At 47.1% G+C, this 60,948-nt stretch overlaps 2 protein-coding genes across 2 annotated transcripts; one reads left to right on the top strand and one right to left on the bottom strand.

The window, feature by feature from the left end:
• Positions 1 to 8,708: 8,708 nt before the first annotated feature.
• CDS1 (CDP-diacylglycerol synthase 1) lies at positions 8,709 to 38,459 on the bottom strand. Its single transcript, XM_066318044.1, has 13 exons — positions 38,249 to 38,459; positions 30,248 to 30,375; positions 27,177 to 27,273; positions 23,899 to 23,996; positions 23,458 to 23,597; positions 21,850 to 21,908; positions 19,064 to 19,146; positions 17,503 to 17,590; positions 16,389 to 16,457; positions 15,253 to 15,405; positions 14,546 to 14,665; positions 12,654 to 12,757; positions 8,709 to 11,498 (listed from the first exon to the last, which is right to left on the bottom strand). The coding sequence occupies exons 1-13, from the start codon at positions 38,339 to 38,341 to the stop codon at positions 11,369 to 11,371; spliced, it is 1,362 nt and encodes a 453-aa protein (XP_066174141.1). The 5' UTR covers positions 38,342 to 38,459; the 3' UTR covers positions 8,709 to 11,368.
• A 16,000-nt stretch (positions 38,460 to 54,459) lies between these two features.
• Positions 54,460 to 57,786, top strand: NKX6-1 (NK6 homeobox 1). Its single transcript, XM_066316853.1, has 3 exons — positions 54,460 to 55,255; positions 55,904 to 56,076; positions 57,009 to 57,786. The coding sequence occupies exons 1-3, from the start codon at positions 54,646 to 54,648 to the stop codon at positions 57,258 to 57,260; spliced, it is 1,035 nt and encodes a 344-aa protein (XP_066172950.1). The 5' UTR covers positions 54,460 to 54,645; the 3' UTR covers positions 57,261 to 57,786.
• Positions 57,787 to 60,948: the final 3,162 nt, after the last annotated feature.

Raw genomic sequence — 60,948 nt, 5'->3', positions numbered from 1 at the left:
CCTTTACCTGCTTCTTGTGTCACTTTTCATGCAGTCCAGGATACATTTGGCTTTCTGGGCTGCAAGTGCACATTGCTGGGTCATGTCAAGCTTCTCATCCACCCACATCCCCAGTTCTTCTCAGGGCTGCTCTCAATCCCTTCACTGCCCAGCCTGTGCTTGGGATTGCCCTGACCCAAGTGCAGGATCTTGCACTTGGCCTTGTTGAACTTAATCAGGTTCACATGTTGCCACCTCTCAAATCTGTCGAGGTCCCTTTGGATGGCATTCATCCCTCCAGCGTGTCCCCCACACCACACGGCTTGGTGTCACTAGCAAACTTGCTGAGGCTGCACTCAATCCCAGTGTCCGTGTCACCCACTAAGATTTTAAACAACTTCTTTTCTAGCTGTGCCTTCTTTTCCCCTTTGAATAGGAAGTGTTTGTAAACACTTATTTTTGCAATGTGAAATTACTTTAGTTGTGTAATGACTATAATTTGTCAGTTTACAACAGTGCAGGGTAAGGTCAAAATTACATGTTGCTTTTGTAAGTACATCTGGCATTAGAAGAGCCAAGGATGCTGCAAGCTGAAGAAAAAAGCTCCTCCTCACCTCCACTCACTTTGCCAAGTAGCGTCCCTAGTTTTTGTTTGAAGCCTTGAAGTAGTACTGAATGCATGGGGTAGGAGCAATTTGGTCACTTTGCTCAAGTGCCTGGATATAAAAGCCTTTAGAAGAAAATCCATCAAGATTTAAAAAAAAAATATCTTTCAGATCAACACAGTATGTTTCAATTAAGGCTGCTCCATTTAATGTGAAATCTAGAGTTTCATTTAGCCTTTGCTGCATGTTTGGGAAGCCGTAATCTCAAAATACATTTGAAATCACTTTTGTTCAGACAAACAGTAAAGTTAGAGGGTATTTAAATACCCAAATCCAGATATGTGTTCTGTAGGATTCTTGCTAACGGATCCTGAAGGTTTTTGACAACACAAATGCCCAGTTTTCACATTAAAGCTCCCCACATTCACCAACTTCTGCTTCTGGCACAACTCAAGACATGAGCCTCTTTCAGCCTGAGGATTAGCCTGCACACCCATGCTTATCCTGAACACACCACACCCAGGTAATGGCCTGCCACATCCTCCCCTCTAAGGTGCTTGGCACGAAGCGTCTGCCAATGACAGTTTTTTCCACAAGGGACCAGAAAGACATGGTTGCTTCTCAAGACAAGAGAGAGCACTGGGAGTTGAGACCTGCAGCTTTGGAGGTCTGTGCCTTGTCCTTTAGGATAACTAAACACGGAGTTTCCTTCTCAGACAACCTCTGCATCACAGCATTCTGCTAAAAACAGCCAGTGAGGGAGATAGGGTCTCATTCCTGACAGAGTACAGAAGTGCTCTCTGGAGACAACAAGGAGACTGGAACCTGAGCTGGGCGCTGTTGTAGGCTGGAGTAGACAAGGAGGGGTGATGGCTGCTGGATGTGGAGGGAAGGATGGTCCTTGCTTGGCTCTCAAGAGAGAGAATTTCGTCTCTCTCTTCAGCAGCAGGCAGTATCTCACTATAAATCACAGCACCCAAAAGACACTGTATTCTAACCTAAAATTTAAGTGGCTCTAGGATGTACAGGAAGCTATCTGCAGCTGACTCTGCCAGCTCCTCACTCTGAAACACCCAATTCTTGTAAATGTTTTTAAAAATGTCTGTTACTAAGATTATCCTTACATCTCCAAACACATAAAAACATCCAGATTTCTAGCCTCGAAACAGTGTACCCCTGGTGCAACTGGAAGTCTGCTGAGACACAGCTTTGCCCAGTAGAAGCCGTCCTTTTTTCCTGCGACCTCTACCACGGCTGGCTGTCCCTTGCTAATCTTTTGGCGAAAAAAAGATTTTTAATACCCAAGCTGTATCTTCCCTGATGTAGCTCATCCTATTGCTTGCTGCTTGGGAGAAGAGACTCCCCCTCACCTCACGACACCCTTTGCTCAGGTCGTTGAAGAGAGTGATAAGGTCTCCCTTATCTCCCGATCCCGCTGCTCGGCCGCAGCGCCCCCCGCCGCCGCGGGAAGGAGTGGGATGGGGCGGGATTAGGAGGAATGCGAAGGGATGAGCGGACAGCGGGGACCCCTAGTGGCACCGAGGCCCGGCCGGGAGAGGTTTTAGGTCCGGCTGCCTCTCGCAGGTACCTGGTGAAATGCTTGTGGAAAAAGTGAAGTCTGTTTCTTTGGACTGTGTTCAAAGGAGAGAAAAAACAACTTCAGTGTGAGTAATTGCTACGAAACCGGGTCTACAAAGTGCGGCTCTTTGCAGGTGACACACTCTTGTGATTTAGCCTAACACTCTTCAAGGCTTACAAACCGATCTTAAGAAGGGAGATGAACTGTAAGAGAGGAGAGGGATGGTCTATTCCAACACGGGATGTACTCAATCCAATCAATCCTCACCTTAGTGTCCTGTGTCTAGTGCTGACATTAAGAAGTTGACACCAAAAGCATAAGGCCAGAGCCTTCCTTAGGACACGTAATTTTCAGCCCATGCTGAGCCATGTGCTACACAACTGGTGGTGTCCATTTGGGATGTGTCAGTGTAGCGCAGACATGCCTTATACTCATGGGGCTGCAGTGGTGTGGGGTCAGTGGCTGACCCTGAGCAGAGGGAGGCCCATCCCATCCCATCCCATCCCATCCCATCCCATCCCATCCCATCCCATCCCATCCCATCCCATCCCATCCCATCCCATGGCAAACACCTGCCTGGGTCTGTCATGGAGCCACCAAGACCACACCAGGTAGACAAGAGCTGCTCCTTGCCCTCCTGCTGCAGGAAGTCTTTCTTAAGCAGATATAAGAATGATAAGACAAATAGTTCTGATGTTTGCAGGAGCTGTCACCTGCTTAGAGATAATAAAAGTACTCTCTGAAATTTAAAACTGTACTTTTTCTCAGCTTTTTGTGTGGAACCAATTTTTTGTATGCATGTAAGTCAGTTAATTGGCCTAAACTGACAGTTTTATTGAAGAAAAATTATAACCTGTTATATACAAATGCATATAAAATACAGTCTATTTGCAAAATATGTGTGATAAAAATGAACTAGATCTAATAATAGTGTCTGAAGGGGAATCACGGGCTGGTGTTTTGAAGACACGGCCAAGAACAGTCTGACAGCAGAATGATCTGGAGACAGGCAGAAGCCTGAGGCGCTGTCCCTGCATCCATCCCTGTTGTGTATCCCTGTGTCACTCTCCCAGAAGATGCTGCTGAGGCTCAGAGCAGCCATCCTCAGGCACCTGCTCAGGGCTGGGAGCAGGGCACTGCCGCTGCCGTGGGCGGTGGGTGCCAAGGAACGCCCTGCACAGAGCCCTGAGTGCCCTCCTGATCAGAGACGGTCGCTGCAGTTGCTCCGGGGCGTGAGTGACTGTGGGGGAAGATGATCTGTCTCCAGGGGGCTCTGAGGGCAGCGGGAAAGTTCCTGCCTGCACTCCTGGCACTGAGGGCACTTTACAGGATGGAGTGGATGGTGCATGGCCAGTGCTTGTGGGTGTGGTGCTGCTGGCCTTCCTTTGCTGGTGTGATGCTTGACTTGGGGATATGGCTGGCTCATCCTTGGTGCCCATGGAACCAGCCAGGGCAGGAGACATGCTCTGAAGTTTGATAGCCTCTCCCGTTGCTGCTGTGCCTTCATCCTCTTCCAATTGAAACAGCTCTTGGTCACTGTACTCTTTTGACATGGCTCGGGACTCCTGGCTTTGGCTGCTGTCTTCCCATCTCTCTGAGGGTACTGGACATGTGATATCCTCTTCCGGTATCTCATGGGTCTGCTCCTTGTCAATCTTCTTTTCACAGTCTTCATCCTCCTTGGCCAAGGTTCCTGGATCACTGGGAACATAGAATTCAAGCCACCACAGCACCTTCTGCCTGCTTGAAATGGCCTCCAGCTCCTCCAGGCCTGTTGGCAATGGCTTCCCAAGGTGGAGAAATGCTTTCCCCTGGCAGATGAGAAAGGAGAGAGGGGCATTTTTGAGGACTTCTTTCTCAGCTTGAATAAGAACTTCTTTACAGTTAGGTGGTGGAGCCCTGGAATAGCCTATCCAGGGAGGTTGTGGAGTCTCCCTATCTGGAGACATTCCAAAGCCACCTCAACTTTTATGTGTGTAACCTGCTCAAGGTGACCCTGCTCTGGCAGGGTGTTGGACTGGATGTTCTCCTGAGATCCCTTCCAATCCTACTATTGGTGATTCTATATGTGCTTCAGTGATCCTATTATTTGTAAAAGTCACCTGGCTCCCTTCAGGAAATGCCTGCTGAAGACCTGGCAGCAGCAGCTGCTGGGATAGGACTGTGGGAGACGATGGGCTGCAGTGGTGCAGTGCAGCAGCTGGCCCTGCAGTTTGGGGCTCACTCCCTTGTCCCAAACTGTCCCATTCTGTCCCGCCCCATCCTGTCCTTGGCAGTCACCTGCCCGGGTCTGCCATGGTGCCACCAAGACCATGTCAGAGAGGCAAGCTGCCCCCTGTGGTCCTGCTTTGGGAGCTTTCTCCTCCAGGCTGTCCTGCTCCAATGGCCGGATGGCATTCCTCTGCAGAGCCCTGCACCTGGGATGGGCCTGGCCAGTTTTATCCAGCCCTTTCAGAGGCTTCCATTTGTTTGCCATGATGGCTGGGAGGGCTCCCTCCATCCTGTGAGCTCTGTGGGAGGAGGAGCGGTCTGAGCCCGTCCCCAAGGAGGGACTGGGCCTAGGCCTGTCTCTCCAGAGCTGTGCCTCTGGCTGCCTGTGGTGCACCCTTGGGAAGCAAGGCCAGGAGGAGGATGAGGAGAGGGATGAAGGCAGCTGTCCTGGCACAGCATCCCTCACAGCAAGCCCAGCCGCGGCCCCCAGGCAGCTCCGTGCGGCCCCGTCCCACCAGCGGCCTGTCCCTCCTGCCCCGTCCCCCACCCTGCGCACCCAGTCCAGGCTCGGCAGGCCCCTGGGCGCCGGGGAGCTGGCATTCTTCAGATGGTTCTCCATGTCTGTCTGTCTGTCTGGGGCACCCTCTGCTGCAGAGCTGCCGGGGGCTCCAGCTGCAGCCTCCTGCGGGAAGGGCTCTCCTGAGAGCGGGCACCCCAGGGCTCGGCGCTCCTTCCATCCCCCGTGGTGTCACAGTGCTCTCTGGGCACGATGCAGCCCCTCATCACAAAGCCCTGATTCCATTGCCAGATCCTGCTCCTACTGCACATCTTCCATGGCAGACAGAAGAAATTATACAGAACCATTTTATCCCTCAGTTCTTATATCTTAAGCAGATATAAGAACTGGAAGACAGATGGTTCTGATACCTGCAGAAGCTGCCACCTGCTTTAGAGGTAATAAAAATACCCTGTTAAATTTGAAACTGTACTTCGTCTCAGCTTTTTGGGCTTGAAACAATTTTTTGTTTGCAGACAACTCAGATAAATTGGGTAAATTGACAGTTTAGGTTAAGAAAAATCTAATACTTACGATATAGATAAGTGCAATAAATTTTATTTGTGAAATATTTGTAGTAGAAGTATGAAACAGATCTGATCATAGCGTGTCTGAGGGGGAATCATAGGCTGGTCTCACAAAGCCACGGCCGAGAGCAGTCTGGCAGCAGGATGGCCGGGCTGTCATCCACCCATCAAGACCTGCATCAGTGTCAGGGCTGGAAGCTGTTCCTCCTGCTGTGGGAGTTTTCTTCCAGTGTCTCCTGCTGCCATGGCAGGGTGGCATTTCTCCTCGGAGCCCTGCGCTTGGGCCGGGCGCGGCCGTTCCCCGGCAGCCGCTGGGGAGGGCTCGTCCCGCTCGGCAGAGTGCTGGGGCGGCTCCCGCCCTGCTGAGGGCTCCGTGCGAGCGCTGGCAGCCTGTCCCCAAGGAGGGATGAGGCATGGGCCAGGCTCTCCTGAGATGCTGCCTCCGCCTGCCTTTGTCCCGCCTCCAGGAAGGATGAGGAGAGGGATGAAGGCAGCTGTCCTGGCACAGCATCCCTCACAGTGCCGGCAGGCCCAGCAGCGGCCCCGTCCCTCACCCTGCGCACCCAGTCCAGGCTCGGCAGGCCCCTGGGCGCCGGGGAGCTGGCATTCTTCACATGGTTCTCCATGTCTGTCTGTCTGTCTGTCTGGGGCACCCTCTGCTGCAGAGCTGCCGGCGGCTCCAGGTGCAGCCTCCTGCGGGAAGGGCTCTCCTGAGAATGTGCTCTCCCCAGGGCTCGGCGCTCCTTCAATCCCCCATGGCCAGAGCTGGCCCTGCGGTGTCACAGTGGCCTCCCCCATCACAAAGCCCTGGCACCTGACCCTGATTCCATTCCCGCTGCAGGTGTTCCATGGAAGATATAAGAAACCATATAAAAACATTGGGTTTGAATATTTATTTTTTTACGCACACAAGTCAGTTAATTGGGCTAAATTGACAGTTTTATTGAAGAAAAATTATAACCTGTTATATACAAATAGATACAAAATACAGTCTATTTGCAAAATGTGGGTGGTTAAATGATGAACCAGATCTAATTATAGTATGTCTGAAGGGGAATCATGGGCTGGTGTTCCGAAGACATGGCCAAGAACAGCCTGGTAGCAGAATGGCCTGGGGACAGCCAGAAGCCTGAGGCGCTGTCCCTGCATCCATCCCAGCGTCACTCTCCCAGGGGATACTGCTGAGGCTCAGAACAGCCATCCTCAGGCACCTGCCCAGGGCTGGGAGCAGACATTGTTGCTGCCATGGGTGGTGGGTGCCAAGGAACACTCTGCACAGAGCCCTGAGTGTGCCCCTGAACAGGGACTGCTGCTGCCATCGTGCCAGGGACAGGGGAGGAGATCTGTCACGAAGGGGCTGTGTGGATATCACACAAGCTCCTGCCTGCACTCCAGGCACTGGGGGCTCTTCCCAGGAAAGAGTGAATGGTGCATGGCTCGTGCTTGTGGGTGTGGTGGTGCTGAGCTGGCCTGGGTGCTGCTGCCCGTGATGGCTGAGCCAGGCCTGCCCTCGCTTGGACAACATCTGACATGGGGATATGGCTGGCTCATTTTTGGTGTCCATGGGACCAGCTGGGCCGACAGACATGCTCTTGTAGGTTTGCTTCCATCTGAATCTGGAGGCAAAAACTTGCTTTGTGCAGCTGGACATGACAGAGCATGGCATCTGCCAAGAGCTTGCTTTTCTCCCTGTCCCGGAATAGCCTATGCTTGTATCACAGTTTGTCACATCAGAAACAAGGTCAAAGTATGCAGAGCTACACACACCCTTCAAGTACATACAGCCCTCAGTGATAAGCCCCAGTTAGGTAGGCAATGTAAGCCACTATTGGGAAATTAGAGCCCTCTGTATGTTTTCTTTAGAGGTGTGCAAGATATTTGCCAGATAGCATAAGTATTTCACTTCCTGGAGTCAAAGAGCAGGATCCCAACAGCCAAAGTGAAAATCCAGCCTCTTGCTCTGAAAACTGCATGAGATTAGGTCAAAATTCAAATGCCTGCTGAGCCAGGGACAACTGGCCCAGTCACTTCAAACGGGAGCACAACCACTTGAGGAAGCAAATTGCTTTTATTGCACCTTGACACAGACAAGTGCAAGTCACCTGCTGGCAATTAAAGGGGGCTGAAGCTTTACACCTTGACTTTCCTGTGAAAATATGTTGCCTTTACACAATCACTTGCAAGGGGTACACGCTAACAAAATCTTTATAATCATCTTTAATCTATCTACCAGTCTTCGTCAGGCGACAAAGGAACATTTAGGGATCAAAACATGTCCCTGTAACTCAAGGAACAAGCATCAATATTGAGAAGTCAGGGTGCAGTATGTATCCAATGAACAAATCCCAGCACCTGCAGTACTCAGCTGTACATTAATGGAGGATTTGGAGTGCTGGGCTAATGGCTAGGCTCGATCATCTCAAGGGTATTTTCCAACCTAAATTTGGTATGTGTTTGTGGGTGACACATTCCCACCTGTTTCAGGCATCCTGTCAGATACAGGACTCACACCTAAGTTCATGCAGTTTGAAGTTGCTGAACAAGGAACTGGATATCCATTTTATAATTGGAAAATTACTTGGAAAAGAAAGGGAAATTGTAACTTAGCTATGTGCAGGTAGTAGTAGCAGCTGGATAAAAGGAATCTATGCAAGTAACAGTCCCAAACCTTATCTGTCTAGCAGAAGAAAACCCACTGCTGATTTCCCCCTTCCTTTCCTCAGAAGACCATTAGGAAGTAGATGCAGACCACAGGAAAGCTCTGTGCTCCTCCACAAGGTTTCTAAAACCCAAGAAGGTGCACAGCACACACACAGTTGGCTGAGGGTGAGTGTTTAACAAATGTTACAGTCTGTGTAATTTTGAAATATGGTGCATTTCTTACCTGGCTTGTTCGAGACTGCAGGAGAGGAGGAGCCTCAAATCCAAGACTAAAAGGGAAGGAACAGGAAAGCAGGAGAGGTGGCTGCCAGCTGTCACCCCATCTGCACCACAAATGGTGAATACTGACACGTCTGTATCAGTATTGTTGGAGTGAACACCTTTAGGAAAAGGTGACAAGCTTGCATATCTTTGGACATGAGGCACATTGTACGAGTTTCAGCAACAGACATGGATGGTCTGAAGCCTTAAGGAGCAAAAGGTTAGAAATTAATAGCAGACTGTCTATTAAGAACACAAATGTAAAGAATCTACAGGAATATAAATTATTGTTAAGAAAACTCCACCCACTGTACATGCTATAGGAAATAAAAAGAGAGGAGGGCTTCTGTCCCAATTTTATTTTATTTTTTTTACAATACCTGCTTCAATGAAAGATTGAAACAGTCAAACTAAAACAGACATTATATGCTTATACCATTTACAATATTTACAGAATATACATTTTTCTTTTTTGCTCAGCAGGTAATTATAGCCACTTGGGAGAAAAGTGCAAGTGAAAAGAATCACTGATGTAAAAAGTTAAACTTCCCTGTTGATCATGTTTCAATGCTTGAATTAACAGAAGTAGCCAGTGTGGTAAATTCTGTTTATAGTAACCAAGCATAGGTGTCACTTCACAGTGACAGATCCTGCTCAGCCGTATTTACACTAAGCCTAAACCAGAAAGAAGCTATTATTCTATCTAGAAAATTGATGAGTGAGTTCACAGGTGATCCCATCTTCATTTTAATATTGAAAAGCAGAACTGCAGTGTTGAATTTTCTATTGTGCACATAGATAGCAATTAATTTCAAATGCTCTGTTGTATTAAATACTAAAATATATTTACCTTCCTTATTGTACATGCTATAAAATTACACTAAAAATTTCAAGTTTCTGAAGTAACAATTACCCTTTTACATATATATTCTCTATATAATTTTAAAATATTTAGATTTTTTTTTTAATACCCAGGATAAAGATATACTAGCTCCAGTATGGCTGCATTTTATCATCACATCTACCAGAGTCCCATACATAACCAAAGCCTCATCTAAAAGCTAGTTTTGAAGATATTCTACTTTGGTTTCCCTCTCACTTTCTCTCCCCTTCTTTTAAAAACACCTTTCCAAAGGTAACTGTGCTACCTTTTAACTTCAGGTTATGCTCTATCTGGAGTGAGGGCTGAACTTCAGTCCCCTCCACCTAATAAGCCAAGTCACAGAGCCACTTACAGACAAGCAGCAGGTGATGTTTTTCACCTCTTGGAGTGTTCCTTCAATACAGTACTGCAATCTTCAGGTCAGACATAATTTAACTCTGTCAATACTTGACATCAACAGGAATTACTTTTAGACCTGGATTTTGTTGAATGTACAAGGGGGTGCCTTTCCATACACAAGCTGTACAAGCCTGAGTGCAAAACAGAGTGCACTGTGGTCTCAGCTACATGATGTTCATCAAAAAGCAGTTTGAATTTTACAGATACATCTTATCACCCACCCAAGTGATTTCCTCCATGGTTGTGTCCTCAAGTAGCACCAACCATTTAAATTTTAATCTTTAGTATATATACATACATCTTTTAATAATTTATATACACACACACAGATGTAGCATCGGTCCGTGGAGAAACTTATTTACACTTAGTTGGAAAAATGAATTTGTATCAATTTACAGTATATGAAAACAAAATTGGCATTTGTGCTTTGTTTGTACAGCAGTAATTTTTGTCATTTCAAAAAAAGTTCATATTTTTATTTGCATCAAGACATGTTACATGATGAAAAAAGTTGTAAAACAACTAGGATTGAGAATAATAGAGCATTAATTCTCCTCATATACCCCACTAAGCCTACAGAAGAGCTGCTTTCTATAAAAATTCTCCATTCAAACCCCTCTGTGGTTACCCAAGCTTGCCTGAGGATCTTCTTGATAAATAATAGCACACACCAGAAGAACCACGCATCCTGTCGTGCACTGTGCACATTCATGAGATAAAAGTTTCTGCCTTCACTGAGTAACACGCTGATAAATACCACTTAAACCTCACTTTTTACTCAGGACCTCAAAGTGCTTTTAAAAATAAGGAAATACCCGATTCTACACAGCAGTTAAGAGGCACAAGGAATAAGGCTTGAATTATTGTCTTCAGACACTGACCTGGCCATGGAAACTAGGGACTTAAGCTTCAGATTCTCCTTGATCTGTTTATTGGGCTGAAGAATTCTGTTTTCTCAGGTAATCTCTACTCCTGGAGGCACACACTTCTTTATTATCTGTAATGTTAACAACAATAACAAAAAGAGCAGCTCCACAGGCCCAAACTGCCCAACTGTATTTCAATGTCCAGCTGTATTTCCATAAATGTACTTTTCTCCTGAAAGCATGAAATGGGTTTCATAAGAAAGCTGTTAAATTAAAACCAGAGCTAGGTTTAATCTTCATAACAATTAAGTAAATACAGGTAGTCTGATACAGGCAGGCTCTAAGTACTTCTTTGACCAGAGTAACAAGTGTTTTCTGGCCAATAGTAATTTTGGCATCAGCCTGTATCAGGCTTTATCCTGAAGTTACTGCCTCCTCGATGTGTTTACACTTCAGTAACCACTGGAGATCAAAAAGGTATTGCTAAGATATACAGATTTAAATAATTCATTAAAAACTTACAGTGAATTTCATTATTTTTTTTCTTCAATACAAAGAGTGTCAGGCTGGATGGTGAACAAAGACTGCTGCCATCCACTTCAGAAACTAAAATACACAGCACGTGTACCATTACTTTGTAAGCATTTGAATTATTTCAGGAGTAAGAGATTGTTAGTGTCCTAGTAGGAAGTCATAGCATTCACATTCATTTCAGGAAACATTCACCTTTTCCAGACTACAAACTACTCTTCCTTTAGCCATCATTTATGTGCACTTTTGCAATGTTTTTCCACAGGGTTCTTGTAGGTGGAGTTTTCTTCTAGTCCTCTGTTTTGACAAACTACCCTCTTAGAGATGGCTGCAAGATCCCTTTTTCAACGAGGTGAGATTTCAGAGTTTTGTACACACTTAATTGTTGTTCAGGCTGAAGTATCAGCAGCTGTTTCAGTAATTTGCTGGGATTTGGACCCCTGTCAATGAAAAAAAAAAATTTTTTTTGTGACCACAGCTCTAAAGAGTCTTTCAGATTTCTTCTTGCTGCCCAAACAATGCCTTCCCTTTCTTGGGGGCACCAAGTTATGGATCTCTCCCAGTCTGTCTCCTCAGCAGGATGCACGGGCCAGCATTACTGCCAAAGCATACTCTTAGCTCAATATAAACAGAAGCTAAAAAGCATTTCTATTTGCTGTCAGATGGGGATATTAAAGAAGGCTTTTGACAAATAAGATTCCTTGATTCATCCTTTATCACTGTAATCAACATTTTTTATTAGCAGATCTTAATTTAGTATCTGTTGCCTGCCAGATAAGCTATGCACTACTGAACTGAATGGGAAATTGGCCAATTCAGTAAAGAAAACTGCAAATTAAACCAAGCTTTTCTAAATATCAGCCTCATTTTTAGCCAGCCACTTACTTACAATCTACTTCTCAGATGAGCCAAATGTAAGGCAAAGAATCTGTTGCTGATTAGGTATCTAATAATTATTTAGCCATATACATTTACAAATCTAAGAGCATATCTTGATTTGGCCCCTTGAACCACCCCTGCCTCAGAAACTAAAATGTCTGTTTTAAGAGAATTGTGATTCCCATGATTTCTTCTTCAAAGCTGGTGTGGTTCAGGTAAGATGAGCAGTATTTTAGGAAGTTGTCTCCTTTCTTTAACTATAGTGTTTTCATCTTAAACAGAAAATCCCAAGCCAAGCAACTGAGAAATATTGAAACTCATGGGAAGAACGGCAGTCTCACAACCTACAGGCTCTTTAGGAACCACACAGGGAAAGCAGATGCTGCCCAACCTTCCTGCCTGAAACCCCATCCTACACCTTTCTGTAATCAGTAAATTGCAGTAAAACTTCTAATAGGCTGCTACATAAAACTTTCTGGTATTTCAGGTACACAGGTTACCTTCAACAGCAGTCACAGAAACATTGAGGCATACCTTGAGCCCAACACAAATCCTAGGCAGGGACATTGTTTTCTTAATAGTCCTGTTTTTGAAGTGATTGGATAAATTCTATTTAGCAACCTGCAAGCTCTGCTATGCTAACATAACTCTTGTGCATTCATTATGGCACAGCTCCTGTAATTGCTTCAGTGGTTAATATTGTAAAAAGTCCATACCTTATGAAACTGGTGATATAGACATGAACAAAAGTGGCCATCAAGTACTGACAATCAAAGCGATCCATTATCCCACCATGGCCAGGGATTGTGTCTGCAAAATCCTTTGGGGTGTGAAGGACAAGAAGGGGAAAGAAGGAAAAAAAGAAAAAAAAATGGTCAGTGGATCCTGTGAAACACACAAATGATGTTATCACTTGGTAGCAGCACGTTAGGGCTGCAACTAAGCCATGGTTTCACTGCATGGAGCCAAAAGTTAGCAAGAGGCTCCTTTGCTAAAGGAGTTTTTAACTGCAAAGGCGAGCCAAGGAGTGAGAAGAAAAAGAGGAAAAGCAGCAATTTGTCCATAGTATTGCACAAGAGGACAGCAGCAGGTCAGGTGCAGGTGTGCCAGCACTGAGAACACTTGTGTGCCTATCCACACCTCATTTTGTAGCACACCTCTTTAAGCTACTGGCTGTTGTATCTCTGCAGAATCTAATTCTCCCCTTTAATACTCTTTTTGCTTTATCCTCTAGCATAGTTAAAAACCATAATATGTGCAAACAATAGAAATTTATCTAACAGAATCAAAAAACACACTGTGAAAAAATGACCACTACTTAAAAAAAAATTCTGATGCAAGCAAAGCTCGATACACTTTGTGTTTCCTGTCTTGTCTATGGAACAGCTTTATCAATCAAAATACCTTCACAGTTATCCTTTCTGCCAGCCACATTCACTCGTGTTCTCTCTGAGTGAAAACCTTGACCTTAGTCAGTCATGTGGGGTGACTGCCAGTGAGTTCAACTAGTCCTGCCCAGTGCAGGGCAGGCATGGAGTGCACTGCCTTTCAGCAGCAATTCCACAATATCCCTGACTTCCTGACAGTCCTGAAGTTATCACTTTGGGGCCCAGAAGTTTTAAAAGGAACCTGCTTTTTAATGTTCTCCTTCAAGAATAAGTGCTACTTTTCAGCAGCATTTTTTTCATCCCAAATTCCTTCTTCACCCAGTCTTTGCTACGTGGCCATACAAGTATGAGAGTGCTGTGGCCAGCAAAGTGCTGGGCAAGCTGCTGGGACCAGCATGAGCAAGAGGGGTAAGTGCAAGCACAGGTACAGGAGTTCAACACAAGCAGAGAGGTTTACACACTTCTGTGCAAAGCACATGCCAGCTTGGCGGACGTACAGAACAACGACACGAACGACAACAAGCAACAGGGAAAGAATTACAGCAGTCCTACCAAGACATAAAGAAGGTCAGGAGAAATTTGGGGCTGCCCTCTCGCCATACTCCTGCTGCCATTTAATACCAGCCAAGGACAGCATTGCCACAAGCAACAGTGCACACCTTGCAATAAACAGAGGGTAGCAGGTCACATCATTTGCCAATGCACGCTCCCGTTACAAGGCAGCACTATATTGGCAAAGGCAGCCAAACATTGCATGCGTTGGTGAGCCTGACACACCAGCATCTGCCCGTGACACCAATACCACTGGCAAAAACCAGCCAAAATTTGAAGGGCAAACAACTGTCAAGCCCTTCTGAGTTATCTACAGATTGCCTTCATGTCAAGTAGAATATCTCGCATCTTGCTTGTCTAAACCACTTCTGCAACATGACTTGGAGGAGTAATTATTGACCAAATTATGTAACCAAATTATTCTTAGATTTCCAGCACTGAAGTCACATGCTGACTATGCAAAATTTGTAGAATATCACATACACACACGCATCTGATAAAACAAAATCCTGCTTCTGATACTAAAAAAACAGCCAAAACATTGTTGCAACTTAGTAGAAACACTACAATGAAGGATTTAGAAAAAAACCAACCCTAACCCACTAATTTATCTAATCCAAAGAGAAAACCAACTCAAAACTTAGAGGCTTACAGGATTCATTACATACTTTGATTTTGAAAGCTCTTTTAAATCCACTGGCAAAGAATCCTCCAAATGGCCCAATTAATGAGGCAAATGTTGACAATGCAAAGCTGTGCATCTGAAATGGGTACATATTCACCGTTTCCTACAAGAAAAATAAAGAACACTGTGTTTCAATATGTTCAATTGTAGGCATTTTCAGCTTACATACTCGAAGGGTCAGAGAGTACATTACAGGTAACTGTTGCTGGTAGTACTTCTTCACTCAGCATGGAGGTAATGGCACTAACACACAGGATGCTGTGTGGTGAGCAGAGTAAAACTCCAATCCTAACAGCAGTTAGACACTAGCTGAAAAGAGAATGAAGTTCTACAGGCTTACTTTAGCCTGCCACTAGTTCAGGCCATAACAAGCCTTTGTCCACTTCCCACAAAAGAATTCAAAGGTTGCTCTTCAAAAATAAGTCTGCAAAATGGTCAAGTGGCATCCATGGGCAGCACAAAGGGAATACAGGGCTCAAGAACACAGGCAGGTTCCTTTGGGTGACTCCAGCAGTGATTTTGACTGGGTTACCATGTTCCCTGTGTGAGCAATGGAGAGGCTCATGCTATTGATTCAGTTCTTAACCTTAAGCTTAACCTTAGCATTGAGATACCCTCCTAAAATGGAAACACATTTAAGCTGGGCAACATGATTTCAATTTTAACCAAAGCCTGTTTTTTTTTCCTTACCCATCCCAACACAGCCTGAAGCAATGGTGGCACAGAGTACTTCTTCATCTGGAAGAGCTCTGAAGGTTCACACTCTGTCACAAATCTGTTGGTTTCACTGTTGTACTCCACAGGGCAGACAAAATACTGATGTTGAGCCAAAAAATAGGAAAACTGAAAAGCAAAACAAGAACCCCTGAATTAGGCATTTTTTGTTATTACACTCAGAAATCATGCTTTAATGAATGGCTTTATCACCAGAAGCTCAGTGTAATAAAAATCTTTCTAATAAGAGAGACAGAATGGAGAAAAATCAGCCTGCTTAAACTAGAGAATGCCTCAACAAGGCAGATGTTCAATTAGCCTAGTGATAATTTCCCCACTTGTTTTCCTTTTTATATCTCTCAGATCTATATCTACTCTATCTTCTGCATTGTAAAATCCAAAAATGTCATCCACTCATAATTTTCTGTGGTTCATTTGTCCATTAAAACCTGAATATCTCTTCTGATAAGTTTGGCTATTATTAGTTCTGCTGACCTTGGTGACAAATCACTTATCATAACAGTTACTTATGCTGGTATTATCATCTGTGCATATCAATAAAGTAAATTGCTTTCCAGGAGAAATAGCATTATAAAGCATGTAACACAGAAAGACTACTTCACAAAGCATAAATAATGCTATTGATGAACTTCAATTTCAAAATAGGAATGCAATAGATAAAACTATTAGGACTATTAAAACTATTAAACTATTTAACAGATAAAACTATTCCAGAAACTGTAATAGAAACAACAAAAAATGGTTCATGTAATCTATTCAGGAGAGGTTGAAAGCTTGCCTAGCTTTTCCAGCTAGTTATGAATTTGCAGAATTCTCTAGGCAAAACCTCCCCCCCCAACTCTGAGGCTTTCAGGAGTTTGAGATAAAATTAGTGATAAATTTGGTTATTTCAAGTCAAAATACAATGACTGAATCTACAGAAGAAAACTCTCATGCCTGGAAGTGTTCAAGACCAGTTAGATGGGCTCTGAGCAATCTAGGGTAGTGGAAGGTGTTCCTGCCCATGACAGGGGGATTGTAATGAGATGATTTTGAAGATCTCTTCAAACACAACCATTCTTTGGTTCTGTGAATATCCTGTGGTTACTTACAATAAATCCAAATACAACAGTGGAAAAGAAGCCTCCAATGAACCCTTCCCAGGTCTTCTTGGGAGACAGCTAGGCACAAAAGAGACAGCGTTAGTCCATCAGTTAAATCACGGCACCCTTTTTTACTCTAGGTCTTGATCTTGTTTGCAAAAATTAAGCTCCTGCTTTGTTTTTCAAAAGTGTGTGTGAAATATTGAATGTTGGCAGCTGCAGCCACTGAATGTGAGCAATAGAAGAGTATGGCCATGACCCGTCCCAGGCAAGGTGGGCAAAAGCCACCCTTTGGTTGGTGCCACTGGCCCCTTTGAGGGAGGAGAGAGCTCCCATCCCATCTGCTCTTGCTGTCTGGAGGCTGCTGCTGGCCTCTGGCTGCATCTGACCCAGATGAAGCAGCTGAACTGAAATGACTGGGAGACACGCACGAGCACACCTCAGCTCTGTTGGAGAGCTCTGCAAGCAAGTGTCCATTTAGATAATACCAGAAATCTGAATGTGACACAACCACTGCTGGGGATGCCCCTCAGGAAACACCAGCTTTATGCAGACACACTTGGATAACAAATACAGCAAATAGCTAGAGACCAGTGTGCCAAGCTATCAACAAATTCCATCACATTTTCAATTTAAGAGCATTTTAGTATCAGAACCAACTAAATCCCCAAAAGTTAACATGGCAACATCATGAAAATAATTCATGGCTTTCTGTGGGGTCTTGCATATTCTACCAGGACAGGAAAATTAATGCTTGAGCCCTTCTCAGTCAACAAGAGGAATAGGTATATATGACCTAGTGGCTTATTGCAAATTACAGTTTCTGTGCAGTAAGTATGCAGCCAAACCTGCATCTGAAATCCAAAAAGAATGCAATTATAAATGATGATGCAATAGACTCAAACTGCATTATCCTGTAATGCCAATATCACATTCACATAAATCCCAATCTCTCATACACAAATTTTCAGGAACAGGATAGTCAGTTTGGGCATTTTTAGCAAAGATCTGACTCATGCAGTACAGTGTTAAGTATTTTTTTCCATTAATGTGCTTTTGAACAAGTAACAAAATTGCTATAAATTGTAAAAGCTTGTTAGGGAGGAAGTGCCTAAGCACCTACCTTAATTAATGGAGTTCTGCCAAAGAAGAATCCAAAAATATAAGCGGTAATGTCATTGCAGATAACACTTGAAATTGGAACCAGAAACCTAGAGGAAGACATTAAAAGTTTCACAGAGAAGAACTGCCTGAACCTAAACACAAGACAAAAACTGAAAGCAGAATTTCTCTCTGGGAACTTTTTCTGCAGTTTTTAGAAGGAATCTTGTTTCATAATGTGTTCGCCTCGTTTCCCCATGAGCACCACATTTAGCTACACTGGTTTTAGTCTTCAGCCAAACTAGATCATAACAGATTCATGTTAGTTCAAGTCAAAGTGTTATTTTGGTGCATGAGCTTAAAACATGAACAGGCTGGCTTTTTCCTATCAGGCTTAAAGACTGGTACCACAGGTAAGAAGAAATCAACAGATATAAGCACGTTAATTTTTTTGGTAACATCAAAACAAGCAAATTACTCAAAAAGTTTAAATGACAGCTAAATTTAAAAAATAGTTTTCCTTTTAGTTTTTCTTCCTCTTGTCAGTTTGGAGCGGTTTTTAAGCATTTTTAAGTGGGTTTTTTTGCATGCAGATTGCATCTGAAGTTGTTATTCTCTTTTGTTTTTCTCCTTTTCAAAACAGGGATGTATTAGTAAGCTTAAAGTCAGATTTTTTTGATCATCTGCCAAATTGTGTAGCAAGAGTGGCAATATGAAATACTAGGCTAGCAAAGCAACTAAGTTCAGCCTTTGATACATGAACACAGTCAGTACAAAAAGAATTTCTATATAGAAATTTTGTCAAAGGCTTTGGGCTTTCTTTCTAACTGTAAGCATGTCTTGTCTGCAATAATCTCCCCAGATGTACATATATCAGGAAGAGGAAAACATACATCATTATGTCCTTGGAAGAACACAAACCATCTTCCACGTGCTTCTTCCTTCTTTCTCAATTTGAAATTTACCCTGTCCCTGAAGAAGTGAGGGGTAGGAAAACACACCCGCTCTCTGAGGAGTGGCTTTGCATAATCAAGCTTAACTACATTGCCAAAATTTAATGTATTACTGAAAATGAGGGACAAAGATTGCCCAACCATAACCAAGATTAAAACTCTTAAAATATTTTAAGTACTCTGAATTTATTTGAACAGGACAGGCTGCAGGGAACATGGCCAGATTGAGGATTTCAAATTAAATGGTCCAACTTCAACAGCTCTGAGCAACCCAAAGCTCCCAAGTAATTGCAAAAGAATTGCTGGATATTCATCCATTCAGCAAAATGCTGTGGAAATTATTTGACATAGCATGCAATAAGTCCTTTTCCCTGCAAGTAAATGAAGTGGTTGTTCAAAGCTATCAGACTTGTGTCTGTCAATCTAGATAAAGAGGTTTCTGCTTCCTCTCCTGTATGCCTTACCTCATCACTCCCAATTCGTCCAACTCCCCTACCAATTAGACATTAATGCTCCCATAATTTGTACTGCTTTAACTGTTCCCACAATTATTCCCTACCCAGATCTATGCAAAAGAACCATCCTTTCAATGCAACAGAGGTACAAATCAGTTTGTTACTGTCCCCTTACCAGATCATGCCTTCAAAGAGATTTTGGATGACAAGATGAGATTGAGTTACAGTGATCAGCAAAGTGACATGAGTCCATGCGAACTGTTAACAATGCAACAACACAACAGTTAGTGAAAACACCGACCCGTGCACCTCCATAAATCCTGGCACATCAGCTACAGGAGCTACTGAGGAGCTCCCTGGGAAGACCAGTTCTAGTGATAATGCAAGAGATGTGTGCATACAGTATATCACAAGTGAGCTGGCTTTCTGAAGCAAGTTCTGAAACTTCAGCAGGTCTCTTCATCACTTACCTCCACCCAGATTTTTTTAACATGCAGTTTTAACACCTGATTTAATAAGACATACACCTCCAGCATGAAAGCAGCAAAGAAGTTTAAGCAATGTGATATTCTGTATATACATGTAACAGACATGTTAGAACTGTAACAATAAAATGGCAATGAGCTACTCATGAAAGAGTCATGTTACACAGATGCGGATCTCTCTTAACAGAATACTCTTATGAAACATGAAAATTCTCAGGATCAGCAAAAATAAAGTGTTTGTTTTTAAGGGCATGGTCGTTTAAACAACCATTTAGTTCAGTACCACTCTATGTACTTGATGTTTAATCTGTAGAACCAGTGTACAATAAAGTGGTTTCTAACCAGGTTCCCAGTAAAGATTCTGTGATAGATTTTATTTTCCAAGCACTTTAAAATCAAGAACTGGTAGTTTTCTCATGACACACCAAACGTAAGCACTCTAAATGTCCTACTTCTTTAATTCTTTTATCACATGTGTTTACCTATGGCAGCCAGACTCTACTTCCAGATAAGACAACTCCAGAAGCCTTGAAGTGGGGGGAGGGACGGTACAAGAAATGACAAAAGGGTTCTGAAAAGATTATCTGCTGGTTAATTACTGCAGCTCTGCAACAGTTTTTAGTAATTGTAGGATGACACTGGAACATCACCTAAACCCAAATGCCTACTCTACTGGAATCATGGAACAGTTTGGTTGGAAAGGACCTTAAAGATCACCACAGGCAGGGACATCTTCCACTAAACTGGGTTGCTCAGGGCCCCATCCAGCCTGGCTTTGGACACTTCCAGGGATAGGATAGACTCTCCTTTTCTTCCTAAACACTGTGTTGCCACACAGCAGATACATGGCTTCACTCTGTTTTGTTGCAATTCCTGGGTAATCACATTTTAATGGGTTTTGGGCAGACACCGAGTCACGTGACTGTCATGACACATTTTCACCTTCTTTCCAGAAGAGGAAAAAGGAAAAAAAATCATGGCAAGTTAATATATTTAAGTTGTGCCAGTCTGAAGATGAGGAGGTTTTTTTGCAGATTAGAAAAAACTATACCTCCTAGAAAAGCTGCATCTCACTGTCAGGTAAGCTCTCCTACAAACAGGGTACATTATTTTGAGTAAAAGACTTTTATAGATGTTATTATAAAGCTCAGTTAACTCCTAGTTGGGATCCTCCAAGTGCTGCCTAAAGCAGTGCAGAAACAGCAGGGTTAACCACATTCCCAAAGCTTTAGGAAATCTTTAAATTGTGCAATGCCCTGATTGCTCAAGTTCTTTCAAGACAGGAGCTGTACTGCACTGCTGTTTCCCTGTGATTTCTAATCATTCCTACATAGAAGTGGGAGGTGGGGTGTTGTCAGTGGGCTGTTTTGAGTGTTTTATTTGCTTTGGTTTTAATCTGTAATGTTACAGAATCAGTTTTCAATGTATAAGATAGATGTAAGGAAATGGTTAATGCAGTTGCTTAGTTACTATGCTGATTATTAGGTGGACAAATATGAGAGAGGAGAATGCTGGTTTCTTTTAATACATCAATGATCTATTGAGACACTGCAGAGCAGAAGACCAGAACAGCTGTGAAGTGTCACAGAATAAATATTCCACACAGGGGTTAAGATCAATTTCCCCTCATGGTACTTCAATGGGGCCTCTAGAAAAAAACACTTCAGTCAAAAGAACCACTTTCCACACAATGCTGAACTGTTTGGCTTCAGATCCAGCAGGGAGAGGCATCCCCCTTCTCCAGCAACCTCTTTCATATTGATGCCTGAAGTTTTAGCTTTCATATTTTTCAGATTCTGTACTGCATTAGTATATAACTCTGAAGTTCATATAAAGTGTTAGCAAGTTCTCCTCACAGTTTAGTTAGAAAAAACAATCCTTTTCCAGCCCAAGGAGAACCAAGGACACCTTTACAGCTTCAGGTCCCAAAAATATAAACAGAAATTGAGGAGAGCAATCTGAGGGGATGGGACTTCATAACCTGAAGCTCTAATTGATCAATTAACCCAAATATATAAATACACCAAAACTTTAAAAAGTGTGAAAACTTGTGACCCATTGTCCATCTTGGGTGTAGCCCTGGCCAGGCTCTTGTACTGCCCAAGGGGTATCTTTTGAAGACGTTTTAATAAATATCTACTTTATTATTTTAACTCGGTCTAGCCTCTGTTCTAGGTAGTCTCTCAAGGCATCAGTATCAGCCTATCACTAAGGGAAACATATGCTGGACGTGCACAAGGCCTCACCAAGGACAGCTTGTACTGCCTGAGAGGCCACATCCCGGGATATAACAATAATCATCAGCATCATTTGGAAGGTGAACAGATACAGCCCAGCATGACTTGATTTCATGTTACTCCCAATTTAAGCTCCTTTTCCACACCCCTCTTCCAAACTATTTTATGAGCATATGGACATGACTGTTTCTAGTGACATTCATAACGTGAACGACCACAGCAAAGTGGGTAATACACACCATGTAAAACTGCAGACGATAATGTTTCTTCACTAAACTCAAAACAAACATGCAGAATCCTGTAAAACAAAGCAAGTGCAGTTTGTACCATCTTATATCTAATGACACTGAACTGTGATATACCAGTAATTCTCTTTCTTTGAAGAAGTTTTTAATCCCTCCACTGCCAGAAATGTTTGCTTATATTCAGTTAAAAGTACATATATAGTTATTCTCATTTACTTAACACAGGTTTAGCTAACACCAGTGAAGAACATCCCTAGTAAACCATCAATAAAGAACATCCATCTAGGCACATACCAGGTCCCATTGTGGACATCAATTTTTAGTAAAGGAGATCAACACTTTTAAAAACCACTCAAAAGCCAGGTCAACAAACTGGTTTTGAATATTTAACAGAAATAAATGAAAGAAAAAGACCAGGTTGCCCCTTTCCCCCAGACACACATACGGGTGTACACAATGCAAGTGTGAAGCACAAGTGTTGGAGAATTCAGCTGACCAAACTGAATTTTTTGGGCAGCTAATTGAGGCACCTCTTCTCTCCTATGGCAACTTCCTGCACTAACAGGGTGCCAGACACCCTCAAAAGACCTTAGACCCTGGGGACAGCCCTTAAGTGACTCCACAATCCCAATGGGCTCTGCTACACTCTGCCTCTTCTTGCTCCTGCTTGGCTTGTCTCATGATTCCCCTCATGAGCTCACAAGGCATTTTTTAAGTTAGTTTCCCCAAGCCAAAGCCAGCTGAAAAAGGTCAACTTCTGCAAAGCTGGTTTCAAGTTTGTGATCTAAGAACTGAGCAGAAGTTTTATTTGGTTTAAGGAAAAAAAAAAAAAAAAAAAAAAAAAAAAAAAAAAAAAAAAAAAAAAAAAAGAAAAACTGAAAGATCATCACAAAGATCAAAGATCAGATTTCTCAGTACACCTTAGAGATATTTGTAGCATGGCAGGCCCCTGTCCCTTAATACAATCTGAGTCTTCAGCTGATTTAATTTTGCTAAACTGCATTGCTGAAAAAACAGTTACATGTTCACAAAGCAATACCCCACAAGAGTGCCAACTTGAGTCTCTCCTTCCTAGAAAAAACCTTTTAAAAAGGTTTTCTTTGGACAGGGAGTAAATTTTTCCATGAGGCAAGTATCTGAATATCGTGCAGACAAAATTAAGACTCAGGCATTTTGACTAATCAGTTTAAAAATGTATTAGTAAATCCTATTACTGGAGACCTAGGAAAGCACTTGCACAGTAAAGAATCAACCCAGTACAGCAATTACACACAGAAGTCATCTCTACAGCCTGCCAAAATAGCACCAGGCCTTCAGCAATCAAAATTAATGCTTGCCAGCCTCTTTTCAGCACTATTGTCTCAACTGTCTCAAGACCATTCCCTTATTTATGTTGGTTTCTTCTTCTCAGTGAATGCAAAATTTGTACTCATCTTTTCAGAGGAAGAATGCAACTGCAACCACCTCATTTCCTGAAGCATTAAGAGAAAAAAAGAAACTGGAAGTGCATAAAGATGAGGAACAAGAATATATATATATATTTAAATGAAATAAAGAAATGCAGCACAAAGTTCTTTCATTTTTGTGATTTCCTGCACTTACCTGTTAAATAGAGTGCAAAAGATATAAATCTGTGGTAACGAATGAGGAATTGCAGCTGTTCTCTTCTTTGCACAAACGTAGCAAAGTAATCAGCTACAGTCTCTCCATAAAAGAAGTAGTTCACACACAGCAGAAAGTACCTGCAGTATGCAACAGCTAACAGTTATTTTAACAAGACAATATATATTAAATGCAATTTATAAAAACGAAACAAACAAACAAGGATTTATTTATTACAAGTTAAAGAAAAAACAGTAATAAAACGCCAGCTGATTTGTCCAAGTTCACTGGGGGAACACAACTACAAAATTCTGCGTTAGAGACATGTCTCATATGGATCTGCACACAACCCACTGAGCTGTCATTGCACCACAACAGGAGAGGAAGAAGGTGATTTAAGTTTCACATTCTGGCTTATTGATGTTCTGGTTTGCTACTCACCAGCTGAGGGATCTAAACCATGGTAAATCATACGAGTGGTAGACTCTGTAACCAATAGTAATGATTTCATGATAACACTTCACTTGGATGCTTAAGACCTAAAATAAGAGAAATAACAAGCTTGGTAAATATGCTGCAGTTGTTTCTTACAGGCAGTAAGGAGCACCGCAGCCTGCATTAAGGGAAGACATTATTTTGAAGTCAAATCTCACTCAGAAAACTGCTTTCAAAAGAAATCCAAGGGAAAACTAAGCTCCATTCAAAACTTAAAAAAACCTCACAAACCAGTGTACATGAAGGGAAAAAAACCCACATTGAGCTAGTTTCAAGAAGATACTTATGAAACAAGGGAAGGCTCCTAACCTTTCTGCATTAAAACAGTTTGACAGCAGCAGGTCAGAAGTGCTTCCTGTAAGGAAAGCTCTCCTATTTCTTCTGGCTATGTTTTATCTTTACATTTAATTCTAGAAGTATTTTCTGGACCCAATGGAAAAAACTAGTTGTGCAACACAGCTTGGACACCCAGGTCTTCACTTGTAAGCATCTCATTAAGGGTATTACCATTTATGATTAGAGGCAAAGGTCGCCTAAGCCAAGCCTGAATGTCACACCCTCCCAGGCCTTCCTTCTGTTTTGCTGACCTCACTGCTCCCCTGCACTGCCAGTCTGAGTTGGGCAGTATGTCCTGTCATGCCTTTAGGCTTCAAAGGACTCTGCCACTCCTGTCCAATCCAGTCTGTGAGCAGATCACCCTACCCAGACGTATGGAATTGCCCAACTCACTCCAGGGGTGATCCCGTGCAGGGGCTGGAGCGAGAACCTGCCCAGGCAGCTGGCGTGTGTCGGAGTGCAAGGCTTTGGGCTCCCCCTCACCAAGGCAGCTCATCCTGCTCAACATGTGAACACAGCTCCAGAGCCTTACACCACCCCAGACAGGTCATTTTGAAGCTCCCCTATCTTGTGCTCTTCCTTCTGCTTGGCCAGCCTTATAAAACTAAATGCTGTAGGCAAGAGCAATGCTACAGGATTGCCCCTTGCAGTGGAAAAGGGCACCAGAGTTCAAGCCATGGAAGTACCAGAGTATCCAGCAAATGCAGAACATACATCCCAGCTCTTTACAGCAGTCTTGTCCTCCAAACCTCACTGGGTTACTCCTCCTACAAGTCTCTGGGCACTTTCAGTCCATGAAATCGAGATTTGGTTTTAACATGAAAACTGTTATTTAAAAACAAGCTATTTTATTCCAGTTAAATTAAATAATTGATGAACAAGACTGTTTTTCCCTCCATTCTCCTTTTTATGTAGTATCAAATATCAACTTAATTACCAGCTCATTATATTAGAAGACAGACTTTTTGCACAAAAGAACTCTATTACAATTCTATACTAACTTTAATTACTTTTTGGTTCATGTCTTAACAGCTTGCCCATGACTGCAATCACACAGTATACCACAAATACACAAAATTACCTTGCAAATTAATTAGTTCACAATCATAATTCTCAAATGTAACAGACTACTAAAGGAAGAATTGTGGGGAAAAAAACTTTTTACAACCTGCATTTTAAAAGGGCTTTTTTTGTTTGTTTGTTTCTTCACACACAAAAAAAAGAAAATTCTCCATGAATGAGACAATGAATTAGTAGTTTGTTATGCCATTCATCTGAAAACAGGAAACATTAACCAGACTAATTCAGGTGTGGAAGTTGTAATGCAGACCATAATGCTGGCAAAACTGCATTCCAGTCTCTCAAGACATTAGATTTTATGACCTTTGGAAGAAGGGGCAGGTGACTTAGAATGACTACAAGGATGTTGTGAGATTATGCAGGAAGAAAAGCAGAAGGGCCAAAGCCCAATGAGAACTTAGTCCATCTACTGCCATAAAGGACAATAAAAACCACCTCTATAAACATATCAGAAGCAAAAGTAGGGCTAAGGGGAAGCTCCATCCTTTGTTGGACCCAGGAGGTAACACAGTGACAAAGAATGAGGAGAAAGCTGAGGTCCTTAATGCTTTCTTTGCTTCTTTAATGTTAAGCTGGTTACCCTGCCCCCTGAGCTGGGAGACAAGGACAGGGGTTTGTCTCTTCTAAGTAACAAGCAAAAGAAAATGGCCTCAGTTTAGATGGGAGCAGAGGTTTAGATTGGATATCAACAAAAATTTCTTCACCAAAAAGGCTGTCAAGTATTGCAAGATGCTGTTCAGGGCAGTGGTTGAGTCGCCATCCTGGTAGATATTTAAAGGATGTGTAGATGGTTTAGTGGTGGACTTGGCAATGCTGGGTTAACAGCTCAATTTGATTATTTTAAAGGTATTTTCCAACCTAAATGTTTCTAGGAATACAATCCTAAAATTGCCTCATAGGAGGCCAAGAAGAAGGTGAAAAGATATTTCATACTTGAACAAACTTAAAGTTAAAAACTGAAGCAGTTACCTAGAAGAACGAATTTCAGCACATTAAAAACTAAATCCCTGTCCTTTCCTTGCCAATGCTGGGAAAGACAGTTAAACCATCATTCCATAAAAATACCAGCAATTAAAACCATGCAAAGAAGCAGCAAAGGCTGACCTGTCGTACAGCTTGTATGAAGAACATCAAAACATTTTTATTGTTATCCTCATGAGGATTTCACTTCATGACCCAAAAATGCACTTTGTCTGTACCTCAGAAAGGGATCTAGCTCCAACCTACAGATAAATGCAAGGTCACAATGAAGCTCCATAGAGAAATATGGAATTAAAGGAGCATGTCTGAGCAAAGCCTTTCAGTGCCAGTTGCAGACAGAAGGCCAGGGCTGCCAGCTTTCCTTAGCCTCAAAATTGCACCTGTTTCTTTTTTTTCTTTTCTTTTCTTTAGATTTTTGCTGTTGTTAGTGGGTTTGGGGTATTTCTTGGTTTTGGTTCTGGGTTTTTTTTTGTTTGTTTGCTTTTTAAAACAAACCTCAACATTTAGCAGTAGGTGGTACAAACTAGTCAATGAAATGGATGGCAGTAAAGTAAGGCAACAGTAATACAACTTTTTGGAGTTAGTTTAAATCCTAAAAAAAAAAAAAATAGAAAAAAGAAAAAAAAGTAATTACAGTACATAAGAAGTTCTTAATCTATAAGGTCCAGTTTTGAACCCCTCAAGTGTTTTTCAAAACATTTACAGAAATATAAGACAGTAGCTCTGAATTGTCCATGCAGTTTCATGCAGCTTCCTTTCAGCTTAGGCATGATGAATGAAGAGATCAAATAGCTCTTGCACAGAAGAATGCATTTAAATTAACTTACCAGAAGCATCAGCATAAATGATCCCAGATATATAATCAGAAAAAACCCAGAAATCATAGCTAGGGAGAGAATTCCACGAATCCACCAGTTTTTCCATCTATAAAAAAATAAAAATAAAAAGCAAGCAGTTATATGAAAATAAATTCCACTTCCTCTGCTAACTAGAGATTAAACTGTATTAGAAACAGTGGGAATAGCAGAAGTTTTTGCCTTTAATCAATGCATAGCACGAAAGACAGAATCAAGCAACTATCCAACTGAACAGGATGCACAGTAAAAGAAATTAAAGGTAGATGCTTTTCTTCTTCCCCCGTGCTGCCTCAGCCCTGCCAAATGTCCTTTGCAATGAACTGGTACAACCGCATATTGAAGCTGCTGTGAAAATACATCAGGACCCTCAAAAAGCATCGCATCAGCTGCAAGACTGATGGGGGCTCATCCATGGAAAGGCTGGCATGGGAAAGAAATGCTGCCAGGTAAAAAGCAAATGATTCTTTGGGGAGTAACAGACACGCAACAAAACCTCCAACCAAGTGACCACCAACTTTCTACAGCAGCAAAGCAGCTCTTTGGCCAGGTAGACAGTTATCTATTGGATATCTATGCACTGGAACCCCCACAGGGGAATATGTGACAATGGGGGTTGATAGGTCAAACTAGGACTCTTCTGTCCTTGTAGACCTTTGCAGCTGCTGGTGGCTATCTAAGGAAAAGAGAGTAAAAAAAATCTGTTACTATAGAATCATTTAAGCTGCAAAAACACCTAAGATCACCGAGTTCAGCTGTTAGCCTAGCACTGCCAAGACCACCACTAAATCATATCCCTGACTGCCACATCTACACATCTTTTGAATACCTCCAGGGATGGTGGTTGCACCAGTTCCCCAGGCAGCTTGTTCCAATGCTTGACCTTTTTGCTAAATTAAATCTCTCCAAAGGTTTAACTCCAAACCTTTTTCCTAAATTAAATTTTTTGTAACATCCAACCTAAACGTCCTTTGGCACAATTTGAGGCCATTTCCTCTAAGTGTCTGCTGAAGCAACTAATCACAAGTTACTGCTAAACACAAAGGCCCCTACTATACCTTGAAAACATTCTTTCTAATGTTTTGCTTTGCATCAGTCTTGTGTTTCACTGCTTCATCAGGAGATACACCTGATTTGGGAGACACCTGACTCAGCGTTAGTTTTGAATTGGACTCCAGTTCTAATGTAAACTTTAACTGCAATAATTTGATTTTCTAGGATGTGACTCATTGTCAGGTTAATGGCAGCTACAGCCACTAATTGGATTTGCCTTAAGTATCAGAAGAGAGGCAGAAGAGGCTTTATCACAACATGTTTTATGTTGCTCTGTGATGTGGGATACACAGCAGCAGCTCAGCCCTGGTGGCATACCCATAGTGAGCAAGCCTCCTCCAGAAGAATTCAGCTTCCTTTATGAGTAATGTTAAAATACCACACGGTATTTTGGGAGTGTTGGCAAGCACAGCCCTGGAAAGACAACTTCAGTACGACAAGAAGCTCAGAATTTAGGAAGTCACCTGACTAGTGTATTGTATCCTAACTCTCTGCTAGACAGTTACAGATACTATTTCTTTCAAGAGCCAAAGAAAAGGAGCATCCATATTTCTGAGAGTTACCCACTCATGATGACAGTGGCTCTGTTGGGACTGCTGGCTACTGAACCGGCAGGTAATTTCAACTCTAGCATTCATAAAGCACCAAGAATTTAATTTTTCATGCAAAGCACCCTTTGTATACCTTTGTGCAAACACCCCAGTAAAGAATTTCAAGCATGTGAAACAGGAAAGGTTTCACCTGCACTTCTTAGTCGCAGGTTTGAGACATCACCATGTCCTTTGGAAAAAGTCTGATTTGGAGACTTAAGACTTCCACATTTAACATAACAACAGAATTCTGAAACAGACACTCCTTGCAGTGTGATGGAGAATATCACATTCTGCTCACATCTGGTGCAGTTTATACACAGGCTTTTTAAAACCTGAAACACTACATCTGCTTATAGCTCATTGGACATAACAGAAACAGACCACAGAGTAGAAAATGAGCAAGGCAAAAACCTCATTTTGCAGTGCTGTTGGAGATACCTGCAGGAGACCAGTTTTTTTTACAGGGATTTGGAAGGTTTTAACTATAGTCTGGATTAGAGATCCTTCTTTTGACTCTTGCAAGACCGAAGTTGCTTCTAAAATATACACCGTATATTGCTTGGTTTGTTATATTGAGCATAATGTATATATAACACCCATATTCATTTTATAGGTAGTTTTTTGCTATCTATCACCTAAATGTTCTTGCATTACATTAGTGAAAAAACCAATCCAACTTGCTTGCTCCAAAAGGGTTTGACTGATCAGGTGTTGTAAAAGGACTGCATAAAAAATTATACAAGGAACTTTATCCAACAGCCTTCATGAATATGCAGGTCTACACAATTATCTCTCTATCTGTACCCATACACATCCCCCCACATTTGTTGGCCATCAAGCTCCTGGGAGGCTGGAGGAAGAAACCTAAGGTTGAAAAGGAACAGCAGGAAAAAAATGAGCACTGCTTTAAAAAGTATGGATGTATCAGCTATGATGTATTTAACTGTACAGCAAATTATTTAGAAGGGGAAATGTCACAAAAAAATCTAGCAAGCTGTATCTGGAGAATTTACACATCTTTTCATTCATAAACCAAACCCCCTCTCAATCTTGGAGGTAGGAAATCAGTTTATTACAACCTCCAGAAATAATCATTCTGTAATTCAAATTCTTTAGCTCATGTTACTGCAATGCTCAGACTCAGTAGGTGTTTATGTAAACTGTGTTTACTTAGAAAAGCATGCAATGGGTAAATGCAGGTGTATGCAAAAAACATTCCACTGAAGGGACTATCAAAGCATAAATAAATCAATAATACCCAGCAACAATTTATCCTTGAAATTTTCACATCTACCGTATGAAACTTAAAACTGTGGTACAAGACTTAAAACTGCAATATAATCTGTATGGATTTTAGCCACCAGCTGTTAAATTTGAGAGCTCTTTGCTTCACTGTACCTGGCAGACAAGCCTGACAAAGCCCTCTTGAGGATTTCTGGAGTGCTGTCTGTTGGTGGAGGGACATCAGGAATATCTGAATCACTTCTGAGGTCCAGCTCATGAAGTCTTTCTTCCAAATCCACTTCCTATCACAAAAAGAAAAATCAAACTATCAGAAAACTCAATACAAAATGAAAGATTATCAGGTATTTTGTCAGAAAACAGTATTCTGAGTCAAACATTACTTCAGGAACTGATAATACCTGCATTACCTTCTAAAAAACAGCAATGGTGTACTAGTGAAACTGTAGATGTTGTAGCAGACAAATGTATGCCAGTAAATGTTTATAGGAAGGCCTGTACTTGGATGTTGTGACATTACCTGCTCTTTTCAAGAAACTTCCCATTCTAGGCATCACTTTTTCATGGATATGTTTCCAGAAATACTACAGCTGACACAGAACACTGGAGTTTGCCAGAAATCCCCAAGCCTCTAACACATTCCCTCGTCTACATCTCAAACTGCCCTTCTGTGGAATAAGGGGAAGGTTTAATGTCACATTAAGAAGAAAGGAAATGTAATGCGTGAAGAAACAGTCCCTTTATCCAATGAGAAGGGGTTGCCAGCAGTTTTATACAAGGTAGGGCTTGAACCCTCAGGCTTGAAAAGAACAATCCAAAACCAAACTGTGAAGTGACCAAGTGTCCCATGGACACAGTATTAGTCAAAATAATTTTGTGTGTGACTGCAGCACTACGATTCTTCCTTCGGTATTCGCTGAGGGCTGTTAGAGAAGACATCATCTAGGCAGACTGTGTGTCTAACCTGAATGCAAAACAGGCACTACATATTTTGGTGACAGTGTACAAATTGTCACCAACTCTCAGGGCACACTGTCAGGACTATTTTTTCCTCAGTTAAAGCCAACGCTAAGGGTGACTTCACTCGTTCTAAAGTTGCAAACATTAGAGCTCCAGGGAGCTGGAAATCTGCACTCAGCCCTGGCACAGCAGTAATGCAGACAGCAATCTCTAGCTCAGTGTCTGTCTCTCTTGAGACATGAACTTCCTCCTGACCTCCCTGACTCGCCTCACCTTCTTACAATCTCAGCTTCCAGCCCGCCCTGCTGCCTCAAGTTCATCAGCTCTCAACAGTTCTCAGGACTGTCAAGTGACTGTGCTTTAAAATTTTATTCTCCACTGCTATACACTATTTTTCCATCTCCCTCATCTCAGTTCTTTCTGCTTTATTTCCATCCATTAAAAACTTCTGTTTTTCTTTCCTACTTTTCCTTAGCAATATTACTTTCCCTCCCTTGTTCTGAGTATTTTTGTCACCTTTTCTAAGCCAACAGAGGTATAGCCTCTCTTTTGCCCCCACTACGAGACACCACAGAATTTAGATGCCTACACCCCCAGCCATCCCACCCAACCCCAGCATGGTTACTCTGTTTATAACCCGCGGCCTTTTCCCTGCAGCTGCCCTTTGGTGTAACCTCTGTCCCAGTGCCTGGCCTCTGCCAGCAACACGAGGCAGGAGATAAGGTTTCCCAAAGCTGGTTGTCCAAAGCCAAGGCCGAGCCCACACCTCAGGCTGGCCGTGGAGGGGCCAGGAGCTGACCAGGGTGCTGCAGGCACGCTCCAACCTCGGACCCTCCCCGGCCTCTCAGGGTCTCTGCTCCGAGGGAAAACACCATCCTTCCCACTTAGACACTGCTTTTAACCTTTTAGAACCCGAGACAGTGAGCTGACACTGTACACATGCACAAGGCAAGTGGGAACATACTCTCTTTTTCTTTAAGTTAGGCCTGGGTTTTTCTCATTCATTTGATGTACCACACACATGCCCAAGATGAAATTCTCGATTTTAGAGCATTTGCTTCTCTCAAAAAGGTGATCAATGCTTCCTCAGACCTTGAAACCCCACAGCCGAATTATTATTATAGACTCTGCCTATAATTAACACAAGTAACAAGAGCAAATAAACTGTGGTCCAGACTTCAGAAATTCTGTGGAACACCTTAAAAAGCACATAAATAAATACAAAATTACCACACTCACAACTCTGCTATTCAGAGTGTTGTACCATAGCCCAGGAAATTAACTGTAGATACAAGTGGGGGGATCACAGCTCTCTCCCAAAGGCATGTTCCAATTGCTGTGAGCTGCTCTGGAGCGCAGCAGGCTGTCAGTACAGGCTGGGAGACACCACTCACTGCGCAGATGACGGGCAGTAATCCCGGCCCTAAGACCATGACTTAGCGTCTTTAATATTAATCCCCGCTTGCAGACGGCAGAGATGTTCTCTCTTCTAAGCACTCAGAACTAAGAATATCCCCAAACTTTTTTATTCCGCTTCAGTGTTGCAGGAAACAATTGTGTTTAAACTAGATAAGGAAAAAAAAAATCATACTTAGTTTTGTCCCTCTGATCTTTACCGCACAACTGTCACTTATAAACACCTCATGATCTGCAATATTTTAAATCTGCTATTTCTAACATCTGAATTCACAAGGGCACAGCTGTCTTCAGAGTACCTAACCAACCTGGAGAAGGAGTCTGTGTTTATCTGATGCGATTTTCAGTAGTTCATGGGAGTTTGGCTGGTGCAACCTGCAAGTTGCTTAAAACTTGGTGCTTTTCTTTCACCTTGCATTACTAAAATAACCAGTGGGAATCAACACCTCAACTATCTTCAATTTCCCTGTGCAACATACCTCAAAAATTACCATGAGTGCTTTATTTTCTAGTTAACTGCTATCACAGCCACAATGATTTCCGGAATAAGGCATTTAATTTTTAAAATCAGGAGCCAAAGAGGACATTGCTCACTAAAAACTAGTTAATTGTCTTCTGCATCATTAAGTTCTTAGAACCTCATCACTGGGGGATGAGACTTCCTTGCTAATCATTTTCTAAATCATTTTACATGATTGATTACAAACATTCCAGTTTACAGCCACAAATAACAACAGTCATTATGGAAGGAAACACTAAGTTAATCACTATTAAAAAAATAAAAATCTAGAGCTTTGTTAATGCAGCTTGACCTTGCAGAAGCAGTTTTGAAGTTCAGCACAAAGCCAAGCAGCCCTTCCTTCTCCTGCTCTTCAGATTTGAGATGTGGCCAAGCTTAGTACACTGTAACATCAAGGACTCGTGAAGGTCCGTGGGAAAGGCCACGGGTACAACACTGTGAGCAGGTACTGATGAGGTTTTTCAAAGGCTAATTGAAACCAGCACAGATTGTACTGGCCTAAGTGCCTAGGAAACCTTTCATCTCCAAATTAAGAGTTTTATCCAAAGTGTTTGGATTTTTTTCCCTAGAGTTTTCAAACTGCAGGTGACACAACTGCTCCTACACAGAGAGTGTGCCACTCCTGCCTGCTTGATTCACAGCCAAAGTGTCTGTAAGGGGTAGATGGTTTAAGGTTGGTATTCTCAAAAGACAAGACTTTCATCCTTGTGCTAAATCTTCTCTACAAGACCACAAATACAAAGTGAGAAACTCAGCCAGTCAAGAGCTCGAGCCTCCATACCAGGAATTCAGAACATGTGACACCTTGTCATGAATTACACTTCCATGTGGATGTCTGCTTGCTGGCTATTTTGCAACAGCTCACGAAATACGGCTGTGTGTCATGGAGAAAAAAATAGACATCTCCATCTTTCATCACCTAAAAGGCCACAAGCTTCTGAACTGCTGCTTTGTACCACACGCCCTCCACTACAATTAATACGTGCCAAGCAAGCCACGCAGCAGAATTATTCTGGTTACAAAGGCACATGCAATGCTCCTCTTGTATGGCATCTTCCCAGGATGCCGTAAGGAATTCCTAAATAGACAGCAAATATGTTCTCCTTTGAGAAGGTGGCATCTCCATGAAGAGCAACTGGAAAAAATGAAGCCATTGTCCAAGAATGTACGTGAAAAAGTCAATGAGCAAAAGGATTTAGTTATTGTCATTTTATAAGTCCAAGTGTTACTCCAAGTAAGTTTTCTCCTCCATCTTTGATCTTTTGGCAGTCTCTCTCACAGGTTCCACCGTAAAGTCAATAGCTCAGTTAGAACACATTGTAGAGTATTTATTAGGTGTACCTTGATACTTTCCTCTGAAGCCAAGAATCAAAGTATCGTAAGATCCGGAATAATGAAACCTTTGTTTCCAAACTATTAAAGCCTGACATATGCAGAAACACAGGGGAGACACCTGCACATACTGAATCAATGACTAGAAAAGACAGACCCTTTGCTCTCTGCCATTTCCAAGAAAACAGAGGCTTGGAAGTAGTCTGCCCTTATTATTATTACCATGCTTGTAGCAGAAAGCCTAGAGGTCAGACTCCTCTGTGAAAATTAAAATGATCCATTTTTGGGGTGCTCCAAGAGAAATAATCCCAATGAAGTAACTAAGTGATCCATGGCAGACAGGCAGATCCACAATATGCAATATTGGAATTAGGAATTTCATTTATCTCCCAGCAGGTTTGTGAGGTTTTGGACATCAAAGAACCAGGTGCCAAACTGTGCTTTGCAGGTTTGGGTAACTTATCTGGCAATTGATTCCCTGAAAGGGCTGTCCCACAGAACAGAAACAGCTTTTTCAATACCACAGAGAAATAGCATTCAGTGATTCCAAGCTCATTGTAGTTACAAATAATTAACAGCCAGCAATGCAATATGATCGCACTTTCCCCTCCCTGTCCTACTCTGACAACTCTGTATGGTACAAAGAGGAATAACTCTATGATTTTTTCCAGGATATACTAATTTTTTTTTTTTTTGAAGCATTTGAAAGCACTGTCTCTTGCTTTTTAGCAAAGAATGCAAACAATTGAAATTTTAAAGGAGTCACGAACACATGCAGATCACCCTGTAAATCTTTAATTGATTTATACATACTAAGTATCTGAATGCCAAGTCATTCCTCTTTTCCTCAATGTTCTCAGAGTATTTATGAAGGCACTTTGACCACTGGGAAAAGAGCAGCCAGGGCAAGCAGCAGGAAGAAAGAAAGCGACAACCAAAAAATTACTCCTGCATGCCAAAGGACAATACGAATTAACAAACAAACAAATGAAATTGCAGGGCCCTACAAGGCAAAGGCACGTTCACAGCAATTTTGCAAAATGTCACCCACTCAACAAGCTAATGAGCAACTGGAGACACGAAGACTTGCAGAGCTTGGGAACTTCAAGAAGCTTTCAGAAAGGGTACATCCTATTCCTTCATACAAAACCAAGGAATTTAACTTTCCTTTGAAATTATATCAATACAGAAATAGCTACCAGTTGTTTCCAATTAGTGACCAAAAGGTATGAAAATGAGGGAGAAAACCCCCAACAGCTTCACTTCAATTCAGTAGGAAATCTATGGACATAGCAAGTGTAACATGGAAAGTACCAGACAGCACACTGAAAATGGGGCTCCAAGTAGGATACAGAAAAACATTCAGACGTATTTAGTGTCTCTGGAGTTCTTCAATAAACACAGAGGGCTTCTCTACTTGGGCAAAAAAAGATGCATGTTGCCTTTATATATCTGGAAGTCTTGGTTTGGGCCAACAAGAGCAGAATAAGAATAAAGCACATACAATCCAAAGAAACAAGTTTTCTCCTTCGTTACAAGTGATGAAGAGGGTGATGTTTCTGAGCAGCATTCCAGAAAGCAGTGCAAACCCATTGCATCATGGCTATCCCGAGAAGTTATCAACCAAAGAACCTGTTTTGAGTCCAAGTACAAGATCACCACGCTAAAAAGGCCATCTAAAAATAGCCAAGGGACAATAAGAGTATCCACTTGTTGTAAAGCCCAGGCAAGAGATAGGGCAGAGTGATAACCACCTCGGAAGCTGGATAATGTGACACCTGCGAATCCTGATGACCAGATGCTGCTCATCAAATCACCTGCAGCAGACATTACATGTGTGCTCATATTCAAAACAGAGTCCCAAACTGTGACCCACTGATTGAAACCTCTGTACAAAATACTGGTTTATCTCCACAGTGGCACTAAGTATGTAAATTAACAGCTTAATATGTAGAATCAATCCTTACTGTCACTTGTGAGCCACGACAAGGGTTGCCAGTGCTGGGCATATTGCAGATGGGTTAAACAACTCCAGTGGGAACATGGAGGGTCCCACAAATAATCCACGAGAAAGTCTCCTGTGCGGTGGAAAAGGCTTTCCTTTTCTGTCATTCAAGTGAACACAAATGTATGCACATTGAAATCCATCTCCTGTAACCAGCATCCTGGCTGCATACACAACACCAGCCTCCTGTCTGCTCAACATCATCCCAAACGGGATGAAACACTGTCGAGCAGCTAAAGTAAAGCCACAGCAGGCCTGTAAGTTAGAACAGCATTTTCCTCTGTGAAAACCACACAAGTAAACCAAGATTAGGGGCACCCTTTGGAGATCTGAGTAGCAGAGGCTTTGCATGGCAAGAATCCTTTGAAGGCAGCTCACTGCACACCTCAGAAATAAACTTACTCTGCAAAATAAAGCAAACCTGAGTATGTCCACAGAAGAACAGCTTTTCTAGCACACTGTGATGAGCAATTACGTTTAAAAGTTAATTCGGATCTACAGAGAAATACTGTGCACAGCTATAATCTAAACACTATCTTCTGTGATGACGACCCCCAATACAGCACTACAAATTTGCAAGTTCATTGCTTTTAGTTAAAGCAACCAAAGCAAGGAATAAACAGCCTTGAGTTTCACTTTCCAGTTCCTTGCCTCAGTGCCTAAGGCAGACTACACACTCTGCAACATCGACATCCATGCAAGTTTAAGCAGTTACTGATTCAAGTAAAAACGCACGTATTGCTACCTCAATTTAGCAATCAGTAAGCTTTTTTTTTTTTTTTTTAAACTTTAATTCCAGTTACCCAAATGAGACCTTCTCTTTCATTTTATTCAGACAATTAGCAACTGTGATGTGGTGATGTGCTTAGCTTTTGTAGAGATAAGCCTTAACTCCACAGCAAACAAAAGAACAGCACAGTGGCTGTTTTGCCACTGTAATGAACCTGATGCATAGACTTAGTATTTCAAAAACCTCTTGCCTTAGCAGAAATGTCATACTGTAAGTCCTTTCCAGGCCAGAGGTGAATGCCTATCACTTAACAGGCCATAAAGCAGGGAGAGTTGCTGGGGAAATGCTGACACAGCCTTTAAATGGAGCAGATCACTGCTCTGAGTTAGTTCCAGTGCTACTGGACTGGCCCAACCACACAGAAGCACACTCTTTGCCTGGGTCAGTGTCCCAGTTTCATCTGGGATAGAGTTAATTTTCTTCCTTGCAGCTGCTACAGTGCTGTGTTTTGGATTTAGCAGGACAATGATGTTGATAACACACGGATGTGTTTGCTTGGCTGAGCAGTGCTTAGCTCAAGTCAAGGACTTTTCTGTTCCCCGTGCTCTGCCAGTGAGGAGGTGCACAGAGCCAGGAGGGAGCACGGCCAGAGCAGCTGATGTGACCCGGCCAAAGGCTCTGCTGGGGAGTATTGGCTGAGAAAGGCTGATTGCTGCTCCTTGTCGGGCAGGTGGTGAAGCAATTGTATTCTGCGCCACTGGTATTTACTGGGGTATTATATGCCTTTTTGTCATCTCCCTTTTCATTAATATTACTATTTCACTTCACTTAGCACCCGGCTGGGGTCACACCACGCCATCAGCTCCCTCGGCAAGAGGTGAGACACCACACGCAGCTCGGACGCTGAGCTTTCGCTGCGGGCCCAGAGAGAGCCCGGCCGCTCCCATTTCGGTCTCGCCACGGGGGAACGGCAACGGGGCAAAACACGCGTGGGCCCGCAACCCCTAACTTGGCACCCGGCCCTCTCTCTGCTCCCGCCACCCGAGAGCGCGGCCGGCTCCCGGCCCGGGAGGGAGCGGGAGGGTCCCGGCTGCCGGAGCGCAGCGCGGAGCCCCGCACACGGCCCGGGCCCGTGCGGGGAGGCAGCGCTGCCCCGCTGCCCCAAAAGCCGCCGCCGCCCCCGCGCGTCCTCACCTTGTCGCTACCCGCCTCCGCCGCCTCCTCCTCCTCCTCCTCCTCTTCCTCCTCCTCCTCGGCAGCCGTCCTCCGCCGCCGCCGCGCCGACATCGCGCCGCGGGAGCGCAGCGCCCACCCGGCGGGGAGCGGGCGCAGGCGGGGCCGCGGTCGGGACGGGGAGGGCGCGGAGGCCGCGCCGCGGAACCCGCCCGCCGGCTCTCCTTCCTCCTCCTCCCGCTCGGAGCCCGCCGCCGTCCCCACCACCGCGGAGGCGGCGCTCCGGCTGCGGACGCCGCCGCGGCTCGGGGGCGCGGCCGGACCCGGCGCCCCGGGAGCGGAGAAGCGCCCGCGTCGGCGCGGCCGGGGCGGAGCGGGAGGGCGGTGTCGCCCAGGTGCGCCCGGCGCTCCGCCCCCGCCGCCGGCACCGCCCCCGGGGGCGGGAGTGACCCGCCGGGCCCCTGCAGCCCCAGGCCGGGCGGCCGCGGCCGTGGGCGCCCGCAGAGCCCCGTAAGGCGGGCCCGGAGCGCCGGGTCCTTCTGCCCTGGATGCCGGAATGCTGCGTGCCTGCAGCCCGCCGGTGGAATCCCCAGGGAGCCTGGGACAGGCATCTCCAGGCAGCCCCGGTGTCAGCGCCCGTGCGGCATCGCTGGGTATCTGTAGGGTGCTTTGTTTCCTTCTGGGATGCTCATGCCCGCCTGCTCTATATCCATTTATAAAGGCAGTGCGGTGCTTGGCCCGTCCCTGCCCCACCACGCCATGTGCCCTGCAGAGTGCGGTGCCACCGGCCTGCACAGAAACGAACCACACCTGCCTAGGAGCTACGAGAAAAGCGCTCTGCGGGGCCGGCTACACGTGCTGAATTCCCGCAGCGCCCTGTTCCGGTGCTTGGGCCACTCCACCGTGTTTGTATGGCTACTCTCGGCCCGGGCATGGCAACAGCTGCCTGCCTGGGAGCATTCCTGTAAAGACACGCCGTCTAGATGTCACTTCAATGTCCACACACCGGCTTGCTGTGCCTGCAAACACAGGGCCAGCACATCTTGCAAGGCAGTGTCGAGCCACTCCTGCTGTCATTTACATTATCCATATGGTGACTGGCTTCACCAAGCTTGATTGGATTTCTTTCTTTCTTTCTTTCTTTCTTTTTTTTTTTTTTTTTAGTTTTAATACATAAACAAGATTATTATTATGTCCCTCCAAAAGTATGCTTGGCATGTTTTTAATGTAAACGCCACGGTTCAGAACTGATGCTGTGGGTGGACATGGATTATGACATTAGTAAAACAATTCCAGTCTTGCTGCCAGGAGGTGTGGACACCTCAGTATTCCAGAAAAGCAGCCATTTATGTCAAAGATTTTACCTAGGCACTGCTGACGGTGTCAGGGGGTAGGATATCTGCAAAAATGTGGTGTACAAAGAGAAGGGCCAATCCAGCCAGGCAAAGCAGAGACTCAAAGCCAGGCCAGACAGGCCACAGAAGCAGTTCCTGGCATTGTGTCCCTTAAGGACAAAGGTGAAAGCAGCAGCCCACCTCAGGTCAGTGATATGGCCAGGCCTCTCCAACACTTTGCTCCTGCTAAGTACAATTTTGATGTATTTCTCTGTAAGTGAAATATTACGGGGTCAATTGAATTGCAAAAATTCAGCTCTCCTTGCTCAGAATATGAGAGGGTGGGAAACAGATCCCCAGCAGGTCAGAAACCTAAACCATACAGGGTGAGCAGAGGGGACCCCAATGAATAATGAGGCATCCTTTCTACTCTCTCCTCTTTCACTATGTTTCTCCTATTGAGTTTTCCCTTGTGAGTGTCCCTCCAGCAAAGCTCTCAGAAGAAACCAGCTCCCCTTACATCAAGTGCAAGATGTGCATTTATCCTGTTGACCCTGCAAATGGGAGGAGCTGTCTAGGGGAAAGCATAAACATTTATTTTCTCTGTGCTGAGAGAAGAAGTGGTTTGTCTGGTCCCCACGGCTTTGCCACCCACCCATGGTTGCTGCAGTGTGTGGAGCAGACACCCAGGCTGGTTCTCCCAGCACGCAGGTCCCACACACTGGTCACTAGCCTGGACTGGGGTGGACACAACTGCCCTATTTCCACTGTGGAGCAGCTGGGTCCAGCTGAAGAAGTACATGCCTTGTTACAGCCCTTCCTGGTAAACCTGGAGGGAAACATAAAGGGCTAGAATGACTAGATTTCTTTTGCAACAGAAAAAACCCAACCTTTCTGTGGTCAGTGAGACAGAGAGCACGCTTCAATACCTGTACAAAGATCATTAGGCAGATCTTTACATCCCATCTAGAAGAAGAGTAAGAACCTTCATTTCTTCTACATCTGTGCTCCATCCTTAACCCAAACCATGAAGGGGGAAAGAATTTGTTTAGAAAAGCTCAGAGGAAAAAAATATTTGTTTAGCAAATGGTGTGTTGGAAGAAAGTGGCAATAATATCAGAGAAGGAAAAGGTGAAGTACTCAATGCATATTAATGAGTAGAGCAAATTCAAGCAGATGAGTCAGTGCACAGCAAGCAATGAACAACTGGTGACAGTGGGGTGAGGGAGTGAACAATGCTCTGGGCAGGGCCACTGGGAGAGAGAATTAAAAACAAGGACTAGGCCCCAGTGGGATCAGGCAGGAATCCAGCCCCAGCTTCACTCCTCTCTCCCAGCTGGGTGTTCCTGCTCCTGTCATGCACCTTTTCACCCACGGAGTGCTCAGAAATGCCAGGAGGGACAGCAAACCCAGCTGCATTACAGCTGTGCATTTCAAGCCTCTCCAGCTCAGAGGAAAGAGGCAAGGTGCTCCCAGAGGAGCTGTGGGGCAGGGGGCTTAGGGATGAAGCAGATCCTGGCAGTGTGGTTGTCCCGCTCCTCAGCCGCAGCGCCTTGCAGCCATGGGAGCCCAGTACCCGGTTAGACTGGTCGGATGGGAATTTTCCAAGTCAACACCCTGTTACTCAGGTTCCTTTGGGGCAAGTAACTACTCTGGCTGGAATGTAACATCACTTCTCCAAATGTTGTGACCGGGCATGGTTTCACAATGCGTGGCTGAAACTTCCATGTGCGCCCGGGAGAGAGGGATTAGCACGTCAGCTGACAGCTCTCCTGATATTCAAATACTGTCACCTCTCCTGAATGGATTTCAGCGCCTTGATGTGTGAGACCTCGGAGGTTTCTATGCTGCTCTGTCTTGCCTTGTATTCACGCATGAATTTAGCGCCTCAAAGATGTCAGAAAACAACCCCAAACCTCATCTATCAACCAACACTATCTGCAGCACTGGGAAGCCTCCTACAAGCAAATCCCTGCACTTCCCCAAGCTGCCCCGAGTTAGGACACATCACCTGCCCGCCTGTGCTGCCCCCTGCACTCCGGTTATCCACAGCAGGCAGATCTGCCTCGCCTGCTGCCGGCTGAGCCCAGAGCTGCCTCTGCTCTCTGCCCCGACCTGCGTACAAAAGGAGGAGCTTTCTGCAGGCAGACGCAAACCCGGAGCCCTGACATTAAAAGAGTTATATAAGCCCTTACACAAGCTGCATCCAGCCTCCTGGAAAGGCAGCCGGCATGGAGCTGCTGCTGTCTCCACTGAGCAGCAGTAAGCCCCTTGTGTGGAGAAGAGGCAGAGTGGAGCCGCTTCATGGCTGCAGCAGCAGAAGGAAATAGAAGGAACTGGTTCCCTCTCTGGTCAGAGCCTGGGGAATGGAAAGTATCTGTCTCAAAGCACGTGTTGGAAAGAACAGTGTGCCTGCAGTTATAACACTGAGGGTCCCTATTGCCAGCAGTCTCGGAAACAGAAGTGGTTTGCAGGGTTTGGGGTTTCTTCTTAATGGATTCCTACTAATGCACAGAAGCGAGACAAGCGGAAAATGTCAATACCTACTGGTCAGCACAGATAGCAATGTCAGGCCTTGTCAGCAACAGTTCAGTATCCTCTTAAATAATATCAATTATGAACAGTATTGTAATGTGTGGCATTCAATCAATTTATAATCTTTTTGCATCCCTAAATCATTTTAAAGAGGATAACCCCAAGTCAGAAAGAATCAGAGGAAACAGCGATACAACAACCTCAATCAGGCTCTATGATTGCTCTCCAAAGCACAAGGCTAGCTATAAATACTCTGTGGTCCCCTGACAAAACCGAGAGCTGCAAAACACTGCCTGGTGCTGCCTTGAGACAGTGTATGGGAGCCCAGGTGCTCAGGATATGCTTAAAGCTGAAATTCCAGGTCAGAAGCTCATTATTACACAACCTATGCACTCTGGGATGAATCCTCCTCCAGCTCTAGGTGCTAGACTCAGATGCTAGGAAAAGGGAAAGCTGCACTGAAATACAGGCTTGTATGAGTCAATAAAAAAAGCTGCTTTTCTCTCCTTTGAATACAACATGAGCTCTAATACTTTCTTACTGGGTTTAACAGGGGTCAAAAGCCAGTGATGCTTTGCCAAGGAATCCTGAAGAGAGCACGCATATCTATATTTTAGTAATTTAAATCCACTGACAGCACTGAATTGTTCTTTTGTGTTTAGTTAATATGTCATGTAATCTGTTTACATTTGCTAGTCTGGCATAAAAACCTCGTAGTCCATGGCATTTGTGGATGACTATTTGCTTATTAGTTGTACATTTGAACTTTATAAAATAGGCCACTTGTATGCCAGAAAAAACAAAGCAACAAAACAAACTGACCTCATTATTTCCAAGTTATGCACCAAAGTCTGAGGAACATAATCTAGTGACCGCTGTGAAAGCTCTGGCAGCAGAAACCTTTGCCCTAGGCAGCTGTCACCTTCTGTTTGGTCCAAGTGACTGAGTATTGCACAGCTACTGAGTTATTCTTGTTCCTTTATTCCTACCATAATCCCAGGGATAGTTGTACTTTTTTAAAAAAACCACCCCAACAGAACAGGGTTCAAGGTGGGCACTTGGCAAGCTGCTGCTATTCTTGCATTAGCCATGAAATTAATTCTTGAGCTTGTTGAGGCTGTCTGAACATGCCATGAAATTGCAACACACCCTCCCTGTGCAATCACACATGCACTATATGTTACATTATCCATGCAGATCCTTTCTTTCCATACAAGCCTCCCTTTGGAATACCATAACTTGCAACTCTTCTTTTTGCAAGGAGCTGTGGGCATGGAAAAAGGTGGAGATGAGCCTGATGAGGAAACAGATTTGCCAGGGGTAAGGACTATACATTTACAATTCCAGCTGGGAAAGGCTAAAGGGGTAACCACTGGATTGTTTAAAGGGATAAATGGCACCACTCTGTCAAAACACAGGGAGCTGCTGGAGAAAATAGAGGAGCTGGCTCCATTCTAGACAACTCCCACAAAAGGTAGCACTGGCAGTATCAGCTGTCCCCCAACAGACTCAGTCTAAAGTGTTTGGAGTAACTAGCTTACCCTCTGTGCATTTTAGGCAGGACTGAAGAGCAAACCATTCTTCAAAAAGCTGCCTAAGATGCTTTTAAAAAGGCCCCAGTAGATACACAATAGCTCCTTCAGGTGACCCCACGCACAGCAGCTCCCCAGCACCTTCAGATTGGTGCCAGCCTGGTGGAGACCCAGAGGGTGCTGGGACACCTGACCCCTCACAGGACAAGGCCAGGAGCCTTGAGCCACAGCCTGCAGCAGGAAGGGCAGGAGGAAGGAAGAGGAAAGTGATTACCACCTACACAGCTCCCATCGTTCTGCCTGGCAACACCTCCTTGACAGGAGCAACTCGGCCAAGCAAACTGCCCAGTGCCACTTCCCAGCGGTTTCCCTGCAGGTGGAGACCATTTATATAGACACGTATATGGTTGGCACCAGCCTTAACACCACAACTGCCTGCAATTTACAGCCAGCTGCAAGAGATGATCCTTTCTGTATGATGTCAGGGGAGCAGTGTCTGTGCCCAAACTCCCCTCTTCAATCCGAGGTCGCTCCGGTTCTTCCTGTGTAACTGAGCAGATCACGATGCTTTCTGATGGATGGACTCTCAGGGAATGGGCTTTCCTACCACACTATGAGCATTTTATCCTCTGGCAACAGTCATGGGCTCCCCAGCATGACAGATATGAGGCTGAGCCCTGGTCCCATCAGTGGCAATTTTGCCATCTTAGGCTGAGGCAAAAGCTCTTTGACAGCTTCAGCAATATGAGGTGAGAGTAACTTCCACAGGAAGTATTTCCTGTTTACTGGAGTTGTGGTGCACAGAGCACAGCCTGCACTTGTCTCTGCTCTCTGTCACTGGATTTCCTCCCCTCCTCTTTGTGTCACTTTCAATAACTTCTGTATCATTTCATTTACTTGAGCTCCAGTATTACCCACTCTATTACATTTCAGTTCATGAGAAAAGTTCATCTAAGGTACGATCAGGCATATCACCATTGATTTTTAGCAGTTTATGAAATATTAGTCTGTTTTGCCAGCAACACCATCTAACTACCTTATCTCAAGGGACAGGAGGAGCATTATGGCACACTCAGAGCGTATTTTATAAGTGGTGAGCAGCTGATAGGATGCAATTAAGCCAAATATTACAGTCACTATCTGGAAAGGTTGCCCTGTAAAGTCTTGGTTTGCTGCCACTTTGTTGTGGTAGTCATCAGACTGAAGTACATCTCATACTTTACAAAGGGGCTCCTACACATTAATTCACTTAGGTGAATTCTCTGAAAGTTACCTTCCAGTAGTATAGGTGTAAAAATATGCTCAAAATTACCAGCTAGTTATACAGCTTTTCCATCTTTCTCCAAACCCTGTGGACTGAACTGTGCTACATGAAATCCTGAGGTTTTTACTAGGAGGATACATGTTGAGAGAAGCATCTTCCCCATACTTGAAGAGCCAAGACAAAGTAAGTGACTCCACAAGACAGAGACTTATGGCTTCTTCTCTTTTTTTTTTTTTTTTTTTTTTTTTTTTTTTTCCTCTGTGTTTCTAGGTTTGTGGCTGAAAGCCTCTCAATAAATCTTGACCAATGACTTTTGGATATATGCCACAGCACTCCCGTTCCTGATCTCACTTTTCTCCTCCCTAAGTCACCAACACAAGCAGAGGCAGCTCCCAGGAAGTTCTTCTAATGCCTCTTTTTCTCACCCAAAGGTGCCAGATTTATTGGGAAAGCACTTGATCCTGGAAAGCTTCTTCTAGAGAGCTGCTCTGGGTGCTAAACAGGCAAAGGAATCTGGGCCCCATCAGTCTATTTATTGCCTGCCCTCCAAGCCCCCAACTGGCTGCCTGCCTTGATCACAGTGAAGGAGGGGTCTGCAACACCAGGAGGAATGGTTACTAGTCGCCTGGAAGAGGCATCAGTTCTGCTTTTTAACATTTTTAGTTCTTATGGGAGCTCTGACCAAACTTGCTGGTCCTCAGCCAGCTACTGCCAGAAGAGCAGGACCCAAAGTAGGAATGGAAAACAATCAAAGAATGTGGCTTTCTGCTGCTTCTATTGTTGTGCCAGACAAATGTCTGCTTACCTAAAGCCCACAGTGTAAAGCCAGAACAAGAGAAAAAAGTCCAGAACTGTATCTTCAGGCTCTTTTTGATCTAGGTAGGTTTTTTTTTTCCATGTAATTGCAAACTAAAGAATTTCCCTGTTGGCTAGCACAAGAAGACTCAGTTTCAGCCAGCTGCTGTACCAGCACAGTGCTTTCTGAACAGCATCCTTCATGCCCTCATGACACCTAGCCAAAGATAGTACTGAAAGAAATTACCTGGGTATCTTATTACAGCCAAGAATTCCCTGCTGTCCTGTTCCCAATGCCACTAGAGGTTTATGCAAGCTGCAGAACATGACTTGACATCACTGGTTATGAGAGATGAAAAGCAAAGTGTGAATGTAATCAGAGCACGAGCTGATAGAGATGACTGAGGAACCTGTAGAAAAATGGCAGTTTCCTCTGTTAGGCAAGAAATGGCAGTATGCTTCATCCCAAGAGTTCTTGGCATTACCACTGGAAACTGAGGCAAGAACCAGGATTCAAACTCCCACAGTGGGAAATTGCCCCTTCTGGATGCAGGCTTCTTAGTGGTCTACATCTCCAGTTGGGGGGGGGGGGGGGACAGGAGGAGATGGTACTGAAGGCAAACTTGCCCAGATGATGGAGGAGGTATGACTGACACCAAAGTGGGCTCCAAGTATCAGCACCTTGTTATCTAAAAGTCTCTCATACCTTTTCTATCTAGCCTCCCATGAGCAGCTCCACACAGCTCTGGCTCTTTCCCTCCTTCTCTCTTCCTTCTGCAGTTCTGATTCACTCCTTCCTGTCTCTAGCACAGCCACCTACCCCTGTCAGTCCCTCACACGCCCTCCTGTCCCTTCCTCCTCACAGCACGGCCTGCAGACTCCAACCAACCCTCTACCAGCTCGCTCACTCTTTTATCACACCTGTGAGGGCACGGCTGTTCCCACTCTTTGGTAGTTAACACAGATGCAATATATGGGGACCTAGACTGCCTTCAGCACCATCTCTTGTCCTCTCCCATCCAATTCTTCACTAGAGATGGAAAAAACCCAAACCAAACAAACACCAAACCTAAATCACAGAACCGTTCCCGTAAGGATTCAGTTTCTCACAGAAAAACCTGACCATCGGCTTTCCTGCTTCCTCAGCAGCTCCCTCACAGCTCTGGAGAGCAGGTTCAGCCGTCCTGCGCTTCCCTGCACAGGGTCATCCCCAGCTGTGAGCCTGCTGCCTCTGTCATGTGTAGCATTTAATCCTCTCCACCAGAGAACGGGGTCGAGGCTGACAGAGGCCACCACACCCCCTCAGTTCTATGGCACAGCACTCACAGTTCCCTTTAACAACCCCCATGCTGTTGTTGGGGCCAGTAAAGTGGAGTTTGCAGGGCTGGATGGCACTGCACCTCCGAGGGAGGGGAGTAACTCTGTCCTGCTCCGGGAAGTCCCAAAAGCAGGAATTATGCACACCAAAAGCGACGGTGGAGGCTCCAGCCCTGGCCCATCCAGGGGGATGCTCTTGCTTCTTCCATTAGTGCACAGCAGCCTCCACTGGCACGGGGCAGGCGGATGCATACTGTCCTTCCTGACTGGACAAACAGATTTGTATTTTCCTGTGGTTTCCAGCGGCCGGGAGCGCTCCTCGCTAGGTGGAGCTGGCGGAGCGAGCACGGCAGCGCCGGGAGCCAGCCCCGGGATCGCCGGGCGCTCCCCGAGCCCCGCCGCGTCCCAGCCCTGCGCCCCCAGCTCCCCCTGCTCCTGACACCGCCGATGCTCCTCGACTCCTTTCGGATACGCTGAAACGGAGAAAGTGAGAGCTTTTCTCACTTTTTCTCACTTTTTCTCACAACAAAGTCGTGGTACGAAAGTATACCGCCGTCAATGGTTTTCTCCGTCCTCTGGGCTGAATCTGCTAATCAATGTGGCCCTGTCTGCTTTTGATGTGATAGAAAATGCTGAAATACGATTTTCTAAAAATCATAAAATTATGCACATAACGATAGCCACCGCCTCTGCTTTCCCCCTCCCACCCCCATTTAGATAATCAGTTTAATGATTTTCAGTTCCCTGACACTGGAGCACCCCGTGCCAACCATTTCTAAGCAAAGCTCTCACTGCTGATTTCCATGGGGCTGCTTAAAGATCAATAGCAGCGATGGCCTATTGTACATATATCTGTCTCACAGAGCGAAAGAAACTGTATAAAAGCTCCAGCTCTGCCAATTAGATTTCCATACATTTTTGCTGCTAATGTGGGACCGAAGTAAAGCCAGACATTAGTTTTAGCCATAGGGCGATATGTGGTTATCCACACCGAGAAATCCCTCCCGTGGATGCCAGGGCAGCGCCTGGATCCATATCCAACAGTTGTGGGGGCACTCACTGCCCTGCAGGTCCTTGGGGGTCTGAGCTGGTCAGCCAGGGCTGGGGGATGATAGGTGAACTTTGTTGGATCTAAACTGTATCTTTTTCCACATCTCATGGATGTGGAAAAGTTTTCCCACACACACTGCAGAGTGGGAAGTTTCTGTGCAGCAATGCTCAGTGGAAGGGGAAAGGAAGGTAGCCTTGGAAGAGTGGCACCTGCACAGCCCTTAGGCAAAGATGAATGAGGGAGATGGAGCACCAGTGTTTCTTGTCCCTGCTGTTGCACACCTGGCCTATGGCACGTACACTTTGGCATCGCTGTTAACAGCTGGTTTCCAAAATCGTTCCCTTGCCTGGGGCTGATCATTACATGCACCCAGTCCCCACGGAGTTCCCACCTGGAAGCGGAGCAGGCCCCTCGCCAGCCAGCACACCACAGACTGAGGTGTGCAGAGGCAGATGGAGAGAAAGGTCATCTCTACCACAGGAACTACAGTCCTCAGCAAGTTAGAGGGAAATGCCTTGTCTGAGTGCCAGATCACACCACGGGCACATCTGTGCTGGCTGCAGCGCTCTGTACCACCACACAGGAATACACAAACACGGGAATGTTGAGAAATGTGTTGCGCACTAATCAGAATAGATGGAGGACTGGTAATAAGTGAAGCCACAGGGCTGTTGCTAGCAGGGCTTTGGAGCCAGGATGACAGCAGAGGGGTGAGTGCAGTTCCAGCAGACCCCTGTGGCCATATTAAATCGTTATGGGATGTTACACAGCGTGACAGTGGAGGTGGTGACAGATTCTGGAGGTGTGAGCTGGACAAACTTCAGGTGGGGCTTGTACTGCCCAGAGGGGAGCGGGCAGTGCGGGCAGAGGCCGAGCAGGGCACGGGCCGGCGCTGGGAACGGGGCTCGGAGCAGGACTGCGCCAGGAATGATCTCCGGTGAACCTGTGCGTTGTGGACAGACGCTCTGTAACTCTCCTCCTGGCTTTCCCCCAGCAGGGGTCAGGCTGAACCAACGATCGCACATCAAAAGTAAAAGTAACTGCTCCGCTTCGGCGGCAAATATTCTCAATGTTCCAGAAACGAGAAAAATATTTTGCCTTCCTGAGGATACGGAAAATGCTTGAACATTTCACTTAAGCAAAGCATATTAAGAAATATTGAAGTAGCAACAGTGCAGGCAGCAGCCTGCAGCACCCTCCTCTTCTCAGCTGTTTTAAAAAGGCAATGACCGTGTCCTGTTCCCACTCGGTCTCAGCCCCCGCTCCCAGTTACTCTGGATGCGCTTCGGTGTAAATGCAAAGAGAAATCGGGACAGAGTGCGCGGAGCGCGGCAAAGTGACGGGAGTGTGTGCTCAGAAGGGGCTGGAAGCCCCCGGGGAAGGCAGAGCTCGCAGCATCCGCCACCGGCTGGGAAGGGAAAGCTGCTCCCCGCACAAATTCCGTCCCTGCGCGGTCAGAACAAGTAAGTAACGCAGAGCGGTGCCAGTCCTAGCGCGACGCCTCCAGCACGCCCCCGGAGAGAGCTGGCAGCGTTTCGTGCTCCTCGGCACCCTGAAAAGAGACCCAGGCAGTCCGTCCTGGGGTGGCCCGCGAAGTGACGCCTCTGACTTTAGCTGTCACCAGAGGTCTGCGGGCAGACACTCTGCGACAAGAATGCTGAAGGGCAGGTGAGATGTACCCAAAGGCCCGTCTCCCGAAAATTTTTCTGGTCGGCTTTGTCTCAGTTTATCGCCCAGCAAGAGGACACAGGATGGCATTTCATGCGTGGAATTTTAATGATAAATTTATTATATTTTAGTGTATTACTGGCGTGCGATTTTGTAGTCTTACAAGAAATTTCCGTTTCCCCATCTCCATTAAATGTCTGATTCATTTTCTTGGCTCGTGGTAATGCCTCAGGCTACATCACTAAAGATTCAGTGCTCTGCATTAGATAAATATAAGACCAAGTCTGATTAACCTATTAACTATTTTTAATTAGCTTTTACTCTTCTTCAAATATCCCGTGTTTTTGAGGAAGCAGAAAGAGGATGAGAGCAGGCTGGTGCTGTAGAGATGTATAGAGCTAGCATATGGACCGAGATTATTCATCATCATTGGCAGCAGCTCTGCTGTAGGAAATCTTGCAACAACATCACAATTTTCCTGCTAGAGTGAATGCCATAATGGACACATTTGTGGGGTGAGTTATGGCCAAGATAGAAAAAAATTTAAATCTTTATAGCGCTTTTATGCTCTGTCTTCCTTTTTGGTAATCAGATCTTGATTAAGAGTTCGAATTAGCACCCAGAAGAACATTATGCTTTCCTGGCTCAGTTCCTTCCCACGATGTAGGGCAGGCAGCAAATGATTCAGTGGCTTTGCAGCGCTGCTACAACAAAAAGGTGTCTATATACCTACCCACCACTTTAGGAAAGTAACCGGCTGCTTGCTTGCAATGAGGAACATACGGCAGTGGCAAAATATTTTATCTGCTAAATAAAGCGACTGCTTGATTTAGTTCAGACAGGCCCCCCTCACAGCCACGACGACTTATTAGGGGAAAAGCTGGGCGAGGTGGGGCTCGCTGTCCCCGCTGCTGGGGGGCTGGAAGGGCTCTGTGGGGCAGAGGCAGCCCTTCCCTCGAGGGCAGCGCACAGCGGGACCCCGCGGGCGGCACGGCGCTGCAGAGCGGGGTCTGTCTCGCCAGCTTGAACATCTGACTCTGCAAAGCCAAAGCACGTTCGACCTTTTACTTTTAGGGGCCCTCGTGGTTTGGTTGAGGATATTTTCCCTTCCAGCTACGTTGGGACTATTCCGGTCGAAGTGGATTTTGGAGGCACAGCTGCTCCAGTACTCGTACTCCCTATGCCTCGAACGAGCAAACAAATAACTACAGGGTTTCTGTTTGTTTGTTGCTTTTTTTTTTTTTTTTTTTTTTTTTTTTTTTTTTTTTTTTTTTTTTTTTTTGACAACGTTCCTTCTGTGTACCTGTGAATTCATTCCCATCTTTTCTTCGCCTCCTCCCGGGGAAGCCGGGCTCCCCATCGCACCTCAGCCCCTCCCTGCTCCCATCCCTCGCCTCTCGCAGCCCGGGACCCCCCTGTCCCGGCTGGCTACCCTGCCGTCCCCGGGGCTCTGCGGGCTGCTCCCCCGAGGGGATTCTGATCCTCTCGCGGCTTCCCATCCTCCGGGCTGCCGCTCGCCCCTGCTCTCCGCTGCCCCGCTCGCTCCTCCTCTCCGCCCGCCCTGGCGGCTGTTCTCTCGCTCACTATCGGATTTGGTGGTTGCTCTGTCTGAAGCGGCGAAGCGCTCGGCAAGAGACCCCGTGAAACGGGTGAAACGCGGCCGGGTACTGGTGAGCAGCCCCGGCTGCAGCGGGTCCGGTCAGTAATCCCCATCTGCTTCGGCTGCGCCGTCTCCAGGCTCCGCTCGCTCACCCCGTTAGTGAAGTTTGTTTCTGGGGTGGGTTTCACCCTCAGCGCTGCCTGGGGCGCTCACGGTGTCCCCCGCCCGCTGCTGAGCACAGCCCCGGCTGCCTCCTGAGTTACTCTGCCTGACTACTCTAGCTCTGGGACTGACTGCCCGAGCTTAGGGAAAACAGACGCTGAGCATGGAAAAGGAAACCAATGTTAATATTTTAGAGTATTTCGGTTATTAAAGACAGAGAGGAAGTAATTCCGGTGTCTGCTTTAGAATCCATTTCTCATGCAGGGGCAGCCCTATGGGCGCCATCCCACCTGCGATGCTGTCTTTAGGGAAGAAGTTGCGCGAGGGCTCCTCCAAATAAACGCTAGTTTTTTCAACATGCCATCAGTCCTTACAGCAGAAAAGGAGGAAAAGCGCTTGTGCTGGAGGGATGGTTTTGTTTTCCTTCCGCTAGAAGACAAGCCGAGAGGTGCCGGGCGGCGAGCTCCCGGCCGGGCCGGGAAGGAGGCGCGGAGCGAGGGGAAAGGGCCGGTGCCGCCGGGCCGAGCTCGGGGCTGGCAGCACCCGCCGCCCGCACGGCCCCGGGCGGTACCGCAGCTCGGCCCGGCCCGGCAGGACCCTCTTCCCCCTCGCCAGCGCGGACCCGCGGCCGAAGCCGCCGCCGCTGCCGGTGCCCGGCTCTGGCACAGCTCCCTCGGGGCGCTGCGAGGAGGGAGGCAGCGGGTCCGGGCCGGGGGAGCCCCTGCCCCGCACCGTCTCCTCTGCAGGAGGGAGGGAAAGACGCTCCCCTGGGTGCCGGACACGCAGCGGGGCCGCCCCGCGCCTGCCTCGGCACTTCCAAACGCGGTTTAGCATTTCTCTCCCCGCTAATTCAGATGCAAATCGGTCTCTTTCAGAGGCGGCTCCCCCCTCCCCACTCCCGCCGCCGGAGCCGAGCCCGGGCTGCGGGGCTGGCCGTGCGGGGCTGCCCCGGCCCAGCGCTCGCTGCCTCCTCTGCAACCAGCAGGAGAGCACTTTTTTTTTGTTTTACTTTTAGAATATTTGCTAAGTGACTAAAGGACGAAAAATAAAAGAAAAAATCAAACTGGGATATTTAACTCGAGTTTACCGGAGGTGCCTTCGCCTGGCTGTGCCAAAGTTAAGGCGAGGCAAGCTCCTACGCGCCCTTTCTCCAAGTGTATTCCGCAGCTTTATAATTTAAACTAAAACAATTCAGAGCAACAAGGAGTTATTTAGAAATAGAAGGGAACACCGTTGCAGTTAGAGGACCAACGTGCCTCCGCTTTAGCTAAGATTCGTAATTAAAATAAAATTAATTTTCACACCATCCCGTTTTATCCACGCTCGAGGAAAACAAGTTCCCCACAGGTACAAAACACTGGCGCAGAAAGCACAGGGTAAAAATTCTTCAGGGCGATTTTGTATCACTCTTCCGTAGAATGCTTTTTAGGGGACACATGGGATTTATTTTTTTCCCCTTCCAGCCTTAGGCTATGGGAAGAGCCGTGAGCAACCGGGGACACTGGGCACAAGTGTCCAGGGGGCTCGCTGGTACCGAGGGCCTCGGGTGTACACCACCAGGCAGTGCCAAAACCAGCACCAAAACACTCGCTTCCAGCGGGGACAGCGGGCATCCACACAGTCCAGAGGCGTGCGGCAAGGGCCGAGTCAGTTCACATCACCCGCATCCCAAGGAAGAGAGGGGCAGGCCCGGCCCGCTGCGCTCTCGGGAGCCGCTCCCAAGGCACAGAGACAGAGAGAGAGAAAGGAAAAAGGGAGGGGGGAAAGGAAGGGAGGAAGGGAGGAAGGAAGGAAGGAAGGAAGGAAGGAAGGAAGGAAGGAAGGAAGGAAGGAAGGAAGGAAGGAAGGGAAAGAAAGGAAAAAAAAGAAAGAAAAGAAAGAAAAGAAAGAAAAGAAAGAAAGAAAGAAAGAAAGAAAGAAAGAAAGAAAGAAAGAAAGAAGAAAGAAAGAAAGAAAGAAAGAAAGAAAGAAAGAAAGAAAGAAAGAAAGAAAGAAAGAAAGAAAGAAAGAAAGAAAGAAAGAAAGAAAGAAGGAGAGAAAGAAAGAAAGAAAGAATAGAAAAAAAGACGGGGAAAGGACAGGAATACAGACCAAAAAGTTAAATCAGAGAGGGGAAAGAAAAAGAGAAAGAGAGAAAAGGAAAAAGGAAAGGGGAACGAGAAAATTAAGGAAAAGTAAATAAAATGTAGAAAAAGAAATGAAAATTTTAAAAATAAAAATAAAACATGAAAGGAAAAAGGAAAGGACAAAACAGAGGAAAACGGAAAGCAAGAAAAAATGAAAAAGAAGAGAGAAAATTAGAGGAAAAAAGGGAGAGCAAAATGGAGAAAAAGAGGAAGAAGAAAGAGGAGACGGAAAAGCGTAAAGAAAAGGGAAAAGAAAAAGGAAAGGAAAAGAGAAAGGAAAGAGAAAAGAGAGGAAAAGGGGAGGAAAAGGGAAAAGATAAAGGAGACGAAAGAGGGAAAAGAAAAAGGGAAAAGAAAAATAGAAAGGATAAAGAGGAAAAAGTAGAGGAGAAAAGGAGAAGAGAGAAAGAAGAGGAGACAATAAAAGAAAGGCCAGGAGAAGCGAGGAGAGGGGAGCCAGGCGAGCCCGAAGTTGGCCGCGGGGCGGGTACGGCGCGGGTGGGCAGGGCCGGCAGCCGCCCCGCCCCCGCCCCGCCGCCGCCGCCGCCGCCGCGCCCGCTGCCGGCCGTGCCCCCGCTAAAGGAGGCAGGGAGCGGGGCGGCGCGGCAGTGCGCCCCGAGCCGCGCCCGCAGCCCCGACAGCAGCCAGCGGGAACCGCGCCGGGAGGGATGCGGGGCGCCGGGAAGGAGGCAGGGGCGGCGATCGCGGCCCCCGCGCCGCTGTGAGCCCCCGGCGGGCAGCGGGAGCGACGGTATATCCGCGTAGGCGCACGGCCGCCTCGCAGACACCCGCCGTCCGACAGCAGCGCCGCTTTCCGCCCCGGGAGCGTCCGCCGAGGCGCAGCCCCGATGCCCGGCGGGACGGCGGGGCCGCCGCTCGGGCGCGTAGCTCCCCGCTAGAGGCGGCGGCCCCCGCGGGCTGGATGCGCGTCGCCGGTGCGGGCGGCACCCCCGGGCCGGCCGCCGGGGCCCCGCGGCGCTAGGGGCCGTCCGGGCCCCCCGCCCCGGGCCGGCGGCGGCGGCGGCGGCGCGGGGATGCTGGCGCTGGGGCAGATGGACGGCGCGCCCCGGCAGGGCGCCTTCCTGCTGGGCAGCCCGCCGCTGGCCGCCCTGCACAGCATGGCCGAGATGAAGGCGCCGCTGTACCCCGCGTACCCCCTGCCCGCCGGGCCCGCCTCCTCTTCCTCCGCCTCCGCCTCGCCCGCCTCCGCCTCGCCCTCGCCGCCGCTCGGCTCCCCCGGCCTCAAGGCGCCCGCCGCCTCCGCCGCCGCCGCGGGCGGGCTCTCGGCGCTGGGCACGGCCCCGCCGCAGCTCTCGGCCGCCACCCCGCACGGCATCAACGACATCCTCAGCCGGCCCTCCATGCCCCTGCCGGGCGCCGCGCTCGCCTCCGCCTCGCCCTCCGCTTCCTCGGCGGCGCCCGCCGGGCTGCTGGCCGGGCTGCCCCGCTTCGGCAGCCTCAGCCCCCCGCCGCCGCCGCCGCCCGCCCTCTACTTCAGCCCCGGGGCCGCGGCCGCCGCCGCCGCCGTGGCCGCCGGGCGCTACCCCAAGCCGCTGGCCGAGCTGCCCGGCCGGACGCCCATCTTCTGGCCGGGGGTGATGCAGAGCCCGCCCTGGAGGGACGCCCGCCTCGCCTGCGCCCCCCGTGAGTACCCAGCGCCGCGGGCCGGCGGGGGGAGAGGGCCCGGGGAGCGCCGCGGGAGTCCGCTCCCGGTGCTGGGGAGTCCCCGCGCTCCGGCATCGCTGTGAAACCCTCCTGCCCCTCCACCCGGGGCCCGGCCGTAGCCGAGGGGGCTGGCTTTGCCTCGATTTTTTTGTTTGTTTTGTTTTGTTTTCGATTCTTAAGTTCGGTTTACTCTCTCCGTCCCCTCGGTCAGCGCTAAACTCTGTAAATGTCGCCGGTTGTCGCCGGCGAAAAGAGGAGCCCTCCGAGGGGAAGGTGGCCGCGCTGCCGCCGTCGCTGCTGGGGACTCTCGGGCCGGGATTGGCTTTAGGGGGGCGCACAAACTTTCCCCGGGCAGGACTTTCTGTTACTGCCCGCTGGGACCGGCCGCAGCTTTTATGGAAAAAAAATATAATTTGCCCGCTCAGATTTTTGATCCTTAAAGGAAAAATAAGCAGGGAGAGCCGAAAGGCCAGAGCCCTGCTTAGGCAGCAGTTTCCTTACACACGCATCCCCCGCTTAGAGATCCCTCCGTCCCCTGGGGCCGCTTGAAAGTGAAGCGCTTTCCCAAATCCGTAGATTAACTTGTCTGTCCCTGCCTTCCCTTTCTCTCCCCCCTCCCTTCGCCAGATCAAGGCTCAATTTTGCTGGATAAGGACGGAAAGAGAAAACATACAAGACCCACTTTTTCTGGCCAGCAGATTTTCGCTCTGGAAAAGACTTTCGAACAGACGAAATACCTGGCGGGCCCGGAGCGAGCCCGGCTGGCCTATTCCCTGGGGATGACGGAGAGCCAAGTCAAGGTGAGAGCAGCGGCTCACGCACCGGGCGGTGCGGGCCGGAGGAGCGGGGAACAAAAGGGCCCCGCCGCGGAAACCGGGTGCGTCCGAAGCGGCCGGAGATGCTGCGGGCTGGCGCGGCCGAGCCCGCGGGCACACGGCGAGGGCTTCCCCGGCAGCCAGCTTCTCCCCTTGTTGCCTTACTAAGGGGCCGAGAAGGTTATTTTAAAGCATTTAAAAACCCAACCAAATTGAACCAAACAAACCCAAGCAAGGCTGAGAAGCCGTCAACACCACGGGAGCGGTCAGCGTGCTGGGCAAGCCAGGGAAAGGGTGATTTTGGGGTCGCACTGTCGCACCCACGCTCTTTTGGTTAAAAACTGTGGGCTTTGGGCAAAGCGCAGGTGTGAGGGGTTGGGAGAGCGGGCTGAGCTCCCCGAGAACATGCAGAGGCGTTTGCTAGGCGGGCTGGGCCCGAGGGGCCCCTCGGCGGTGCTCACGCTTTCAGTCTGATCCGCCGAGCCTCCTTTGTCACTGCAAATACGTCCCGATGGCTGCGAATAAATTATTGCAGCTTCTACAATGAAAATGCCCCCCTCCTCTGGCAGCGTCCTGCCGGAGAGTAAATACATCTGGCGGGGCAGGGGGGCTGGGAAAGGAATCAGCCCCAAATGTGTGTTTCCCAGCCCCAGGCGGGATGGCAGGGAGCGGCCCGGGCCCGGCGCGGGTCCCGCGGGAGCTGGGTTCGGCTCCCGGGCCGGCTGTCGGCGGCTGCCGGGAGCGCGGGGCCGCGGGGCTCGGCCGCTTTCGTTGCGGGGAATTCGGCTGAAGGGCGGCGGGGCGGGGGCCGCTGCCGCACGCCGCGGATGGGGACTGGCGGGGCGGGAGCGGGCCGGGCCGGCCGCCGCGGTGGCCGTGCCGCTGATGGTGACGGTGACGGTGGCGGCCGGGGACAGGTCTGGTTCCAGAACCGACGGACCAAGTGGCGGAAGAAGCACGCGGCCGAGATGGCGACGGCAAAGAAGAAGCAGGACTCGGAGACGGAGCGGCTGAAGGGCGCCTCGGAGAACGAGGAGGAGGACGACGACTACAACAAGCCCCTGGACCCCAATTCGGACGACGAGAAGATAACGCAGCTCCTGAAGAAACACAAGCCGGGGGGCGGCGGGCTGCTGCTGCACCCCCCGGAGGGGGAGGCCTCCGTCTAGCCCGCTTCGCCCGCCGCCGCTTTCGGAGATGTACAGATCTATTTTTCTAGACTCTACGCGCCCGGGAGGAGGAGGAGGAGATGCCGGAGGGGCAGCAGAGAGGACTGAGGGCAGCGGGCCTCGGCCGGCGCGCCCGGCCCCCGGCGCCGCGTGTTGTTGTAGGGTGGCGGGCGGAGGGGAGCGGCGGGGGCTGCCCCGACCCCCGGCCCCGCTCCCGGCCGTGCGGCGGCCGCGTCTTTGCCGGCTCTTTGTAAATAAACCGTGAGTCAACCGCGACCATAGGCGTTCCTTACTGTGAATATTTAAAATGTAAAATACCTTCTTTTTTTTGTACAGCGGGGGCCGGGGGCGCAGCCGCCCCGCCCGCCCCGGCAGCACCGGGGGCACCGCAGGAGCCCCCGGGACGGCGGCAGCGGGGCCGCCGAGGAAAAAGCCACCGTGGCCGCCACCGGTCCCTCCCTCGGGCCGAAACTGCAGCGGCCCCGCGTGCTATTTATTAGTATTTTTGAAACACTTTCTGTTGCGGTCGTCGTGCAAGGGAGGGGTGGGAGGGGGGGGGGGAGAGGGCGGAGGGACAGAGTTTGCTTTCATTTACACCGTTTCCAATCAACCGCGTGTTGAAAAAGTAGCTGGTGGGAATTGTCACAACCACTGTCAGTCAAAATATAAAATTCATTTAGTTGCTGTATTTGAATTTAAAGTGTGTTTTCTTTTGTATCATACGGAATACTAGAGAATGTAAATTGTTTTCTTTCTTTCTTTTTTTTTTTTAAAGCTGATAACGATGATATATCGTGATATAGCATCTTAACATTTATTAATTTATATTAAAAATAATTCGGTTTGTAAAGAGAAGAAAAGCCCTTTGCAAGACCAGTTAAATGTAATGCACTTTCTGTTAAAAAAACCCAACAAAACAAAACAACAAAACGATAAATCAATTAAACCAGTTTAAAGACGTCTGCTGCCTTCACTAAAGGGTACAGATAATCTCATTTTATCAGATATTAAATAATGAAACCACGGTACAGGGGGAGGAAAAAAGAAAGAAGAGATTATTTTCATGGTGTATTGTTGATTCTTAGTAGTAGGGTTTTTTGTTGATGTTCGCTTTGTTGGAAGATTTTTTTGTTGTTGTTTGGGCTTTTTTTTTTTTTTTTTTTTTTTTTTTTTTTTTTTTTTTTTTAAAGAATGTAACTTGACCATTTTCTGTGGGAGTTCAAGAAGGATACAGATAAAATAAGCCGCTGGTTGTTTGGGGACGTGAGCGGCCAGGCAGTTTCCACCCGGCCACTGGAGCGGTTCGGCTCAGCCTAAATTAGGCTGTTCCAACTTTTTCAGAGTGGGCGACGCAGGGTTTCATTAACGGCAGAGTGTTACCATTATTATGGGAAAGAAACCGCTTTCCAAGAAGAAAACAGTGGATAAAATTAGAGCCCGGCTAAGCGTCTAAAACAAATAGACCCAATACCAGAACAACTGGTTTAAATTGAAACTCATTATCCAGCGCGATCATTTCTATATCTAAACAGTCCAGAAACAATCGCTTTTTTTTTTTTCTTTTTTTTTTTTTCTTTTTTACTTCCCAAGGACCAGCAGAGCAAACAGAATCACTGGCATTAGAGAGAAAAAGGGCCAGCTATTCTGGAGGAAAAAAAATATTCTATTTGGGAATAATTTTCTGAACAGAAAAAAGAAAAAAATAAAGGGAAAAAAGGAAAAAAAAAAAAGTGGAGGAGGATTTTATTTCTCAGTCTGCTTACACAATGCCGGGGCCGGGAGGAGGGAAGGAGCCCGGCGCTCTGTGGCTGCCCCTGCGCTGCTGCCCCGGCTCTCCTTGGCCGGGGTACCGGGGGCTGCCCATCGCCCACCGACACTCCCGTCCCCACCCTCACCTTCCCGACTCGTTGTGGAGGCAGGAAGGCTCTCTGGCGTTTCCCAGGGAGCTGACTCGGCCCCGGCGGCTCACGCCGTTACCATTTCCCCGCGGGTTTTGCGGGGCGGCGGGAGAGAAATCAAAAAATACCGCGGGGTCCGGATCACCGGGGTGATCCCCCGCCGGAGCCTGGCTGGGGGTCTCCGCCGGGATAGGACCGCCCGCACACCCTCAGCCCCTTCCCCCGGCGGCCACTCCGCCGGCCCCGGCCCTCCCGAGTGCCCCCGGGCCGCCGCCAGCGCTCGGGCGGTCCCCGGCCCCTTTTCCAGTTCACCGCGGCACCGACTGAGGCTTTCCAGTTAATTTACTTCTGCACGGAGACCCAGCTGGCCACCAGTTGCAGTTGGCACCGTCAAAGTGGAATCGCAGGGAAAAGAGCCCAGTGCTGCCCGCTTGGTTAGGTTGGTTTTGTCTGGGGCGCTGGAAGAAAGAGCAGGGGATTCACACGAGCTCACAGCCCCCCTTTTCGGGACATGTTTTGGAAGCCAAAGCCGGCTGGGCTCGCTCTTCTCCAGGAAAGGACTTTTTAGGAAGAGATTCAATAGCTAACCTCGGGATCGCTGCCACGGACAGCACGGCGAACAATTAAAAGACAAATGTCAGCGGGCTTCACGGGGCGTGAGGTTCCCGCCGTGCGCGGGGGCCCGCCCGGCCGCGACCGGCCGCGGTTTCGGCTCAGCCCTTCGTGCGGGCGGGAATTTGTGCCGGAACTGTATGAACTCCGGGATAGCGATATTTAAAAAGCGCTGCACAGCCGTGTCCATAGGGAATGGGGCCGGAGGAGCCGCTCCCCGGCAGCCGCCCCGAGCTCGGGCCCGGGCCGAAATCCCCGCGGGGAGTTAGCGGCCGCGCACACGCGTGGGGAGCGGCGGGCGGGGCCCCGCTAAGCGGAGAGAGACCACCGCAGGCCGGTCCCGACAGCTCCCTTCACACCCAGCTTTTGGCTTTCCCTTCCTTCTGTCACAGAGCCCTCGGTTTTAAAGCCCACTCCCTGCCGTGTGCGGGATTTCCAGGCTCGGCAGAAATAAAGGCAGATTTTTCTGGGATTTCCCGGCTCAGGGGAAACAGCCGGCTGTTCCTGGGTTTACTCCAGGAAATACCTATCTCGGTCCCTTGCCATGTCCCTTCTCTGGGGTGCAGAAGAAAAACTCCTCCGGGAGAAGTTCCCGGCTGTGCAGTCCCAGGATGCCCAAAATATCCTCCCCACTTTTCCAACCCCTCTGCTTTGTCCAGGTACTTCGCAAAGGGAACCCGTCCGTCTGCAGCCCCAGCGAGCATCACTGCGGGCAGAGAAAAAACTTTTTCTTCTCCTTAGAGGAGCCCCAAGCGCAGGACCCGCTCCACGCCCTGCAATAGCCGTGGGCACCGCGGGACTGCGGGGAGGGATGGAGGCATGGGAGGCACGGGAAGCAAAAGAAGGGCCAGGGACCACCCCGTTCCCGGTACCCCACTCCCGGCCGGCAGCTGCTGCCTGCGGGACACATCCATATGGATGCGGACATATGGACGCGGGCAGGATCCTCACCGCCGTGCCACAGGGGGGACGCAGGTTACAAGAGGAGCCCCACGGCCGGCGGGAGGGCGGGAGCGGCCGCAGGGAGGGGGAAAAGGAAGAGCTCTCCGCTCTTCGCGGGGTAATGAAGGGGTGCCTCTACTCGTGGTGTGTGCGCTGGGGGGAAGCCCAGTCGGTAGGCCGCTGTCACCGGGCCCGAGGCCTTCGGGCTCTCTCATTCAGACAGCGACTCCGGCTCA

The sequence above is a fragment of the Sylvia atricapilla genome, chromosome 4 (genome assembly GCF_009819655.1).
Source record: "Sylvia atricapilla isolate bSylAtr1 chromosome 4, bSylAtr1.pri, whole genome shotgun sequence".
NCBI classification, from domain to species: domain Eukaryota; kingdom Metazoa; phylum Chordata; class Aves; order Passeriformes; family Sylviidae; genus Sylvia; species Sylvia atricapilla.
Note: the sequence above shows the minus strand (reverse complement) of the source record. Positions and strands in the feature narration are given on the sequence as shown.

Excerpts from the sequence above, each read along its gene's own strand:
- CDS1 (XM_066318044.1), bottom strand. The coding sequence starts at position 38,341 with ATGTCGGCGCGGCGGCGGCGGAGGACGGCTGCCGAGGAGGAGGAGGAA. Across the intron at positions 30,376-38,248 it reads CGGAGGCGGGTAGCGACAAG|GAAGTGGATTTGGAAGAAAG; the intron begins GTGAGGACGCGC and ends TTTTTGTGATAG. Across the intron at positions 11,499-12,653 it reads TATATCACCAGTTTCATAAG|GGGTCCAAATCCCAGCAAAT; the intron begins GTATGGACTTTT and ends TTTCATTGACAG.
- NKX6-1 (XM_066316853.1), top strand. The coding sequence starts at position 54,646 with ATGCTGGCGCTGGGGCAGATGGACGGCGCGCCCCGGCAGGGCGCCTTC. Across the intron at positions 55,256-55,903 it reads CCGCCTCGCCTGCGCCCCCC|ATCAAGGCTCAATTTTGCTG; the intron begins GTGAGTACCCAG and ends TCCCTTCGCCAG. Across the intron at positions 56,077-57,008 it reads TGACGGAGAGCCAAGTCAAG|GTCTGGTTCCAGAACCGACG; the intron begins GTGAGAGCAGCG and ends GGCCGGGGACAG.